Below are 72,089 nucleotides of genomic sequence, written 5' to 3'. Positions count from 1 at the left end.
GTTAACGACGGACGAAGGTATAGCTTTTGCTTCCTATAAATATTTAGGAGTATGAAATAGCTTAGTTAAGGCATTTAGAGCACTTTAATGATAGTAGTATCATTTGGCAGTGTAGAGCAGACTATAGGCGTGGACCTAGAGTTGGTAGAACTTGCACTGATTTGAGGTACAAAAGTACTGTTCGAGATATCCTGACTGAGTATGCATGTATTATGTGACTGCATGGTTTATATGTCATTGATTTATGCTGCATTCATTTGCATACTGAGCTATCTCCTTCGAAATGTCTGTTAGTAGGGTTTTTCCCTATCCTATTAGTGGTTGGACTTCCATCGATTTGGGTCCGGCATATCCACTTGTATTTCGGTATGGGAGCCACCTCCTGAAGCGACGGCACAGCGTGCTACATACCAGGGCCCGGTCTGTCTCTGTTATCTGATCCTTGACCTCGAGTTTATAGGGAGTTCACTTTGCATGCATGTATACTCATACTCTCGTACTGAGCGTTTTATTCTCACGTCTCGTACTCTGTATTTCTGGACACCCTATTCCATGGGGCAGGTTTGCGATTGGACGAGGCTGGTGGATCCAAGAGGGGCTAGGCAGTGGTTGGTCAGCTGGAGCTTCGTCTAGGTTTTATTTCTGTTGTTTTGGGTTGATACAGCTATTCGATTTGGTTGTATAATATTTGGATAAATTACAGATTCCTTTCCTTGGGATTGTATTTGTTTATGGTTTCCGCAAGTTTATTCTGATATCTGTATTATTAAGTTAATTGCATGCCTAAGTTCTGTTTAGTAGGTGATCCAGGTAAGGGTCACTACATTTATGGTATCAGAGCATGCATAGTATTCTTGGGATTTAGACTCTGCATAAGGTAACCGTGAGGTACTTTTGTAGATGGCAGATCGTGACGACCAGAGTTCTCATGTCAGTATTGGTGGGCGTTGGGGTGATGCCGACCGGGAGCCTCGTTGAGAACGGCGTCATCGTCATCATGACGACGAGCGTTTCACTGTGCGTCGATTCTTAGCTATGGGTCCTAAGCCCTTAACTGGAGGTGAGTCTTCGGAGGATGCGGAGAACTGGTTAGACCGCATGGAGATGACTTTTCAGACTTTCCAATGCACCGAGGAGCAGAAGATGAAGACCCTGGGTTATCTTCTGGATGGACGTGCGCGCAGGTGGTGGAGGTTTACTTCTGCACCTTTTGTTGCGGCGAGAGGAGTGGCCACCTGGGCCGAGTTCCGCACAGCTTTCCAAAAGCGGTATTTTCCTCCTGCACTCCGTCAGTCGAAGGCAGGCGAGCTACTGAGTCTGCGACAGGGAGCCATGCCTATTGATGAATATCAGCAGAGGTTCTTTGATCTGCTATCCTATTGCCCCGAGATTGCTGATAGCTCAAAGATGAAGTATAATATGTTCCTTCAGGGCCTTAACCCTGAGATCCATGACCGTGTGGCGGTTGGCGACGACATGTTCTACGAGGGTTTGGTGAGCCGTTGTCACCAAGCGGAGGATAGCATTCGGTGGAACAGGTCTTTCCCTCAGTCGAGGCCTGCTAGTTCTTTGGGTCCCCGTGCCCAATCTTTCAAGAAGTCTGGATCTACTTCTTCCTCTGGTTCTGGAGGTGTTGTCCGTTTCGGTAAGAAGTACAAGTGCGATCACTGTGGGAAGAACCATCTATCCGACAAGTGCCGTAGAGCTTTTGGAGCTTGTTTTCGTTGTGGAGAGACTGGTCATATCCGGAGGGATTGTCGACTATCTGGGGGAGGCGGTTCTGGTTCTGGTTCAGGATCTGGTTCTCAGGCCACCGTACAGCAGAGGTCGCAGGGACAGCCTGCTGGGAGTTCTCATTTGAGGCCACGAGCTTCTGGCCAGGTGTTTGCCCTGAGACATGATCAGGCAGTGGAGGAGTATGAGAAAGTCATCGCAGGTACATTTCTGCTCTATGGTATACCTGCTCTTGTACTTATTGACATTGGTGCATCTCATTCTTTTATTTCTGCACGTTTTGTTAAGAGGCATAAGTTACCATGCATTGCACTAGACGTAGTGATGTCTGTTTCTACTCCGACGGGCCAATCTGCTTTGGCTAAGTGTCTAGTGATGGGTTGCCTTTTAGAGTTCGAAGGGAACATTCTGTTAGCAAATCTCATGGTCCTAGCGATGGACGACTTTGATTGCATTCTGGAAATAGATATGTTGACTACCTATCGAGCTTCAGTGGACTGCTATCAGAGATTAGTACGCTTTCATCCGGAGGGAAGTGAGAGCTGGTTTTTCTATGGTGAGGGAGCGCGACCCCCGATGCCTTTGGTATCAGCTTTAAGAGCCTGTAGAGCTCTAGAGTCGGGCGGGGAAGGCTACCTTATCTATGCAGTTGATTTGTCCGCTGAGAGTATTGGGAAAGAGAGCATTCCTATTGTGGATGAATTTCCAGATGTATTTTCTGATGAGATTCCGGGTTTTCCTCCTGCTAGGGAAGTCGAGTTTGGCATAGAGTTGATGTCGGGTACTTCGCCTATTTCTAGAGCACCGTATCGTCTGGCTCCGTCAGAGATGCGAGAGTTGAAGAATCAGCTACAGGATCTTTTGGACAAGGGGTACATTCGTCCTAGCGTATCTCCTTGGGGAGCTCCTGTTCTTTTTGTAAAGAAGAAGGATGGGTCGATGCGGCTGTGCATTGACTATCGGCAGCTGAATCGAGTCATTGTGAAGAACAAGTATCCGTTGCCTCGTATTGATGACTTGTTTGATCAGCTGCAGGGCACGTCAGTTTACTCCAAGATTGACTTGAGATCTGGGTATCATCAGTTGAGAGTCCGTGATCAGGACGTAGCCAAGACTGCATTCCGTACTCGCTATGGGCATTACGAGTTTCTAGTGATGCCATTTGGTTTGACTAATGCACCGGCTATATTCATGGATCTGATGAACCGTGTTTTTAGGGAGTATTTGGACAAGTTTGTCGTGGTCTTCATTGACGACATCTTGGTGTATTCGTGTAATACGGAAGAGCATATTTCTCACTTGCGGTTAGTACTACAGACTCTTCGGGATGAGCAGTTGTACGCCAAGCTGAGCAAGTGTGAGTTCTGGATGGATCGAGTGGTCTTTCTTGGCCATATCATATCCAGGGAAGGGATTTCATTTTATCCAAGCAAGATTGAAGCGGTACTTAATTGGTCGCGTCCGACGACAGTTGCTGAGATCCGTAGTTTTTTGGGTCTAGCAGGGTATTATCGTCGCTTCATTCTGAACTTCTCTCAACTAGCTCGACCTTTGACGCAGCTTACCCGCAAGGGTGTGGATTTTGAGTGGTCCTCCGAGTGTGAGGAGAATTTCTGTGAGCTTCGACGGCGGTTGACTTCTGTGCCGGTGTTGGCATTACAGTCAGGATCTGGAGGGTATGTGGTATACACTGATGCTTCTCTTCAGGGGTTAGGTTGTGTTCTGACTCAGAATGGGCATGTGATCGCATACGCTTCTAGACAGTTGAAGCTTCACGAGGACAACTACCCAGATCATGATTTGGAGTTAGCAGCCATTGTGTTCGCTTTGAAGATCTGGCGTCATTATCTGTATGGCGAGAAATTTGAGATCTTCACCGACCATAAGAGTCTCAAGTATTTGTTCACTCAGGCGGAGTTGAACATGAGGCAGAGACGTTGGATGGACTTGCTTAAGGACTATGATTGCGAGATTAAGTACCATTCGAGAGCTGCTAATCTCACCGCTGATGCCTTGAGTCGCAAGGTGCGACTATCCGCACTTCATACTTGTTCGATGTCTAGTGCGATCGGTGACTGTTGTACTTCGGGGTATACCTTCAAGCATAAGAAAGGTATGCAGAGTATCCAGATGTTTGCGATACTATCTGAGCCAGCTTTGTATTCGCGGATTCGAGATGCTCAGATGTCTGATTCGAAGACCCAGCGTTTAGCTCGTCTAGCTAACAAGGGTAGCTCGTCTGGATTTCATTATCAGTCAGATGGCTTTCTGTGTTTGTCTGGTAGGCTTGTGATTCTGCAGGATGAAGAGTTGCGAGAGGAGATTTTGTCTCAGGCGCATCGCACTAAGTTGAGTATTCATCCTGGGAGCAACAAGATGTACAAGGATCTACGTACTCGTTTCTGGTGGAAGGAAATGAAACGCAGTGTTTATCAGTTTGTTTCGAGATATTTGGTGTGTCAACAGGTCAAGGCAGAGCACCGACGACCTGGAGGATTGCTTCACAGTCTGCCTATTCCTGAATGGAAATGGGAGTTTATCACAATGGACTTTGTGACCCATTTACCGGTATCCCCGAGGAACTGTGATGCTATCTGGGTTATGGTGGACCGACTAACCAAGTCAGCGCATTTCATTGCCTATAGCCGAGAGTACAATGTGGATCGTATGGCTCGATTATACATTCAGGAGATCGTTCGACTTCATGGAGTGCCTGTGAGCATTGTCAGCGATCGGGACCCCAGGTTCATTTCTAGATTCTAGGGGAGTGTTCAGCGTGCGATGGGTACTACTCTCAGTTTGAGTACTGCCTATCATCCGGAGACTGATGGTCAGTCAGAGCGCACTATCCGTACTTTGGAGGATATGCTTAGAGCGTGCGTCATGGATTTTGGTTCAGCCTGGCAGGATCATTTGTCATTGATCGAGTTCGCGTACAACAACAGCTATCATACTAGTATTGGGATGGCACTTTTTGAGGCGTTGTACGGTCGACGTTGTCATACTCCACTCTTCTGGGAAGAAGTGGGGGAGAGACAGGCTGAGGGACCGGAGTTTATTCAGCGGGCAATAGACATTGTTGATCAGATCAAGAAACGGATTAAGACTGCACAGGATCGTCAGGCCAGCTATGCTAATATCAAGCGTAGGCCTTTGCAGTTCGATGTCGGGGAGAAAGTGTTTTTGAGAGTGTCACCTTTCCGCAAGATTCTCAGATTTGGCCTTAAGGGCAAGTTGTCTCCCAGGTTTATCGGTCCGTTTGAGATCTTGGAGAGCATTGGCGATTTGGCTTATCGACTAGCTTTGCCACCGCATCTATCCAGTATTCACGATGTGTTCCACGTATCTCTGTTGCGACGGTATGTGGCGGATGAATCTCATATTCTGCAGCGGTCTGAGGTTCAGGTGAACAAGGATTTGACCTATGTTGAGAAACCTATTCGTATCCTGGATTATAAGGATAAGGTTTTACGGAACAAAGTCATTCCTTTAGTTTTAGTTCAGTGGCAGCGCTGAGGCACTGAGGAAGCTACTTGGGAGCTTGAGGACAGGATGCGTGAAGACCATCCTGAGTTGTTTTGATTTCATTCTTAAGTTGTATTCAGTTGCAAACTCTATAATTGTTTGATTTGAATAAAGAATGTTTCTGATTTTTGTATTACATTCGGTACTTAAGATCTGATTTCGAGGACGAAATATCTTAAGTGGGGGAGAATGTAGTAGCCCGTAACCAAAATCAGTAATTAAGTGATTAATCATAATTACTTGGGTAGAGTTCGGAAGCTCCGAAGGTGAGTTCGGAAGCTCCGAACAGGATCGAAAGCTCCGCTGGTATTACGTCAGGCATGACGTGTGGTTGGATCGGAAGCTCCGATCAGGATCGGAAGCTCCGATCACCCCTATCCGAAGTCAACAAGTGATATTTTGACACGTGGCAGATCAGGATTTTCGGAAGCTCCGATGGCAGGATCGAACGTTCCGATCGAGGTTCGGACGTTCCGATCGAGGATCGAAAGTTCCGATCGTTGTCTATAAATAGAGGGCCGAGGCTTCATTTCCAATTGCCAATTCCGAGTATTTCCCTCTCCTTTCTAGTCTATTCGAGTTGTTCTAGCCTTCCTAGGCTTGACCCGGCGGTCGGCGAGGCGTTCGGAACTCGTAGCAGAGTTGTGCCCAAGTTCTGGAGGCATCGACATCAAAGGGCTAACGACAGACGAAGGTATAGCTTTTGCTTCCTATAAATATTTAGGAGTATGCAATAGCTTAGTTAAGGCATTTAGAGCACTTTAATGATAGTAGTATCATTTGGCAGTGTAGAGCAGACTATAGGCGTGGACCTAGAATTGGTAGAGCTTGCACTGATTTGAGGTACGAAAGTACTGTTCGAGATATCCTGACTGAGTATGCATGTATTATGTGACTGCATGGTTTATATGTCATTGATTTATGCTGCATTCATTTGCATACTGAGCTATCTCCTTCGAGATGTCTGTTAGTAGGGTTTTTCCCTATCCTGTTAGTGGTTGAACTTCCATCGATTTGGGTCCGGCATATCCACTTGTATTTCGGTATGGGAGCCACCTCCTGAAGCGACGGCACAGCGTGCTACATACCAGGGCCCGGTCTGTCTCTGTTATCTGATCCTTGACCTCGAGTTTATAGGGAGTTCACTTTGCATGCATGTATACTCATACTCTCGTACTGAGCGTTTTATGCTCACGTCTCGTACTCTGTATTTCTGGACACCCTATTTCATGGGGCAGGTTTGCGATTGGACGAGGCTGGTGGATCCAAGAAGGGCTAGGCAGTGGTTGGCCAGCTGGAGCTTCGTCTAGGTTTTATTTCTGTTGTTTTGGGTTGATACAGCTATTCGATTTGGTTGTATAATATTTGGATAAATTACAGATTCCTTTCCTTGGGATTGTATTTGTTTATGATTTCCGCAAGTTTATTCTGATATCTGTATTATTAAGTTAATTGCATGCCTAAGTTTTGTTTAGTAGGTGATCCGGGTAAGGGTCACTACACTATGACTCTTCATCCATTGGTCCACCCTTAAGTTTATCCATATCTCATTCATATCTGTGCAATGGTCAAGCTTATCTCCAATGTATTCGAGTCCTACTAGAACTAGAAAACATACCAAGCCCATTGGGCCCCAGCTCGGGTCGGCCCATTCATCAACAGCCCAGGTCCTGACATGCCCTAACAGGTAGAAAACTGGGCTGGAGCTTATATAATAATAATAATCTCATAATTGGGCCAACCCTATTAAACCCATAACGAACGGGTCCGGGTTAAAATAATTTCCCGGGGTATCATATGGATATTATTTTCATTGTTAAATAACTTCAGTAATGAAAACTCAAATAAATCTCCTACTTATTTTCACGTACACTATTCATTTCAAATGATTCTAACATTTTATGGATTTGAAAGTCATTGTGATTAGTTCAAATATAGTGTAAATAAATATAAAGATGAATTGATTTTTTTAAAAAAAAATTATTTAAACAATGAAGATATATTTAAATCCATGGATTTCAAATCCATTCATATTCAAATTTGACGTTGATTTAATTTAATTTTAATTATTTATTCAAAAGTTCATACTTAATAATTTTTAGTTCTAATTATATATAAATAAATTAAGTCTCGTGCATCGCACGGGATGCAATACTAGTTAATATTATATGACGAAAGATGTGAGTTAAAAATGAGAACAAATATTAGTTTTAAAGATTATATGTACTCCAATCATTCGAATATTTCTCACAGTCGTCTTCCTCTCCAAATCATGGCATTTTATGAGTTGAAATTTTCTGAAAAGTATTAATAATAATTATACTCGACAAAATACGAAATATATTCATTTTTTTATATAAGTATTAAAATATCATTCAAATATATATCTATTTTCTCTTCGATTAATTGATGATGACATGGTTGGAGTACAGACAAAGAGCAATAAAGATGAATTAAAATAATAAAAAAGAAAAATAATTTTTTTCACTCTTCAAACTTGGATTACTGACTAACAGTAGTCAGTAGAAATATTTGCATGATCTTTTATTATTTTAATAATAATAGTTTATGCATACGATTTTTTAAAAAACTTAAGGCATTTTTTTCGCTTAATAATTTAAGTGGGAGAGCTGCCCTTCCTTGCCCATACATAGAGCCACCCCCTTAGGGTATGTACAAGGGGCGAGGAAGCCCCACGATGGTGGGCTTCCTCGCCCCACTTTCTCTCCTCGCCCCTTGAAGGGGCGAGGACATCGCACGAGGAGCTTTCCTCGTGTGATGATGCAGGCGAGGCCCGCGCAGATATCTTTCGCATGATGACCCGTCTGCAATCTTTTTTTCTTTTTTTTTATTTTTTATTTTGTTTTTAAAACTTTAAATTAATTTAATGGTCAGATTAATCTGGATAGTTGGAGATCCAACGGTTCAGATTAATCTGATCTTTTAAATTATAAAAAATAATTTTAGAATTATAAAATTAATGATAAAAATTAATTTGATTTGAAAAATAATTTATTTTATTGTTGGTAATTTATTTTAATTATTTGTAATTTAAAAAATTTATTATTTTTTGTAATATTAAAATTTGAATTATGTGTAATTTTATTTTTTTTAATTATGTTCATTTATTTTGTGTTTAAATAAAAATATATTTAATAAAATAAAAAATTAATATTTCAACATTCTCTCTACATCATCATCTCACGCATAACCAAGTGATGAAGTTTTCATTGCTGACATCATCATGCAATGAAATTATCAGCATTGAACATGCTCTTACCATATCACAGCTCAATACATAGATCTATGATCTATCAATATACCAGGAGGTATAGCCGTATAGCTTGTATAGCAGTAGCTTTAGGGGGTGGCTGTTATGTATTTAATAATTTATCGTGTAAATTATGTCTTTTATAGTAGCCCAATTATGGCAATTTTTTTTTTTTTTAAAGAGAATTATGACAATATTATGACAGAAGTTAGGTAGACCCCTGCTTCTTTATTTTTTTTTAAAAAAAACAATATATGAAAAGTGACTAGACCAAGACCTTTTAACCATAATAAAAATATCTATGTTGCTCGTGAAATTAGACTAGTCTCTGTTCATCGTTAATATGATGTTTTTTTGTACAAATTTAGGATGAACATGTTCATATATTTTTAAATATAAAATTTGGAAACGTGAAAGAGGTCAATTGATCGATGATCAACAGTGAATGATTTCAAATAGGATCGTAGGAAATATACAGATGCTATCATTTGGATATTTTTTCATGAAAGAGATAAATATATATTATATATATATATATATATATCACATGATTCACATCACATATATAAATTCCAGGTTACAAATTTTTTTTTCCTTTTTGGAGTAAGCAAATTCAAATTTTAGCGTTGATTTTTTAATTTTAATTTTAATTTTATTTTTTAAAAAAGATATGTGGCCGACTGCCGAGGTCTGAAGACTAGAAGGGTCACATTCTCTGATTCTCAGTTCCGGCCCCATTTTTCATTTCCAGTAATTGATTAATCATTGATTAATATTTATGATTTTCATGAGGCATTTATATTTTTTCAATATATACTACATAAAACACACACACACATATACATGTATATATAGATTTTTTGCATTGTTTGGTTTGATGTATTATTAATCTATGTATAACTTATCCTAGTAAATTTTGTCTTATTTTCGTCATATTATTTATCTATTTATTAATTAATAATTTTACATCAATTAAATCAAATAAATTATAATCTATCCATCAAATCAAATAATGTATTAACTATTTTTTTTATTTATTTTTAATTTATATTATATTACTTATATATGGATTACTTATCCTATCATTCAAACCAAACGATACTATTTTTTTTTGCCTCTGCCGACAAGTTTGGTCCTTACTTCTGATTCAGCTATCTTATAGTATATGAGAAACGAGATATATATATATATATATGATTTTCATTCCACTTGAAAAATTATCATAATTTTTTTCTAACTTTTATTCATCTCTTGGCGACCTATTTTCATTGTAATTTCTGAAAATATATTTTTCAAAAAAAATCCGAATTAAAATCATACCTATTACCTAACCTTATAGTAAAAATGTCATTTTGGACATAATCCATACAAGGGGGAAAATGTCTATTTTAATATATATTCGGTACATTTTGAGTCAGATTTCTGCTATATATCATCGATCTCGACATATCGAGTTCACTAGTTAGTGCAAATCGATCTATCATGAAGTTAATGTCCATATGTGTCATTATATAATTCCGATACTTAGCAAGCGGAGTCATTGCGTTCCATGATAATAATATGATAGAATAAGCATATATGACACCGTTTGGTTTGAGTGATAGGATAAGTAATCCATAGATAAGTAATATAATGTAAATTAAAAATAAATAAAAAAAAATAGTTAATACATTATTTGATTTGATGAATATATTATAATTTAATTGATTTAATTGCTGTAAAATTATTAATTAATAAATAGATAAACAATATGACGAAAATAAGGCGAAATTAATTGAGATAAGTTATACATAGATTAATAATATATGTTCAATTAAACTTGTTTCAAACATAATTTTGAACAAGAGATTAGGAAGATGGTGATGCTAAATGATAAGAATTATACATATGCATGTATAATGTGTATGAAAAGCAAATTTGTCTTTAAATACAAATATACAATGACAACCTAGTAATAAACATGTAATTTCAACGTGGCTTGCCGGCCCAACACAACCAGCTGTAACCAACGCCTGCAATCTTATTAGTAAATCTCATCATTCATTCATCAATTAATCAAATATCAATGTCTACGACAAAGTTGGAACGACTAAGACTAGTTGTTTTTATTTCGACAAAACAAAATTTTTTATTTTTGTTAAATTAATTTCAAGCTCGAGCTCGAGCTTTATTGAAGTACGTCGAGTTAGACCCCAAATCTATGAAATTAAATAAAATATTATGCCATATTGATTTCGAATTTGCATTAGAGTTATATCCCCGAAAACTTTATGAGAAATTCAAGAGTCGCATCACCAGAAACACATTCATGCTCAAACATGATGTACGTGTATACATATTTGATATTATATATATATATATATATAAATAATTCCAAATTATAAGGAATAATTCAACTATGTTTAGACTTTAGACAAGTACCTATAAAATTGTTTTATAAATTTTATTTATTTTTTTTTTTGCAAAATATTGATAAAATATTTTAAAGTTGTTTTAAGAATAAATATATACTTTGGACAACTATTTTATAAAAATATTTTTACAGTTAAACAATAATATGTATTGATTTATATCATTGCTTCAGTTTTGAAAACATCGAAAAATACATCTTTTTAAAAAATATATTTGAATAACAATAAAACCTTTTAAAATAGTTATTCAAACGGAAACTAGATATACAACTGACATTTTTACTCCAAGGTTGCATCACTTTGTCATTGCTACATGTATGCATCACAAATGTTTATATGAATCATGAAACGCGATTATTAATAAGAGGAGAGTGGATAATAACTGTGTTTGATAAGATTTTTTTAGTATACCAATAATGTACTTGGGTCTTTTTTTTCTTCCAAATTAATTTTGGTTTACTTTCTTTCTTTTCTTTCTTTCTTTTTTTCTTTACAAAACTCTTCTTAATCACTTAATCATACAAGTTTATGAAACAAAAATAAATTAAAAACAAAATCAAGATTATACAAACACAACACATGCTTTGAAAAACTAGTATAAATAAAGGTTGGAGTCCAACTTTGTTACACCGAATAATTTTTACAAAAATACCTCTTATCAACTTATAAAAATAATATTTTTATTTAATAAAAAATTAATAAATTTACTTTGTAACTACCATATCTTATCAACTTTAAAATTTTCACATATTATCTAACATCATTGTTATCCAGATGATAATTAAAACTATATCAAAATATTCACAAATCCTAAAAAAACACTAAATATATATATAATAAAAATACTTAATTTTTTATTTTTTTTATGGAAAATGCGTGTGTCACGATCTAGTGTATAAACAACAGTTAAATAAATTTAAAGTTATTGAAAGTTTAAGTTCTTTAATGAAAAACAGCAGTTCAATTGAAAAATGTCAGAAATTTTTTAAATGATAAATAAAAACGAAAAAAAATCCTAATATACCAACACTTGTCATAAAATACACAATTAAACAATTCGTTAAAAATCGAAATTTGAATATTTATTCTCGTCATGAACATTATTCAATTCAAGTTTTTTAAATATTGGTTTGCAAATCAAACATCGCTTTTGTGGTATAGTAAACTATTGAACACCATCCTGAAAAATGGGGAGCAACTGTAGAACTTTTGCAGTGTAATAAAAAGAAGGCAGAAAAAAAGTATCTTGGTATATGATACACCAAACTAAGAGCTCCTTCGGTATTGATAACGTCATGAATCTGCATCAAGGGAGAGTAAAGATTGGATATAACCCGCGTATCTATAATACAACGGCGTGGATTAAAAAAAATAGTTTACCAAGTGTGTCGAATTAGTTGTGTTTGCCATCATAAAATTGAGCATTTCTTGATGACTTGAAAGTTTCCAGGAATTCTTTAGTCTTGTGCATTTCCTGCTTTTGCCTCGACTTGTCCCAGCCATGTTCAGCAGCCAGTATCTGAACGATACGAGGCACTGCCCTCCTGGCAGCGTCTGTGTCAAGAAAAGCAAGGCGTGATCTTCTGGCGATGAAGTCCACCGCTGATTCACAGTACTCGTGCCTGGCACAGTATGCGACCTCTGCTTCCAGGATTGGGTATCCATGAGCAAGCCTTTTCCCTAGACTTTCATTCTGAAAATCAAAATGCATATTCAATCGTGTCACAACAATAATCAAACTAAAATCACGAAGAAAGATATGCACATATATACATATACCAAATAAGGGAGCAAATACAAAATAGGAAGAGTTGCCTGAGCAATGATAGCAACACGTTCAGCCAGAGTTCCATAAGCATGTGATAAATGTTTTGCGACAGCAGTGTCCATTGCACCAGGAACGATTTTCCCACCATATGACTTCTTCATACGTGTATATTGTTGTGCTAGTATAGTGAAAGATGCAGGATCCCATCCATCACCCCCTATAAGCTGTAGGTTGTAGGTCATGCATTTGTTTGTTGGGCTCAACTTTCCAGAATCTATGGCTGCATCAACGGCATCCTCTGCCATACTGCGAAGGATTACAGTAAGCAATAAGCTTCTAGGATAAAAGTTCTTAAAACCGAAGCTTCAAAACTCTGACCATATGAAATGGGTTCAACATCATCATTGAAAAAAGAGGACGAATCGAAATATAGCTACTACACCAAAACTTAGTGCAAAGAACCAACCAGGACAAGTTTTTTTTTTTTAATTCAAACACACATGGATAAAATAATAAAGAAAGCCAGGACTCGGGGCTATTTCTCTTCATTGTCAAGTACCTAGAAAGACATGCAAATTCTTCTCGACCGTTAAAAAGGGGAAACTTTCAAATTTTCAGTTAATTCCATACCATCAAATTAGCTTTATGCCTTTACCTTCTGTATGTCGTCCACTTTCCACCCGTAATTGTAACTAAACCAGGAAAATCTTCACAAACGACGTGATCTCTGGAAATGTTCTCCGTGTTTTTTGCTCTAGGATCAGTAGCCAATGGTCGAATGCCACTCCATGCTGATAAAACATCCATCCGTCGTACCTAAAAGTTTGGCATAAATCATAAAAATATTTTACATGATCTAAATCTAAAAATGATAAAAACCAGAAATAAAGTGGGGAAAAACAAAAATGTGATGAAACAAGAAGAATTGCGTAAATCATTCTTATTATTTCTACTGAAAAAATACAGCCTTTATACAAGTTACATAATCATAATAAAAGGTAATAAAATCACTAATTGATCTCAAGATAATTTTCTATTCTAGATAATTCACACAAAGGAAACTATACAAATTAGTATCTACGATATCTCCAAAATATTTCTGAAATCTTCAACATTTCCCCTCAAGCTTAGGAATAGATATCTTTCATTCCAAACTTGCTACGAAGATTTTCATGACTTGGCTTTGTGAGACTCTTGGTTAGGATCTCAGCTTCTTGATCATAATAGGAGATATAGGATAATTTAATGCCTCCTTCTTCCATTTCATCCTTAATAAAACTTTGGTCTATCCTTACATGTTTCATTTGGTCATGCTGGACTGGGTTGTGCACAATGCTGATGGCAGATTTACTGTCACTGTACAACTTGATAGGTGAGTTGATAGTAATTCTCAAGTCTTGCATTAACCGTTGTAGCCAAATAACTTCACACATCCCTTGTGCAATAGCTCGATATTCAGCCTCGGCACTACTTCTTGCTACCACGGTTTGTTTCTTGCTTCTCCATGTAACCAAATTTCCCCACAACTTCGAGCAAAAACCAGAAGTTAACTTACAGTCATCACTTCCAGCCCAATCGGCATCAACATATGCCTCAATGCTTCGGTTATAATTATTTTTTAAGAGCATAAGTCCTCGGCCAGGAGTTCCTTTGAGATATCTTAAAATATGATTTACTGCTTGTAGATGGCTTTGAGTTGGAGAATGCATGTACTGACTTACCATACTGACGGCATATGCGATATCAGGCCGTGTGAGAGATAAGTATATTAGTCTACCAACCAAGCGTTGGTATCTACCAATGTCTGCATAGGGTTCATTCTCCTTTATGCTGCTCTTCCAATTTTTTTCCAAGGGTTTCCAGTTTCTTGCAACAAATCAAGAATGTATTTCCTTTGAGAAATGAAGATGTCATCTTTACTTCGAGCTATCTCCATGCCAAGAAAATACTTTAAGGATCCTAAATCTTTTATTTCAAATTCTTTCCTCAATTTTCCTTTGAGCTGAAGAATCTCAACACTGTCATCACCTGTAATTAGGATATCATCCACATACACAATGAGGATGGCCTTTTTTCCACCTTCTCCTGCTTTGATGAAAAGAGTATGATCTGCCTTTCCTTGACTATATCTCAGTCGCATGAGAGTGGAGCTAAATCATGTGACATTCACTGTGTACCCAAATTGAATAATCCCTCCAACCAAGCTTTTCATTCGAAGGAAAATTAGGGAAAGCTAGGTGGGAGGTTGTATAGTTTTAAGATGTTGACTCCTTTTAATCACCTTTACGTTAATAAAGGAAAATAAATGTCAAAATTTGAAAGTGCGGAAGGTGACAAGTTAAAAGATCTCTGTAAATGAAGCAGCTCCTCAATTGACTAGAAAATCTGGCACTCTCTACAGCCTACAGGGACCAGTATGCAAATAAAGGTCCCCGATAAAGGTATAATATAAAATAAAACTGGAAAAAACAATCACAAGCACTAACCTTGAATAAGACGAAGCTATATGAACCAAATGGTAATGTTATTTTTGTTAGATGTCGATTTTAAAATAGTTAAAGTTTAATTATAAGGAAATTAAACAAAACAATGGACTCATGTAGTCCAGCCTTTAAAGTCCACATCCATGAAAAACACACAGATGGCTAAAACTCTTAATAATGTCTCTAAGTTTATTGTGCAATTAGCAGCTCCTTATACAGAAGAAAATTTCTAGAACTAATTGTCAATTTTAGTCATGTATGTATTGAGGTGTGACATTTTTGTTTTTTATCTTTGTTGAGTCAATCAAAGTCCTCTAACTATGTTCCGACAATCAACTATGGTCTTTGTCGTCAAAATCATGTAATTAAATTACTATCATTGTTAATTTTTTATAATTATAATTACATTGTTAAAAAGTTGTGCATGTCACAAGGGATTTTTCAAAGCACGTAATTATAAAAGTTTAGCAATGATATTAGTAATCTAATCACATGATTTTGATGAGGACTAAAATTGATCGTCGGAACATAGTTACATGACTACAACTGAATATTACCAAAAATATTTTCTATACCAAAATGACAACAAAATAATATCAAAGAGAGATCATATTCTTATTAGTGTTGACTCTAATACTAGAGCACATACTTTAGATTCTAGTGCTCTCCCTCAAGTCAAACATAGAATCTGTGATAAGTTTTCAACTTGAAGCACAAAATGATGCTTTGAAAAAATCTAAAACAATGCCATTTTCAGAATCAGAGAAATGGAGCGCAGACAAAGGAAAGCTGTTGAGCAGCAAGAAACAGCATCATTCTTTCGCCCACAATAAGATGTATATGTAAATAGAGATCAACCAGATAGATGGTAAAAAAAAACTGACAGTTCAATTGTGATAGCTAGATAATCATAATACATACTCCCTCTTGCCCATATATTTAGCTTCATGTGTATTTTCACACAGATTAAGAAAATTAAAGGAAAAATAAATTTTACAAAGAAATTTCTTATTTTACCCTTATTTAATGAATATTTTAATAAGATAAAAAATTGTTGAAATTAATTAATGTATATAATGACAAGAGTAGATAGGTAAAAGAATAGAGAAAACAACAATAAATATATAAATTCGATTATATATTTGGGATGGATGAAAAAGGAAATATAGTCTTTATATTTGTGACGGAGGGAGTAGTTAAATGCGTGGTTGCAGTTCACAATATGGTTACTGTACATGAACAATAATATGGTTACTGTACATGAACAATAATCAGATTTGTTTTTGCACGAATTTAATTTTAGAAAAGACAAGACTGAGAAACCTTGATTGGGGCCTTGTTTGAGTAACACGTTGAATTTTTAAATAGCAGAAATTCAAATTCAGTGATGAGATAATACAACACAAATTAGAAGTTACAAGGTTTTGCCATAAATCCTACATCCACTAGAAATATAAAAATGGCTAAAACTCTGGACAACCTTTCTTAGTTTAGAATACAACTAAAACATCTTTGAATAGACATGTCAAGATATACTCTTGACTCTTGAGAACATTTTGATATAAATATGGTAAGAAATTTTTCCTATAAATCAATCATAGCAATATAGTATCAAATGGTAGAGTTCAACTTACCTTACGTGTATTACCCTAATTGTCAATCTAATGATTCAATGATTTCTCACGTCAGTTCTCCAACATTAATTATGCTTATGTGTAAATATAGATCATTAAATCCATTATTTGGGCAATATCCTAAAGGTAGGATCTCATTAACCGTATCAAAGATATACCTTAATGGTATCGAATTCAATCCTAAAAAAATATCCCTGATTCATAACAAGGTCAAACCATAAACCATAAACATGTTATTAGAAAATCGTTCATAAGCTAACCTAAACAGAATTTTCCGTATCGAATTGCATCTGGTAGTACACAAGTACAAAGTGGCAGAGAAAGAGATACTGGAAGCTAGTCTGCAGCATATTATGATGCTAAAATTAAAGATGAGATGACTATGAATTAGCAAACAAATTATCAGATTCTTTGGGTTCTCCTTAAAAAAAGAAGAAGAGAATGAAGTGTTTTTCTCATTAACTTGAGGAAGGACGAAATTATTTAAAAAAAATGAAATAAAGGATTAATAAAGGAAACAACAGAAGGTAAATAATAAAAAAATTAAGGATTACAAGAATTGACAAACCTTGACATTAAGATAATCAGAGATAGCATCTAATATGAATTGAATCTCATCCTCATGTGGTTCTGGTAACATTGTAATATCGGTGTTTGAGTCAGTGGTGCCAGCAACTGTTCTCCCAAGCCATGGAAGCATGAAAACAACACGACCATCCTTCGTTTTAGGAACAATCAAACCCATTCCTTCCGGGGAATAATAATCAGGAAGCACAATGTGGACACCACTGCTGGGACAGATTATTGGCTTAGCATCTTTGTCCGCCATTGTCCTCACCGAATCACAAAATGGACCAGCCGCATTAACAATCACTTTTGCATATGTATCGAACTCTTTGCCTGCACAAGGAATTTTTCAACTACATTGGAACCAAAACTGTCATAAAAAATCAGGGCATTACAAGAAGAAAATTTTTCCACAGCAGTACTACTAATGATTGCCTTGATCGGACACGATATCATCTTATCAGTTCTTTTACCTGATAGATTATTTCTTATCCGAGCACCTATTATCCGCCCAGTACCCTCATCCGTAAGAAAGGATATCATTTCCGAGTGATTAAGGATAGCCGCGCCTGCTAAAGAAGCTGTGCATGCCAATGAAACATTTAAGCGCGAGTCATTCATCTGTCCATCATAATAAACCACAGTTCCTTTCAAGCTCCGATCTTTTCCCTTTGTTGCTAAGGTGGGAAAGAGTTCAGTAGATTCCTTTGCTGAATAGTACCTTGACAAGTGGAGTAAGTGTCTGCCAGCAACCAGGTCATACATTTTTAAACCCATCCAGTAGTAAACCACCTCAAACCAGCTAAAACACGGAGTCATACATGGCAAAGCATTGCACAAGTGGGGTGCATTGTCAATAACTTGCTTACGCTCCTCAAGCGCATGGAAAACCAGCTTCAACTGCCCGTAATCTAAGTTAAATACAGCTTTCTCCAGATAGCGAACTCCTGAAATGATTAGCTTTAACAATCAGCACCATGCATCAAAGACTGCATAAATAAAGACAATGAGAAATAAGATAAATAAGTACATGAAACAAAAACTTTGCAAGGAGTAAAAAGTAGAATCCCACACTTTCTGGGAAAGTTTACAAACAAATTAAAGAATATCTATTATCTTTTGAGTTTTGACTGCATTTAAAAATAACATCTCCAATTTTTACAAGACTAGATTCCAGTAATAAGGTCTTGAAGGCAAGAGTCCACGTCATTGAAGATAAAATTGGGAAGACCGAAGATGATATCTAAAGGTTTGCTCAACATCAAGATGATAAAATCTAGAAAATGACTAAAAAAGCATCCATAACTCACTTAGAAAAAATCATAGTTGGCCTCACTACGCAGCAATAACTTTATTCAGTACAAGTTCTTCCTTTCACAGGCTCCAAACTCAAATTTTTCCCATGTACAATCAAATAAGAGCATCTAGGACTCTCAGAAATCTTTTAGGACAGATTATCCACGGTAAAAGCAAACAAAAAACATGAAACTTGCGTCATATGCCTATCGACTGACGGAAGAAAATAACTCGATCTCCTTTCTATTATCTTTAATCTTTTTTATAAAAATGGATATACTTTTACTAAGAATCCCGCTTCATTGCTACTAAATGCTATCAGAATCAAATAAATCTTAGTGTTGTAAACTAAAGCTTTGATCTTTATTCACGTGAAGCAAGCAGAGCAGAGATAACTCTATCCACATTCACACATAATACGTGATAGCACGAAAAATGGCATTAATGGCGCTTCACCAATTACCAGGCCCTAAAACTGTACAACTCTCAAAACCCAAGGTACAATTCAATCAACAGCAGCAAGTAAATTATGCAGAACAAAATATGGTGACCTCCATGGATGAGTTTAGTAGACCTCGAGGAGGTGCCTGACGAGAAATCCTCACGCTCAACAAGGCCAACGCGTAGACCACGCGTTGCGGCATCCAGCGCGACGCCGCAGCCGGTGGCGCCGCCGCCGATGACGAGGATGTCGAGGGGGTTAGCCGTGCTTGATCCAATCAAAGCTGCCTCCTGGACGGCACGTGAGGGGACGGCGGAGAATGGGTCGGCGATCTTCTGCTTAAAATCGGCGAAGGCTGGGACAGCACCCCCGGTGCCGCGGTCGCTGGAGGCAACTGAGGGGTTGGTGATGATGGTGTAGTGAACACCTCCGGCGATGGCGGCGAGCGCGCCGAGACGGCGGAGGCGAATGGATGCCGCCATGTATACGGAGAGGGGATCAGAATTGTTGTGAGAGTGGGGAAAAGGAAAAGGATTGGTTCCGTTATGGGCGTTCTGTCTTCAACACGTTTCCATACTCGGCAGTCTGCTGTGTTCACTGTTATAAATATTGTTTTTTTTTATGTTATAAAATGTAAACATTTTTTGTTTGGTGATCAATGTTATTCCTTATAAAATTTATATGTGCCTTTTTTTTTACAAAAAAAATTATATAAATCTATGCTATATATTACCGGTTAATTGATATTCAGTCCCTATATCCAAACCCAAATATATGATCAATTTCTATCAGAAAAATAGTTGTTTACCCTTCCTAGGCTAACATGAATTTTTTCTGATGAAAGTCGGTACAAAACATTAAAAATATGGTACGAAAACATTATATTAGAGCACTAAGTTTAGATCTGATACAAAAAATAAGATTTTGAGTATAAAATTTGAACATTTTTATTAATATGAACAATTGCATCATATATTTGAGTACTCAAAAATCATATATTTGTACTAGATTTAACACATTTGTTACTCAAATATCATATATTAATATCATATTTTCAATGTTTTGTACCGATTTTCATCAAAAGAAGACAAATGTGTCATTAATATCAATATTTACTTAGTACTAAAAAATCATATATTTGTATCAGATCTAACACATTTGATATTAAATATCATATATTAGTTACGTATTTTCAATGTTTTATATCGATTTCCATCCAAAAAAGAAAAATGTGTCATTAATATCAATATTTGCTTACATGTTTGAGTACTCAACAATCATACATTAGTACCAGATTTGAAACATTTGGTACTCAAATATCATGTATTTGTATCATATTTTTAATGTTTTGTACCGACTTTAATCCGAAAAAAATCATGTGGATCCAGGAAATGTAAACAACTATTTTTGTGACAGATCTGATCATGTATTTGAGTTTGGATATAGGGAATAAACATCAATTTACCCATATATTAACGTACATATTTTTATATATATTCTATCTTATTAAAATTGAGGGGTTGGTATGTTGGTATGGCCAACCCTTCTTTATTTTACCCTTTAATTAATATATATTTAATTACCAAAAAATCATTTTATTTTGTTCATTGATAACCACTTATTTATGAAAATGACAAGTTTATAAAATTTATTTATTTATTTACAAAAAAAACATTTTCAAAATTGTTCTCTATTCTTTTTTTTTTTAATTTTAAAAAACGTATTGCATAAGCACGCAATGCATGCTCCCGAGTACTAGTTTATATTATATATTAAAGTACAACTTTTATTTATTTATTTTATTAGGTGAAAATTCGTACTCATTATCTTTCGATATGTATTGGATAAACGCAATTACTTACATCATGCTAGTAAGATAAACTGCATAGTCCAAGAAAATACTTGTAGAGACTCCGACACCTAACTATTGACCAATTGCTTACCTAATCCACCAACTCGGACACCTCTTTAAGAACAAATATAACGTTTATTGATAAATACTAACTAAAAATTACAATTATATCATAATTTACATAATATATATTACTATCTATCATGTAAGAGCCATTTAGTTTGGTCTCTTAGTATGCCCACAAAAAAAAAACATAAATTGAAAAAAAAAAAAAACACACACACACACAAAATCATTTTTCTCCACTATCTCAATTTCCTCCCCCCCCCCCCTCAATTATGATTTATTTTTTCTTATTTTTTCTCTAGTTTTTGTATTTAATATATAATATAATCATTTATTTGACAATTTTAATTAAAATATAATTTTATTATAAAAACGAACTATTCAGCACGCGCCACTACTAATGAAGTTGGAGGAGTTTTGAGTAATTACATTGATAATTTGGAGTAATTACGATACATTATACTGGTTTTGAGTATTAAGTGAGGGTCTCTGAGGTATACTGGTATAGGATTACGTCTTCAATCACCTTTAGTTTGGCATCTTATAGGGTTAATTGACAATCACTCCCTAAATCAATTTATAACTTATTTATAAATCCCTACACAAATAAAACTTACTTTCAACTCTCTGGAGAGAAAAACTTTTGTTTAAAAATACCTATTATACCCTTCTCTATTCAAATTCTAATAAATCACTAAAAAAAATGTGAAAGAATGAAAAATAAAAACAAAACTAATCCAAATAGTATATATATAAAAATTCAAATTAAAATCAAAGAACATAAACCATATCATATACATGCTTCTGTTGATACATGAGCAAGTATATGTTTAGGAAGCAAACATATACTTCCAAATCATTATTGGAAGAAATACGATAAATAATTAAAAGTTCGAATAGGAGATGGATCAATAATCATGCTTGATACAGTAGCAGAAAAAATTAAAATAGAAATTGAGGAAAAAAAATTTATAATACCCATTATATACCAAATAGAATCAGGAATGGATATTATAATAGAAAATAACTTTTTAAGAGAATATCTTCCATTTACACAATTGAAAATCACATAACTTTAAACAAAGGATCATCAATGATTTATATTCTTAAAATACGAACATCATTTCGTGTAGGAAATGAAGGATTTACAAAGAATTTTCATAAACGAAATACAAATCCAATAGAACTAAAAATAGAAAATATTTTAACGATTAATCCTGAAAAATAAATCATGAAGAAATTTCATGATATTTGTTCTGAAAATCCTCAGGACAAAATTAAGAAAAGAAAACAATTCATTGCTTCAATCAAACTCAAAGACCCTAATATCACAATTCGTGAAACACCAAGAAGATTTAACATGGATGATGTAAAAATATTTGAAAAGGAGGTTCAAGAATTATTAAAACTTAAGATAATCATCCCTAGTAAGAGTCCACACTCTTCACCAGCCTTTTATGTCAGTAAGAAAGATACTGATAAGAAAATAATGGTAATTGATTATCGAAAAATGAATAAAGAAACAATTATGGACGGATATTATATCCCAAATAAGAATGATTTACTATCTTATATAGGAGAAATGAAATATTTTTCCAGTCTAGATTGTAAATCAGGATTCTGGCAAATTCAGCTAGAACCACAAACACAATTACTTACAGCATTCAGTTGTCCAAAAGGACAATATCAATGGACTGTATTACCTTTCGGACTCAAACAAGCACCAAGTATCTTTCAAAGATATATGAATGAATCTTTTAAATCATATGTAGATTTTTGTTGTGTTTACATAGATGACATATTAATTTAATCAAAAACATTAGATCAACATTATAAAGACCTCGTGACAGTATTAGATATTTGTCATAAAGATGAAATTATACTTTCTGAAAAGAAAGCATAATTGTTCAAAACAAAAATAAATTATCTAGGATTACAAATAGAAGATGAAAAACATTGTTTACAACAACATATACTTAAGAAAATTCATGATTTTCCTAGTGAAATCAAGGATAAAGATCAATTAAGAAGATTTCTAGGATTATTAACTTATTCTGGAAATTACATTAAGAAACTTGCAGAAATTAAAAAACCTCTTCAGGCAAAACTTAAACAATACTATAAGTGGAAATGGTCTAAAGAAAATACTAATTATATCGACACTATTAAAAAGAAAATAATTAGTAATCTTCTTGAGTTATATTTTTCTTCAAATAAAGATATAATAATAATTGAAACAGACTCTTCAGATGAATACTGGGGAGCATGTCTAAAAGCATATACAGGAGAAAGAAATTTAGAAGAACTTACTAAAACAGCTACAAGAAATAATGAAGAATTATGTAATTATACATCAGGAACTTTTCAAGGTGCACAACTAAATTATCATTCAAACGAAAAAGAATTATTGGCTTTAATATTTACAATTAGAACTTATGAAATTTATCTTATTTCTAAACCGTTTTTAGTAAGAACAAATAATATGAATTTAACATATTTCAAGACAAGAAAAATATCAAAAAATGCAGGGAGAAATGCAACAAGACTAATTAGATGGAAATTAGAACTAAACCATTATCAGTTCGAGATCCAACATATCAAAGGAACGGATAATTCATTACCCAATGCATTAACCAGAGAACTTCATCCAAATTATACTATCCGTAGTAACGGGATAACAAAAGAGATCCTAAGTGATCCAGAAAATGATTACGAGTCATCCGAACATGCCTCAGAAAGCATGGGAAATATAAATTAATGAAATGAGATTTATATTCAGAGAAATGAATTATTTTATGACTTTCAGTAATCCGAACATGCCTCAGAAAGCATGGAGAATATAAATTAATGAAATGAGATTTATATTCAGAGAAATGAATTATTTTATGACTTTCAGTCATCCGAACATGCCTCAGAAAGCATGAGAAATATAAATTGATGAAATGAGATTTATATTCAGATACATGAATTACTCTACGAGTAAAGATTCGATTCTTGAAAAAGAATCTATAAATGCAATGATACGCATAATAAAATTATCCAAATTACTCACGAAAATAGTTATTTTACTAACCAATATATATATATATATATATATATATATATATATATATGTTTTCTTGTGCAGAATATAATCAAGATGGAGCAATTAAGTCAATTAAAAAAACAATTGATTGACTTATAGGAAGAAATCCAAATTCTTCAACTTTGAGTAAAAAGATTCAAAGGATAGAAGAAAAGATGACAACTTCGTCATCATCATCTTCACCAATAACACCAATCAAAATGGCAACTCCATTTGATAAAATAATGGAGATGAAAGAAAAGCAGTCAGTGGTCACAGCCAACACTGATAACAAAGAAAAAGAAAGTGAAAAAGAAAAAGAAAAAGAAAAGAAGAAAGAACCGGTGGTCACAGCCAACACCGAGAAAAATGAAAAAGAAGAAAGGACGTTTAAAAGCGCCCTTGAAACAAGAGAAAGAAATATGGTCAATCTCCGACCACAAAAACCAATTTTTAAAAAAACAAATTTTCCAAAAAAACTAAAAAATGAATTTTTTGAAACACTAAACTATTTGAGAATAGCCAAACCATCTGCAGGATCTTGGCTACAAACTTGTGACACACAGAGCATATCAAGAGCAAGAGCACGGCAGGGTGCTCCAGCGCATGAAGTTGCAAGATTCTTTTCAAATTGATTATTAAGTGGATTATAAGTCAGTCCTAACAACCAAGAGATAGAACTATTTTCATATTAACTGAGAAATAGTATTATCCAGTTCAAGAAAGCAGTCTTCAAGGACGATCCAGTGTTAACATTAAGTATTCATTCAACCCTTCCAGATTGGGAAAATGACAAATTCTATCAACCGATGATATACATTCAATGTCGAAGAAATAAAGACAAGTTTTTATTTGAAGGATCAAATGAAGAGAAACCAGTAATGGATATCTCAACACTTCCTGAGATAAGAATAAAGACATTGATTGACATGATCTCAAAGACAGGAAAGATTGATAAAAACTCAAAGGTTAAAATAAATTTTGCAACTAATAAAATTTTATTAACCACTGGACACAAGGAGACAATCCAAAAAGAAAAAACAAGCCATGTTAGCTCAATTCGAAGCTCTGATCTATGAAGCAAGAGTTGATATGACCCGAGAAACCCAACAAATGTTATGTCAAAGACTAAGAATAATGATTTCCACTCACAAATGTGGACATTGCCAACCCATTCAGACAGAAGAAGCAACTGTCAAAGAATACAAACCAGTTGTCAAAGAAGACAAACCAATTAAGAAATAATCTGAATGTACCAGTGATTCAGAAAGTGACACAATGTAAAAACAAATGAAATCGTGGACCACACCACGTGTAAAAGGCATCCACTCAGATGTAAAATGAGTTGTTTTCCATTATGTAGTATGGTCCCCCTCTTCCTTTATTTTTATTGATGTACGCGTTTCTCCACGCCTATAAAAGGAGATGTTTGTGCTCTAAATGAATAAGTTGAAGTTTGAGTATCTCTCTCTTCTTAAGTTTCTTACAATCTGGTTCATACAAGACGTATAAAAACTATCAGAAACTAAGAAACATAAAATCAAAAACAAAATTAAGCCTTATGGCTAATAACTAAACAAGCAGGGCGTAAGGAGGATAAGGTTGGAAGCCAACCATTGAAGATTCATGGTTAGAGTAAACCTGGAAATCCATAGAGCAAGTACCATCTGATCAAGGTGATCTTTAAGGGAACGCAAGGATTTGGCCTCTGCTCAAAAACCAAGAATCAATCAATCAAGATAACCTTCCTGAACCTCTTGTTGCCCTTAATTTAAAATTTATTTGAAACATTATCATGCCTGGAATGACTCTCAAGCAAGAAGTAATCATACTAAATAAGAAGTTCCGAAATTTGAGAAATAAAATTCAAAATTTAGAAAGTACAGATCCAGAATATACTCAGATCTATAACGAGATGAATACAATAAATCAACAATTATTCATTATAGAGAATTATATAGTTGTTCGATTCGATGAACATATTATGCAAGAAATATATAATGAAATTGACAATGAAAATAATAACGAAAATATTTAAAGTTTATTAACCATGTCACTATCCTTTATAAGAAATGGAAAATTAATAATTAAAAACTGGTTTGAAACAGAAGATGATCATGAATATGATACATTTCATGAATTACATATAAATAATTTTGATTTAACCATTTTTGAATCAATTTATCAATTAAAATTTATAATAATAACAAATGAATGGAACCAAATTGGATTCAAATCATTCATCTGTTACAAATGAATAAACAGAGTTCCGCAACCTGGTATCAGAGCAGTATTAAAACAGATTACTAATGCCTGGATTAACCTTAGACATTGAGATTAAAAATTTATTTGATAAAATAATCTTACTAAATGATTTACATCAAATAAATCAATTATGGAATATAATAAAAGATCTTCAAACCTTTTATTTCAAAAATCATAAAGTAGAACATTTTTCAAGCAACTGAAAAATGATAATTCAAATTTCTGAGAACGAAGAAATTGAAGACGTAACAATCTGTTATGCATAAGAATAAAATTAGTTATCGAACCGATCAACAAAAACAAAATAGTAAAAATAACAATTTTTACTAAATGGAAAATGTATGAAAATACAAAAACAAATATCTTTAATTTATATTCCATGAATATAAATTTTGATATAGAAAATTGTGAAAACAATTTGAAACATCTCAAAAATTGTCAATCTTCAATTGATAATTTCGAAGATTTTCAGAATCTATTAGAACAAATAGATTCAACAAAAGGACTTATAATAGTCTTAAGAAAATTAAGAAGTTCTATCATCTGTTAAAATGACAGAAGTAACAATTCCAAATCAAAACAATCAGATTGATGAATCTGAAGAAAATCAATAGTATAATTTGAATATTATATTTAATCAAAGTAAGTTTGCTGAAATACAGAAAATAAGATTTTCTAATTCAAAAACTAATCTAATAGATCAACCAGGAATATTAAGCAAGATTTCAAATTTTATTAATCCCAAAAAAAATTTAATTTATTATTCGATTCGTATAAAAGAACGATCATGTAAAATAAATAACAAATTAAGGTCTAATACTCTGAAATTGTTAACAACTCAATATATTGATACCATCATGGAAAAAGCCAGTAAAAAAGAAAGATCTGAACTGAAATACGTTCACATCGGAGAATTGAAATCATAGTATCAGCTCACTACCGAGAAGAAATATATACACTAATTGAAACAGTTCGTGACAAAAGGATACGTAATTTTGAGGATTCTATCATTGAAAAAATTGAAAGAAACTTATGTTACAAAAAGATGAAATTTTGTATTTATCCACAATACAATATATCTCTTTTTGATAAAAACATAAATGACGTTTTAACATTAGATTATTACTTTTATAGAAATAATCTTATGTTAACAGAAAACCATCCGATCAATATAAACTATGTTGTCGGTTTAGCAATAAGTAATAATTCTCAAACATGAATAATTTCAACAAAACCAACTATTTCTGTTGAAAGAATGTTTGAAAATATTACAAGAATTGAACACCCTCGAAAATCATTTATTGAAGAAATAAATCCCTATAAAATATGGAGTTCAGATGACCTCCAAATCACAAAACAGTCTGTACCAAGAAGATCATTATCATTTGCTAGAAATGATGAAGATATTCTTGAAAAGATTGGAACCATGAATCAAAATATTCTTAAAATTAAACAAGCTATTGTTAATGAATCAACCTCATCGCAATGACTTCCTTAATAAAATTAAAAAAAAGATCTAGGAGATTTAGAAAATAATATTAATAAGATCAATCTATCAATACAAGAATTAGAGAAAAATTTCAAAGAAGATTTAGCAACGACTAGATTAATAATTGAACAAGAAAGACATAGTAATGAAATATTAAATTATCTTAAGGAAGTTCTTCCAATAGATAAAGTGAAAAGGAAAATGGAAGAAGAATCACCATTCAAAATTGAATCATGGTATCGAAATCCCCTTAGTTATGTCAAACATAAGTATGTAGATATTTATTAAAACAAACCAATCTGATTTTGAACAAATAGGAGTAAATACAGAAGAATTATATCATTCACATCAAGAATCAGAACAATACAGAGATATGGATATTTCAGAATCTGAATCTGAAGATGATTCTAGACCACAATTAAATCTACGAACGAATATAGAAGGTAGTGATGGAAGAGATGATGAAGAATTTAAATATAATAGAGACCAATACTTTGGATCTTATAAAGATATTAGAGATATTCTTAGAGAATAAAAAACATCAGGATTTGTGAAACAGAATATCTTAGATTTAGGTTGTTCAACATCTAAAGAAAGAAAATCAAAATAGATCATTGGGCAAATGAACTATCAGTACAAATTCAATTAACACCATTATTAGATAAAAGTGAAAATATTCAAGTATTAACTCATGGAATGATAAAAATGACATTGGTAGGAACAATAAGAACTTAGGCTGAAAACCTAATAATTACTAATCTGCCACAAGGAATGACAGGACATCGATATTTTGAACTATTCGTTGATGCCTTGTATCAAGAGTTTTTAGGAGTATCAAATAATGATGCTAATGTAGTAGCTAAGAACATAAAACAAAATAGAGCAATTTTTATTCTAGATAATATTAAATTATGCAATTTATGTTATTTAGAAGAATTTATTTGTGATTATGAAACAAACTATTATCAGTTAATAGATGCTGATAAAAAGAAACATTATAAATTAAGTATCTTTAATAAGATACCTATTATACCAATAAACAGTAAAGATGAATTCTTAACTAGTCCTTATGCTAAAACTTTAGGAGGAGCTATTAAATTCATCAAAGACATAATAACAAAGAAATATCATGAAGTAACACTAAATAAAAGAATCTCTAAATCCTACAAACAAAACAATAAGCTTTGCTGTGAAAAAATAGAATTCACAGTACAAGAGTATGGCTGTAAAACAAACAAGTCACACAAACATATAAAAAGATATAAACAAATCAAAACTAATAAATCTATTAAACCTTTTAATAGAAAATTCATTCCTTATAAGAAAAAAAAATTTAAAAATGTTGAAAAATATATTATTATTATGTTGAATATTGAATATTGAATGTTGAATATTGAGTTGTAAAATGTGGAAAATTAGTGTGTGATGATGTAGATGATGATGTTTTAATTTTTGGACTAATCTCAAATGTGAATCTATAAAAAGGTCTTCATTTGTGATGAAAAATACAATTGAAGTTGAGAGAAAAATATTATAAAGTGTAGAGTTTGATATATTTTGAGTTTTGGAATATTTACTTTTTACCGTAAATTTTTACTTTTTCACAACACGTTATCAGCACGATCGCTCGAAGGTTCTCTATATTTTCCGACGATCCAAAATACAAGAAGAAGTCAAAAATATTCAACAAGTAAGAATAATTATTTTATTGTTTATTGTGTATATATTTAATATATATTATCATGTTATGAAAAAAAAAATTAGTTTTTAAAAACTTGTTATAAATCCTGGGAGGATGTTAAGACGACATCCCACACTCCCGGTAAGGGATACGACAAGTATAAAAGCCTCTAAGGTTTTTAAACAATAACGTGATATGATATATGTATATATACTAACTATATCAATATATAATTTCATGTTATTATATAAGAGGTTGTCTAGGACACTGACCTTATAATAACGTGATATGATATATATTTTATTGCGTATATTTAATTATGATTATCATTATACGCATCACATGATTATCATGAATTTTTATTCAACACATAATCATTTTTTTCTTACCCTCAACGGTCACAAACGGTCATAAACGGCTAGTTTTTTTGCCTATAAATATGTTCACTCAAACTCATTTTCAATCACACCAAAATTCATTCTTCATCTCAAAACATTCTCCTCGGTTTTTTTCGAAAAAGAAGATGGAGTTTTTGGCTTTTCTAAGGATATTTTTCATAACGACTATGATCATCATGTTCACGAGTTTTGTACTCACCAGCGATTTTCCACCACCTATTTTTTCTCTATTTGTATACGCACTTGTAATCTTCGTTTATCCATTATTTTGTATTGTCATATTAATGGAAATTAACTAATAAAATGTATTGTTATTTTTCTAGTACCACCATGTCAAATTTGGCAAAGATTGAATTCGTTGCGCTCGATATCACTGGAAAGAATTATATGCCATGGACTCTCGATGTAGAAATGCATCTTGAGTCATTGGGTCTAAGTGATACAATCAAAGAAATTAATATATCAACCTCACAAGATAAAGCAAAGGCAATTATTTTCTTACGCCGACATCTTGATGAAGGGTTGAAATGTGAGTATCTCACAGAAAAAGACCCAATGATTTTATGGAAAGGATTGAAAGAAAGATTTGAGCATATAAGGGAAATGATACTTCCGACCGCCCGTGATGAATGGAATTCGTTGAGAATCCAAGACTTTAAAAAAGTCAGTGAATATAATTCTGCAATGTATCGAATAGTCTCGCAATTAAAATTCTGTGGACTTCAAGTCACAGAGATGGAAATGCTTGAGAAAACGTTTTCCACTTTTCACGCATCAAATATAACTCTACAGCAACAGTATAGAGTGCGTGGTTTTACGAGATATTCTGAGCTCATTGCATGTCTTCTTGTGGCGGAAAAGAACAACGAATTGTTAATAAGAAATCATCAATCCCGACCCACTGGATCAACGGCATTTCCTGAAGCAAATGTCGTAATGAAAAATGAAAATCAAAATCAAAGGCATAGACCAGATTTTGGTCGTGGACGAGGTCGAGGACGTGGGCGTGGACGTGGACGTGGACGTAAAAATGATCGCGGTCGTGGTCGCGGCCGTGGATATGAAAATAATAGAGATAGTTACTTCAATAACTCATCTCAAAAGAACGTCGCGAACCACCCACCAAAAAGGCAGCATGAAAACCCGAGTGAAAATGAAAATCACTCAAAAAGATCTGAGAGTGTTTGTTATAGATGTGGCACTCCAGGACATTGGTCACATATTTGTCGAACCCCTGAGCATCTATGTAAGCTTTATAAAGAATCGACAAAAGGGAAAGGAAAAGAGACCAATTTTGTTGAAAATAGTGACCATTTAATTGGCTCAACTAGTTTCAATGCTGCAGATTTTTTGAATGATTTCGAAGACATTGATTAAAAGATTGGTGGGACTATATTGTAACAAATTTGTATTTTTAATGCATTCTTGTATTATAAAGCATGTTATATTTTGCATTTGTATTGTACTTAATTTTTCTTTATTGCATTTTTTGTGAAGTTTGATATGGAAAATGCTATGAGCAAACATGGAAATAATATCATGGAAATTTGCATACCAGATAGTGGTACAACACACACTATTCTGCGAGATGAAAGATATTTCTTGGAAATAAAACCAACAAAAACAATGGTGAATACCATATCAGGTCCTGTAGACTTGATTGAAGGTTGTGGAAAAGCACATTTTTTGTTACCTAATGGTACAAAATTTCTGATAAATGATGCTTTATATTCACCACAATCGAAAAGAAATTTGTTGAGTTTTAATGACATATACTCTCATGGGTATGATACTGAGACGATAACTGATGGAAATCAGAAATATATGTGTCTTACCACATATAAATCAGGAAAGAAATATGTGGTTGAAAAATTATCAATGCTCCCTACTGGATTGCATTATACACATATAAGGCCAATCGAATCAAATATGGTGGTTAATAGTTCTTCAATATTAACAAATTGGCATGATCGATTGGGACATCCTGGTTCAATAATGATGCGAAGAATTATTGAAAATACGCATGGTCATCCATTGAAAGACCAGAAGATCTTTCAGAATAATAAGTTTCAATGTAAAGCATGTTCTCTTGGAAAACTTATTATAAGACCATCACCAGCTAAAATCCAAACAGAATCACCCATATTTCTTGAACGCATTCAGGGTGATATTTGTGGGCCAATTCATCCACCATGTGGACCATTTCGATATTTTATGGTATTGATCGATGCTTCTAGCAGATGGTCACATGTATGCTTATTGTCAACTCGGAATGTGGCATTTGCAAGATTAATGGCTCAATAATAAAATTGCGGAATCAATTTCCAGATTATACAATCAAGAAAATAAGACTTGATAATGCTGGAGAATTTACATCCCAGACTTTCAATGATTATTGTATGTCAATGGGAATCACTGTTGAACATCCTGTAGCTCATGTTCATACGCAAAATGGATTAGCTGAATCATTGATTAAACGTCTACAACTGATTGCTAGACCAATGATTATGAAAACAAAACTCCCTATTTCTATATGGGGACATGCAATTTTACATGCTGCGGCATTAATTCGCATCAGACCAAGTGCATATCATAAATTCTCCCCATTGCAACTTGCATTTGGTAAAGAACCAAATATCTCTCATCTGAGAATTTTTGTATGTATGGTGTATGTGCCTATTGCACCACCTCAACGATCAAAAATGGGTCCTCAAAGAAAAATCGGTATTTATATCGGTTATGACAGTCCATCAATCATTAGATATCTTGAGCCTCAGACAGGCGATGTGTTTACAGCACGCTTTGCTGATTGTCATTTTAATGAAGAAATCTTCCCAGTGTTAGGGGGAGAAAAGAAACACATCGAAAAAGAAATCACATGGTATGTAACATCATTGTTACATTTGGATCCAAGGACCAAACAATGTGAGAAAGATGTACAGCAAATTGTGCACATGCAAAGAATTGCAAATCAAATGCCAGATGCATTTGCAGACACAAAAGGGGTAACAAAATCATATATACATGCTGTAAATGCCCCTGCTCGAATTGAAATTCCAAAGAAACAAATTGAAGACACTCATGATGTCATAAAACGCTTGAAGCGTGGAAGACCAGTCGGTTCCAAGGATAAAAATCCTCGGAAAAGAAAAGGCATAGAGAAACACGACGATCATAAAATAGAAAATGGTGTTCCAGAAGAATCACCTGATGATGAAAATATTCTGTCAGAACCACAAACTGACGAGAATCGTGAAATCTCTATCAATTATATTAATACTGGAAAAATATGGAACCGAAAAGACATAGAAGATATTGATGATATATTTTCTTATAATGTGGCTTGTGACATCGTAAATGAAAATGAGGATCATGAACCAAAATCTTTTGGTGAATGTAAAACTCGTCATGATTGGGTCAAATGGAAAGATGCCATCCAGGTTGAATTGGATTCGCTGAATAAACGTAATGTTTTTGGACCTATAGTCCTCACACCTGAAGGTGTAAAACCTGTTGGATACAAATGGGTTTTTATTCGAAAGCGAAATGAGAAAAATGAAATAGTCAGATATAAAGCTAGACTTGTTGCACAAGGTTTTTCTCAAAGGCCTGGAATTGATTATGAAGAAACGTATTCTCCTGTTATGGATGCAATTACGTTTCGATATTTGATTAGTTTGGCAGTGTCTGAAAATTTGGAAATGTGTCTTATGGATGTTGTTACAGCTTACTTATACGGATCACTTGATAGTGATATATACATGAAAATCCCTGAAGGATTTAAGATGCCTGAAGCACAAAGTTCAAAACCCAGAGAATTTTATTCTGTAAAATTGCAAAGATCATTATATGGGTTAAAGCAATCCGGCCGAATGTGGTATAATCGGCTAAGTGAGCACTTGATGAAAAAGGGATATGTAAATGATCCAATATGCCCTTGTGTTTTCATCAAGAAAACAACATCCGGATGTGTAATTATTGCTGTATATGTTGATGATTTAAACATCATTGGAACGAATAAAGAAATTCAAGAAGTTATGATGTACTTGAAGGAAGAATTCGAAATGAAGGATCTTGGAAAAACCAAGTATTGTCTGGGTTTGCAAATCGAACAAAAAGAATGTGGAATTTTTGTTCACCAGGCAAATTATACAGAAAAGATCCTTAAACGTTTTAATATGGATAAATCAAATCCATTAAGTACTCCAATGGTTGTAAGATCATTAAACATAGAAAAGGATCCATTCCGTCCATGTGGAGATGATGAAGTTATTCTTGGTCCATAAGTACCATATCTAAGTGCCATTGGTGCCCTTATGTATCTTGCAAATTGCACTAGACCTGATATATCTTTTGCTGTAAATTTATTGGCAAGATTCAGTTCATATCCAACAAAGAGGCACTGGAACGGAATTAAACATATATTCCGTTATCTACGAGGAACGACAGATTTGGGACTTTTGTACTCAAAAGACACCAATCAAAGTATCATTGGTTATGCTGATGCTGGATACTTATCTGATCCACATAAGGCACGTTCCCAAACCGGATATGTATTTACTCGTGGAGGCACCGCAATTTCTTGGCGTTCACAGAAACAAACACTCGTAACAACTTCATCAAATCACGCCGAGATTATTGCATTACAAGAAGCAAGTCGTGAATGTGTATGGTTAAAGTCAATGACCAAACATATTCAAATATCGTGTGGATTGACAGTAGAAAAAAAGCCTGTGACACTATATGAAGATAATGCTGCATGTATTGCTCAAATGAAAGAAGGATACATCAAAGTGACAGAACCAAACATATCCCCCCAAAATTCTTTGCCTACACTCAAGAGCTTGAGAAGAATAAAGATATTGATATCTGTTACATTCAATCAAGTGAGAACTCATCAGATCTCTTCACAAAGGCTCTTCCCACGACGATATTCAGAAAGCATATATACAACATTGGGATGCGCAATCTACGGAATATGTGAAGAATCACTCATGTTAACATGAGGGGGAGTTTACGTGGCTGCACTCTTTTTCCCTTACTATGGTTTTTATCCCACTGAGTTTTTCCTAGTAAGGTTTTTAACGAGGCAGTATAAAACACGTAATGAATACAGTCATCATATCACGGTCATCATCACAAGGGGGAGTGTTGAAAAATATATTATTATTATGTTGAATATTGAATATTGAATGTTGAATATTGAGTTGTAAAATGTGAAAAATTAGTGTGTGATGATGTAGATGATGATGTTTTAATTTTTGGACTAATCTCAAATGTGGATCTATAAAAAGGTCTTCATTTGTGATGAAAAATACAATTGAAGTTGAGAGAAAAATATTATAAAGTGTAGAGTTTGATATATTTTGAGTTTTGGAATATTTACTTTTTACCGTAAATTTTTACTTTTTCACAACAAAAAAGAATTTTTTCAGAAAACCTTATAAAAGAAAATTTTATAAAAAGTTTGATAACAAAAAATCACATTGCCCAAAGGATAAAGGAAAGAATTGAAGAAATATAAACTATTGGATTCTATCCAGTAGAAACATTTGAATTTTCATCCGACGATGAAAATATTTATTATCTTGATGAATCAAGTGAATCAGATTTTGAATCCGATTCCACATTTGATAATTCAATAAATAATAATTAAAATAAAGACAAGAGCATTTTCGGAAAGACAAATATAGAAAGTAAATTGAAACTTATGTTTGATTTAGGGAGTTATCTACAAGTTGCCTCATCTTATATTGGTTTTGGTCCCAACCTTAAATCCATCTTGGCCTTGACAAGAGTGAAATTTGAAGCACCAATAATTATTTTAATGGTAAATGTGTGACCATCACCAAAAAATAAAAAAAAAATAAAAAAATTTCTTTTATTCAAAAAACATATAAAATTTGAACATGAGTATTTATTGTTCTTTAATCTTTCAACAAGACAAAAATAAATTATTTCCGATTTTATTACAATATACATATTTCATGTTTACTTTTTCCAATTATTTTATCAATTGTGTAAAACATAACATCTCTTGATCTATTATTAAAAGGGTTGACCCCGAAGAGGATCCCATTCCACATGAGTCAGAGACCTATTGGCTCATGCGGAGGTTAAATCAAGGAATGTGCACGATCGACAGAGACATGAGGGAGGAAGCAACATGGCCAACCCCCAGAGCATACCGTCACAATATTTTAGCAGATAATATGTTTCACACGAAGATCGAGCCCGCAACGCTGAAGAATTTCTTTACACGTCATCTCAAACCTTACCAACTCGCCTATGCCTCTGTAGGCTCTCTTGATCTATTATGATTTGTGCAAGAATGGTTCATATTAAGAAAATAGTAAACACGTAGACTACTGAACGATTTAAAAGATTAATATTGTATCATTGTCACCCCTTTTTTTTTTTTTTTTTTAAATGCATGTATTTGATCTTAAATTATAAATCTAAAGTATAATAATAATAATAATTATAATATTATAGGCTGCAAATCAATGACATCATTGTTGGCAAGTGTCAACTATTATCAAAATTTATTTATTTATTTTTTTGATTGAAAATTTATTTTTATTAGACAGGAGTAACCCCTAAACATTCCGAACAAAAATGAAAAACCCATAGGAAATTATTCGCAGATATATATATATATATATATATATATATATATATATATATATATACATACATAGATACACAAATATAGTCTCTGGCATAAAGGAGACCTGTTTGGGGAGGTCGAGTGTGAGATCATGTCTCAGATTCCGAACCTCGATAACGCGCCAATCAATCTCAACTCCATAAGGTACAATTGATTAATTTCTATGCGAAATTCTATCTCATGTTCGATTTTTACGGGAAAAATGGCTCAATTTTTTTTCTTATATATATTTTTTTGCTTTATTGATCATGAAATGCAGAAGCAAGGCTAAAAATGAGCTGCTAAACATCGTTAAAAATGTAAGTTTCAATAATTGCGTGTATAATAATTGGATATTTTCTGGAGATATTCGCATGCTATGATTAGATGTCGTAGTTTGCCCAAAATTTGATTTTGATTTCTTGTAGATACGAGGAAAGAAGTGTTTGGTGATTGATCCGAAGCTTAGTGGATCGATCTCTCTTATTGTACAAACAGCAGAACTGAAGGTATTTGTCCATCTTTGCTTCCAGCGTCAGAAATGAACCCTCGCAGCTATGTTGGTTCTACAGTGTTTTCCTATGTAATGTGCGTGTGAAACATTTCGCGGTTGTGAGGAAAACTATCAAACTTACAGTTATTAATGAGCTGTAGTTTTTAGATGGGTTTTATCTGTTTACCATTCTTGGTCTTTGTATGTTTTAAGTTTTAAGTTCAAGATATTTTTAGGAAACACATATCTGAGTTTAAAAAGATCGAGATGGATATTTTAAGGGTAAATAGCTTAATACGGGGCATGGATATTAGATTGCACATGTTTTGTTTGCTAATTTAGAAGTGATAAAATTACTAAGGCAAAATCTCGCTGCCTATTATCAGGATAATGGAGCTGAAGAACTGCGGTATCTGACAGCTGAGCCAATTCAGACAGAATTGACTAAAGTGATCTACCTTGTTCGATCTCAGCTTGACTTGATTAAGTTCATTTGCTCACACATTCATAACGATACATCAAAAGGGCTTCACAGGGAATATTTTCTCTACTTTGTTCCTCGTCGTGCGGTTGCCTGTGAGAAGGTATGGACTGATTGCTTACAAAATTGATAGAATGGAAAAATTATTTGGTTAGTGTTTATTTACTTGTGTTTTACATGGTCGCACAGATACTCGAGGAGGAAAAAGTATATGAATTGTTGAGTATCGGGGAGTGTCCTTTATATCTGATTCCGCTGGATGAGGATATATTATCATTTGAGCTCGATCTTGCGAATAAGGTATACATATTTTAAGAGTGTATTGGGAATTTGAGTGGAAATATTTAATACTGTATATTTCTTCATTCTTCAGTTGATTTTGTCTAAGGGTGAGAGGATCTGCCTGACAGGAATATTTGGTGGATGGAGATGCAACCTCTCTCTGGCATATAGCAAAAGCGATTCACAGTATGGAGGTATAATCAGTCTTGTGGTTGTAAAACTTTGTTAACATCGGTGAAGACCTGTTGGTCCTGTTCACTTAATCCTACGATCATGTTTTGATGGGATTCCATGTTGCTGTCAAAAATATGATTTGTATTCCAATATGTTTAGTTGTTCTTGTATCTGTTAGCTTTTTGATGATTCCGTGATGGCTGATTATGCAGTTCTCTTTTGGAGTAATACCCAATGTTAGGGCCAAAGGTAAAGCCTCCGCACGCGTTGCTGAAATTTTGAATCGTATGCAAGCTGAAGAACCCGTAAATACATCAGATGTAATTTTACATCTTTCAAAAATACATAAATACTATTTATGCTTGTGAATGTTCTAAAGCAACCTAATCTGTTGACAGTATTGATTATGTATTTTCACAGGCTGGAATTCCTGAAATAAACACTCTCATTCTTCTTGACAGAGAGGTATACTCAGTACCTTCTTGTTTATGTTTATCCATTTCTGGCATATTTTCTTCAGACAAACAGTAGTGTGTGAATTTTACAAGCGACTGTTTATGATCAGTTTTGAGAATAAAATTATAATAATAAATCAGGGCTCATGGTTCTCAGTTATTTGTAACTTTGGTATTGGGAAAAAGTAGGTTGCAGGAAACATGATTTTAGATCTGCGTCTTTTTTGAGATATGGAGAATGATGAAAGCACTATAAGAGGGAAATATTGGCAAACTAGAAATAGCTGTGTACTTATATATAGGTTCATCATCAAGGTTCAGCTGTATTGAAAAATCGATATGTTTTGTAACTTTGGAGTATTTGATATTATAAATAATGTTAAATACAAAACTATTGTTTGAGAAACTTCATGATCTCAAGCTTTTGGGGCACGTAATTTCTAATACTGTTTGAGTGTACGAGGTCACAAGTTCGAGGCTTATAGGTTTATATCTCATCTAGTTGATCTTGAGTGGTTATTTTTGGGATTACGTTGCCCAATGCGTGCCGAGAAGCTAAATCTTCAAAACATTATATTGACCTACATTCCTTGTTCTTTATGCTTCTCCTCCAAGTTGGAACCTGTTCCATGGAAGCAGGACAGTCATGCATATGAATTGTAAAGCATGAGAGTGATAACATAAACAAAAGCATGATTGTGTGCGAAGGCAAGTGATGATCAGGTTGCATTAGATCAAGGTCACCGTCACACCATCATAGTTCAAGGTGTATGGAGTATGAGAATGGTCAAGTCACTCTTCAATAGAATCAGTGGATACCCCAAGAGGTGCATAGCATTCTAACATGTTGGCACAAGGGAGAAGTCTGTGGCTCACCAAATCCAACTATAGCTGTTTCAGAAAAAGTATTCTAGTGCTGTAGCCCATGGCCACGAGTACTGGTATATTATATCAAATCAAAGCAGGCTAATTAGTACTTGACAAGTATCAAGTGTCATCAAGGCTTGCATTTCAAAAATTCAAGGTTCATGCATGCATAGACATCATTGTTCATGCAAGCAAGTGGCATATATATAGTACTTAAATTAACGCCAGTCGCAAATAACAATTCATTGATCGTTCGCTAACATCATCATTATTTGAAATTAGCGATGGATGTATGTGCCGCTGAGACTTGATAGTATGTTGTTACTGGGGTAGGATTGACGTCCACTCTTGCTATCTAAACAAAATCAGATTATTTATTGATCATTCTTCATCATAGTGTCTTTACCATGCTAGTTCTATACTTATAGGCTCCTAGCATAGAGATTGTTGTATGCTACCCGGACTGGAACCCGCCTCGAGACTAATTATTACTACCACTATACCGTGTTATTATTCTAGCATGCTCATTACCCACTTATTCATACTATTTTACTCTAAGCTTACATCTACAGAAAATTAACTAATTATCCTAGCATGCTCATTCCTCCAACTTTTCATTCCAAAGCTCGTGTGCTATAATTTGAAAACTAAAATGTTTCCTGTTATGCAGTTTGTTCTGTTATTAGCTCTATTTTCTAGCCACGTTTCTCTTGGTGATCTTGATGCCTTCGTCTATGTATTATGCAATTAGTCTGAATTCGGATTGTTATCACGCTGAGTACTCCCCCATGACCGAGAAAACATATCCTATTCAAATTAAGATTCCCTTTTATGATCTTCTGTCGGACTGCTCTTGAGAGCTGGTTTATATATAAATGGTAAAAGAGTTGGGGAGCAGGAGCTGCTTGACCTGGAACATGCTTGGATCTTTCTCCAACAATACTGAGATATTTCATTTTCTTGCAAACATTTTTCCTTTGCAATCCCTTCCCTAGAAAATACTTCTGGGAAAGAAAACCTTGCGTCCCATATCCAACCTGGGAGTTTGTTGCTTCAACTCTCTTTATCCCTATCATAAGTGTCTCCTTTTTATATTATTCTCTAAAGATTTGGCAGGAGGTTGGTTGGGCGTTACTATATAATCAGCTGTTAGCTGAAGTAAGCTTATATCTTCCATATCTATCATTAATCTTCTTCCAATTGTGAAATTCAACCTCAAACCTGATCTATATTATTTTTCTTAGCGAGTAGTTTTACTTACGCACCCTGAAAATAGTCATATTGCACTTAATATGTGCTTACATATTAATATGCTACATAGAATATATTGATTTTCTAATTTGGTTCTTGTAGGTGGATATGGTCACACCAATGTGTTCGCAACTGATATACGAGGGATTACTAGATGAGGTAATATGAAAGAAAAAAATCCGTGTTTCTTCCACACTGTCCCAAATAATTCATGCAATTCAGTCTGTCGCATGAAAATTAGCCTTTCTTTGATGAAATCCATTTTATATGTGGCTCTGCATGTTCTATAGGGATATGATCCATCACTAAATATCATTTGAAAATATAAATGTTTTTTTTATCTGCAAAAGCTATCTGAAAAATTTAATGCCTTGTACGAGGTGAAGATCCTTTTATCAAATTATCCTATGTCCTTTATCTTGCTAGTCTGTGATGAGCAAGGTAATGGTGTGCTGGCTGTGTTTAAGAAGCATGGCATTCCACCACTCGTCTTTTGTGTGCCGATAATAGAATTACTGCTTTATTTTTGCTCATATAGTGTTTATAATCTAGCTTTCATGATCGTTTCCTTTTAAAAAAAATAATCTAGCTCTCATGGGTTTCATGCAGCTTCTTGGCGTCAATAATGGTGCCATGGAGCTAGATGCTTCCATTATGGGGATTCAGCAAGAAGGGAAGAAGATCAAGGTTCCCTTAAACTCTAGGTAAACTATTTATGATAGTAGGATTTATTCTTTTTCTGTAGCTATATTTAAGTGAATGTGTGAAGTACCCATGACAGTATTTTTTTCGGGCACTTCTGTTATGTTGACTGATTGTTGCTTCATCTTGACTGCAGTGACAAGTTGTTCAAAGAGATACGGGATCTGAATTTTGAAGTTGTCGTGCAGGTTGATCCATTTATGCTTTAGGTCGTGACAATTGCATGCAGTTATTCTTTTTCACGCATTGCAGTTCCAGTTTCTCCTGGCAGTTTTTGTGCCTTTTCTTTTGAAACTGGTTTAAGTAATGGCTAAGAGCAGCATGTTTCAGGTTCTACGTCAAAAAGCAACATCCATGAAGCAGGATTATACTGAGATATCGACCACTGTGAGTCATCTAAAAACATACTACTGATCTTGTCTTTTGTCGAAATACATTCTCAGCTGGTATATCTCCATATCCAGTAACTTTGTTACCCTTGGAAATGTTATGAATTTCATAAACAGAGCTAAAAATGATGAAGTTGGATTGGCCAAATGAAGGTTAGATGTCATTATAAGTGCCACTCAAAGATGATTATGCTGTCCTGTATGAGTTAAAGATCATAAAAGTTCTTCAACTCTTTCAAAACTGGAGAACTGCTCTAATTGTGATTCACAATTTGACATAAAACCATTCAACGTAATTATCCCGTTTCTTGTTCACATCACATGATACATGCTCCCTTCTCATTATTATGTCATCCTTTGAATTGGTATTGATTAGTGAAGTTTTACTAAAAATTGAAGACCAAATTTTTTAACACGGTTTTTACCTTCTTTAAAATTAATGTTCGAAAATTTAAATGTCCACTGCCAGGTAACGCCTTAAAGAGTATGTGACATACAAATAAAATTTTAAAGCGTGCTTATCAATACATGAAAAGGAATCTCACTTTATCGTGAATGTCCTAAATGTCTTCCATATTTACAGACTCAGACAGTCTCTGAATTGAAGGATTTTGTGAAGAAGCTCAACTCATTGCCAGAAATGACAGTGAGTTTCTTTAATTTGCACAATTTTGATTTTTTTCTGTGCGAAGCACTAATCTGCTTCCTTTATCCTTTCAGAGGCACATCAATCTAGCTCAGCATTTGTCTACATTTACATCGAAACCTTTGTTTCTTGGGAAACTTGATATGGAACAAACCCTTGTGGAGGCCCAGAACTTTGATGTGTATGTTTTGAAGTTTAGCAACTGTCATTTATTCATTAATGAGATGTGTAGAATTGATCTTTTCCCATACTTTCTTTTAGTTTTGGGCCGTGTTACAACTTGCAGTTCATTACCTCCATTGTGTCTTAATGCATGAAAATAGCTTCCTGGACATAAATTTTCCTGGGAATGTAATTAGTAAAGGATTTTCTGAAGCAACCACATGAAGTTGGTGCTCATGAGATTATGGAAAGAGCATGTACCTATGGAGAATTAGAATCCAAGGCAAACTTGTCATTTTAGTTTTTAACTCTGTCCGAGTTTGAAGTTTAAAATAATCTATTCTTCAGATTAAGGGGGGGAGTTGGAAATGATATCATTCTAATCCGTATACTTACACGTACTTGGTAAATGTTGGGATCTCACTAATAATGTTAAATTTTTTTATTGATATGTTTTCTTGTAGATCTAGGAGTTTTCATCAGTAACAGACTTCTATCGTTATCTTATACATACCAACAATCAATCTGATGGGCAATTCTATATTTCTATATTTGTTGCAAAATTATATCCATAAGCTTAGTCAAAACTGTTATAAATATTGTCTCTGTGCTCTCCATTTGTCTTGAGCATGATTAAACTATGTTTATGGTGCAGATGCTTTGATTACATTGAAGAAATGATTCATAAGCAAGAGCCCCTAATTAATGTGCTACGTCTTCTTATCTTGTTATCCATAACAAATTCGGGATTGCCAAAAAGGAATTTTGACTACTTGAGGCAAGTGGAATTTTTTTTATGCCATATTTTTTTACTAGTTGCATTCAGAACTTGTTTAATCTTGATTGACCTTCACTTTCCTGGTTCAGGAGAGAATTTCTTCATAGCTATGGTTTTGAGCATATTGCCACACTTAATAACTTGGAAAAAGCAGGGTTGTTCAAGAAACAGGTTAAAGTTGCATTCCATTGTATACTCAAGAGTCAAACCAAACAACATGTTATTCAACAATATTAGTTTTTTTGTTAATCTTGCAGGACTCAAAAAGCAACTGGTTGACAATCAAACGTGCTTTGCAACTTGTGGTTGAGGACACAGATACAGCAAAGTACTTTTCGCTCTGTTCATAAAGTTTTTTTTTTGGTATTGTCACCACCACCAACACTTGAAATATGTCGTCGGTAAAGTTCAGTTGTATAATGGAGAATAAGACTAGCATTGTTCTGCTTTTGTATCGAGGATTATGCAGAACTTCATAGAGAGCAACACACATTTTACTTCGTTCTACATGTCAGCAAGCCTTTTTCGTCAATAACAGGGCACTAAACTTCTAAATGACGTATATGTCTCAGAGATTTGGTGCAATATAATTCTGTCCATATGTTGTAGTGTTCTTACTTCTTGATTGTGTTTGATATATAAACTGCTCCTGACAAACTACTTTTGGCTTCCAACGGGGTACCCAATTGTTATTGAAATCAATACTTAATGTAAACAGCCTGCCCCTTATCTTTTTAACTGAATTTATGACGTGAATGCAAATTTTGTTTAAGAGCAGGACTTGAGCTGCACAATGTTGTGATTTCTCTCTCTCCCTTCCCCCTTTCTCCCCATTATGCATTTTTCTAACCATTCTTGTCATTGACTCCTTGTCAGTCCTAATGACATATCCTATGTCTTCTCTGGATATGCACCTCTCAGCATTCGACTGGTACAACAGGCGATACGATCTGGATGGTGAGATCACTTCCAAATTATTTTGTTATTTAATGCAGTATGAAAGTCAGCCGCCTTGTTAATTACGCTTGGTGTGAACCTTTCCGTATGATGGTTATTTTGTTAATGCTTTTCATCTCTCCTGTGTCTGCTGATAAATAAGGTATGTTGATGAGGGCAAACCGTTATGTTTTCATTATTTCATCATTTTCATGTGTCGATAACAAGTTGAGTAATCAGTGAAGATATATGATTCTTATTTTCCACCATTAGTCCATATTTGTCTATGTATGGTTTCTCCTGATTAGTTTTCCACAAGACTGATATCTGACTGGAGAACAACAGTAATGACATGAATATATTTTCTGAAGTAAATAAACTGTTTGGATCTATTTCGTTTCTTGGGAGAAACTGGGTCTGCATGATGTTAAATTCGTCGTAATTAGCATTAGGTTGTCTTTGGGATGCCTTCTACTTCACTGTTGTATCATCAGCTAGTATGGGAAAGTTTATGCTATGTTTCTATTAAAAGTGACTTGTTCTGCCGTATGAATTACCTTGTATGTGAAACTTTCACCATTTACATTTTACACATTAAAAATATATGGAATGTATTAATATTCTGTTAAAAATGAAGATGACATATTGACATATGAGTGGAATGTATTTGCAATAACACAGTTCTGTTTCAAATCATTAGATTGGATTATCATATGAAGGCTACTTAATTCATATTCAAGTGATGTCTTCTTCCTAGAGTCTCAATCATGTACTCTTTGGAAAGCCTTTTAGAGTTTATCAATTTTTTTTTTGACATTTTGCAACTGAAGAATTTTTTGGTCAAAACTGGTTTTTACCATATGGTGGTAAATATTTTTTGTAGGCGTCCCATTGAAGAAATATTAAAGCTGCTGCCTGGGCCACACTCGGAAATGAAGAGAGTCAGTGATTTTATACCCTTCTATTTTTCATGCAACACTACAAATAATGGCTTATACTGATGTGAAATTTGTCTACAGGGTCGATTTGCTAGCATCCCCTCTTATGACACGCTGCCAGGATCTCTAAACAGTTCAGAGAAGTACTTATCTCTAACTTCTCGTTTCTTAACTATGTGATTCTGTGTCTGCTTTCTAACCCTCTCCACACCAGAAAGAAAATCATGCTCATCAGCAATCTTAATGTTCAGAATCAACTCAGGGCTAGAAACTTCTTCAACTGTGTTATAAATTTTAAATTTATGACATCCAGTGTGATGGTTGTTCTTTATCAGTCACAGTTATATACTTTTTCTAAAATCAATAGCCATGATGTTACACTTTGCGCGACCTTCTTTGTCGTACCTCTTCTGCCTAGTCGTTTTGATATACGTAGCTGTTTCTCCCTACCGCAGTAAGGAGGTGAATGACTAAAGTGAGAAAATCAACGTGGTGATGGTCGTAGCAAAAGACTTGTATAATTTTCTCCGGTGTTCCATTTGCAAGAGATGACAATTTTTATGCTTTCTTGGACTTGGTCTTGCCAATTGCTTAGTTGAGATAGAATCTCCAAAATCAAACTGACGAACGAAATCGGTGGTAAAAATGAGCATGAAGGTGGCATGTAGACCACTGACCAGATCAGTTGTCTTGAAAATTAAAAGTGTCTACAAGGCATGGCAGTGCAAACCTTACCATCCATGTCTCACATTATCTACCAAACAGTGACGCTCTACGTCATAAGCTGTCTTTATGTACAAACTGTTGACTACTTTGTGCTCATTGTAGACTCAGATACCTGTCATTTTCTTTTTAAGCTAATCTTTCATTTTACAATATTTCAGACTTGCAGATGGTAGACGCTCTTTAGTCCTTGTGGTTTTCATTGGTGGAGTGACATTTGCTGAGATTTCTGCCCTTCGATTCCTTAGTTCCCAGGTGCACGCGTAATCCTCCACCATGAATACATTATCCGTGTATTGTCTTCAACATTACCCCAGAACGAGTTTAAACACAAACGTGTAATCTATTTTACAAACTTTGCATCTTGATAAATCTTTCTACAGGAAGGAATGGCATATGACGTGATCGTGGGAACAACAAAAATTGTGAATGGAAAGACCGTGATTGAATCCTTTTTCGATAAGCTGGGCGGTTGATTGGAAGTGATTCCTTGTTTCACAGTGCAAAAACACAGCATTATTTGTGTTTGTAAGTTAAATAGGTATTTTGCAGCCGGAATGATTTCTTTGATGGTTCAAATATAGAGGATCCTTTTTCGGTGTTTTTTTGGTTTTTGTTATCAGTTCCTTGTGCAGGGGATTCAAGGTGTTATTCTTTCACTAGGATTGCAGTTTCCGTTTTAATATTTGTAGATCCATAAATGTGTAATGTTAAGAGTGTAACATGAATATAAGAGCTACACGAATTGGTTGGTCACAATAAATTGTGCAATTTGCTTCCGTTGAATTTAAATTTTAAATATTCAGTTATTCAAAAATTTAATCCATATATATAATATCTTACTGTCTTGCTGTTTGATTAAAAATCTCCCCCTTTAATAATAAATTTCCAATTAATTTGATGAAGCCTTGATTGATTTTAATTGAATACCTTCAAATCCTCATTTTCTTTTGATCTCACTTTAAACCTATCTCCAAAAATATCTCATTATTTATTCATTATTGCCTATCATATTTTATCTTTTTTTAAAAAAATTTAAGTTACTAATTTGTTTATCTTAATATAATTTTTTGAATATTAATTCATATTAACTTTTGAATATTTAATTATGTTCAGAAAATAACATGAAAATTAAATAACATAAAAAAAATTTAATCACCTATATGCTTCCAAATCTTGAACACGTCATTTCATTTCTCACCAAATCGTTTACATTCATATAATTTATAAATATATCCCTATCAACAATCTTTCCCCTCCCCATACCACTCCGATCACAGAATATCCAAAGGAAAATAATTGAAGAAAAAGAAAGTGAATACTGTGTGCTTTATACAGAACTACAACTATGCATTGTGAATATGATTTTGCGTTTTCAAAATCTGCCTTGCATTGCCAAACTACTCACAAGTCACAAGTGGCAAAATCAAAGACGAATGCTGAAATTCCTCGTTATTCAACCAAAAGAATTTCAAGAAACAATCGCCACTTCGACTCGTTCGAGCTGCTCCAAAACACTTCCAGCTTTTCTTTTAGCCCTGTCAGTGCCATTCTCCAGTAATTCCTTCAATGCTTCCTCTGCCCCAAGATCTCGAGCGACCTTTAAATGATCTTGATTACCTGTGCATAACGACCACAATATCGCAGCTGCATTTTCCCGGTTACGTGGTGAACCTGTCCTGATGACCTCCACCAAAAATGGGATTGGCTCAGCTTTACCAATTGCGGCTTTCCCTTCTTGATGGCTGGCAAGTATAGCCAATATCGCAAGTGCTTCATCCACCATTCCTCCTCCAATATCCTTTAGCAGTCTCACTAGTGGTGGCACTATTCCCGCTCTTACAGCTCTCACCTTGTTCCCTTGGTAAATCGAAAGGTTAAATATCGCTGTGGCTGCGTCTTTCTTACCTCTTGGAGTGCCTTGACAGAGCAAATCAATCAACGGTGGTATGGCTCCTGCTGCCCCGATTTGCACTTTGTTTTCATCAACAACTGACAAACTAAAAAGGGCAGCCGCTGCATTTTCTCTAGCTTCCATGCTGCCATTTTTCAGCACATCAACAATTTCAGTTATAGCACCGGCATTTACAATAGTTGCTTTATTTGCCTCGTTTATGGAAAGGTTGAGAAGTGCTGTGACGGCATGTTCTTGAGTCCTCTGATCGGTGGAGGATAGGAGTTCAACTAACAATGGTATGGCTCCCGCTTCGGCTATGCATACTCGATTATCGGCATTTCTTTTAGCGAGCAAACGAAGCTCACCGGAAGCTGCTCTTTGCTGCTCAGCGTTGCCATTCGCAAGTTTTTGCAGCAAGACATCTATAGCTGTGCGATCACAGTCTAAACCCCCACCTGATATTTTATTCCGGCCATTGCCTTGTTTTTTAGGAAGCTCGATACCGTTAGTTTCACACCACAAAGCAATGAGACTTTTCAACACATAGTTGGGAGTTAAAGCAGTATGCAATAATGACTGCTGAGTCTTGGGGCAGGTCTTATGCCCCGCATCCAGCCATTTCTGAATGCAGGACCGTTCATAAGTCTGCAAAGAATCAAACGGGCCAAATAAAAAAAAAGTTGAACATGAATAAAATTTCCAGAACATCACAAACCACATTGGCTATGTAAAATTTTCATTCTTTTCCCAGTGAGAACTCCGAAATACCACTGCCTTCATTTAAAATGAAAATTTTCCTAAAAAAAAAATTTCCTTTGGTTTATTCATTTTACGAAATATTATGACACATCCAATACTAGTCTGAAACAGAAATTGTAATTTATTGAGGGAATTTGAGATTTCAAACCTGCCCAGTAGACACAATTACAGGATCTTTCATCAGCTCTAGCGATATTGGACAACGAAAATCATCCGGAATGACCGGAGATCTATACTGGAATGAAGTCTTGTCGCTTTCAGCCGCATCAGAATCTGGATTACTCATCACCACACAATCCTTTAACTTTCGCAGAAGAAATGACATAGTCTCAAAGTACTCCTCCGAAACTCCATCAGGAACTCCACCACTAGAGATAACCATTTCGTGGATGGCAAGAGACTCCTTCTTTATATCATTCATAGTCATGAGATTTAACTTCTCTGAAAGCCTTTTGAATACTATGGGGTCGGGATCATCTTCCATTTGGGCTGCAGCTAAGTCCATCACCATCTGCAGATCAGGCGATTCCATTCGACCCACCGCTCTTTTAAATTGTGCATGTACGAGTTCAATCTAAATAATGAAACAGATTTCATGGTGAAAAAAAAGAATCACAAGGGAATCAACTTTTTTAATCTTAGCAACCACAACGACGTAAAGCACCTGTTCTCGAACTTCCTCGGGCATTTTGAATTTAGCATAGGGAATCTGGTCCAATGCTGCTACGATCTGTTCAGTTACATTATCGAACCTGCTAGCAATCTTGTTGATTTGTAGAGCCTGCAGCACAAAAGAATGATAGACTGAAAAAACTTGAGCACGAAAATATATGCCACTAGAGATAACTCCAGAGGTTATAAATATATATGAACCACAATATTAAGGGTCAAATAAAATCCACAACTTCACAACCAAACAATTTTCATTAATATGTAAACTTAAAGAACTCAATATTATTTTGCCAGAACAAGAAGTATCTCATCCAGCAGTATTTCTTTTCAGTTTCAACATTTTCAACCTTTAAATAACTGGTATTTGAATCAACAAGCATATAATGCCATTTCAAATAGAGTAAAAAAAGATATTCAGATCCTAAACACATCAATGGAGTCTCTTGGAAGCATAGAGGTTTTTAATTTCAACATATACCCCAATTAAACGTTAATCGTGCCAAGCAAATGATATAGCTAGTAGGCTTATATCCGGTAGCCAACTCTGTCCTCGTCACAGAATCAAACCCATAAAATAACAGAGAAACCCATAATTTTTCTTGCTTGTTATACTTTCAGAAATATTACGAGAGCATTATAATTTTTTTGGGTGGTGGGCCAGTAAAAATAAACGTTTGATCAATGATCCTGAATCATTAATAACCGCATATTCTAGAAAATCCAGGAAAATCAGCAACAACCCCCTGAATAAGGCATCAAATTATACGCTTTTAAGACTCATAAGTCATAAACCACACTTAAATCCACATAATGATAAAAGTATAAACAAAAGAATCAAGAACTACACTTAAGACATCTCTCAGCAAAACACAACATACCAAAATGAACCAAAAAAAAAACAAAAATCAAGATTAAATCTTTCTACATGTAAATTACCTGGAAAATCTTACTGCCTTCGTGGACCGATTGAAGAAGCTCAAGAGCCGATTCAATGGCAACTCTAAGGGAGGCAAGCCCCTCAACGGCGTCGCTTCCGATTCCCTCCTCCGCACCACCGTCCTTCAACTCATCGAACAGAGGGCTCAAGAGCTTCACCCGCCTCACCAGATTGCCGTACATCTTCTTCGAAACCGTCCTGCAATCGGGCAACCCATAGATAGCGTCGACCAACTTGCAGAGTTGACCCAGCACATCATCATCCTTGGAATTTTCCGCCATTGGAGAATCACAAGAAAAACGCGTTAATTAGGAGGTTTTGAGAGAATTCGTGATGCAAAAACGAATCGGTAGATCAAAGGGAAACACTGGATTCAGTTGAAAGTGATCGAATAAATAGTTTTATTCGAGTGGGGATTGGTGAAAATTGAATTTGTGAAGGAATGTAAGAAAACAAAGAATGGAGGCTCGTTGAATTTGTATTACATATATATTACTTTTTAAATAGTATGGTCTCGTGTGTCATCTCGACTCGGATAAATCTGTCTATATAAATACCGCAAAAAATAGAAAGATAATATTTTTTTTATAAAACGAATCCAATAAAAATTAGTTTTGTAAAATTGAATCACAATTTTTTTTAAGATTTTAAATAGATTTGTGATACAAGTATTACGTATTTATATGATAATTTTTATATCATAACTTTATCTAAAGATCGATATAATTTTTCTATAAAATTTGGCACACTCTTGTAAAACAATCTAGACATTATACTAATTCTCAAAAAGAAAAAAATAGTAGTTATACAGATATAGATGTTTAATATAGTTATAGATTATAGATAGATATGAAGTAATTTCTTTTTAAATATTGGAATTGAATTATAATTAAAAATTTGAGATTTTTGTGCATTATGAATTTATGATTGTTGGGATTAATAAGACGGTTTATTATTTTTTTATTTGTTCATGGATTGGATGATGAGAGATTAATAATATCAGAATTTTAAATTAATATATTTGGATTAGACAATGGTAAATGACACTAATTTATGGAAGAACTTGAGCCAAGTATTGGACAAAGCAAGGATGATTAATCAATTAATGTATTATTTTTCACATCACTGCATTATTGTTTTGATTAGATTAGTAGCATAATTAATCATTCAAATAATTCAATCAAATGGGAGAAGGTCAATCTTGAACGAATATTAGATTTGACTTTTTACGATGAATTGTAAATTAGTCCCTTATCTTTACCTTACAATAGATTTGATCCTTTTGTATTTACATTACAATTTTCAGATTTGATATTTAAATTTTTTTCCCCCAAATTTGATTCCTCATTCAAATTTAATTACATTTTTCGTTATTCTTCCAATTCCTTCTAATTTGTTTTGAGAAATTTATGGATCACTTCCATTTTTTATTTTTTTTTTAATTTTTTTTGTGAAGCTATTTTAATTTTTAACTTGTAAAATGGAAGTGAAAGACCAATCTCTCCCTAATGGAAGAAATGGCCAACATGTAAACCAGTGTATGTATGTCAGACCAAATACAAATCTCAGTACCTCAAAAACAGACATTCAAGCAAGACATATGTGAATCAACAGATACTAGATCGACCAATATACCCCTCAGGCCTCAATATTTTTCAGAGGAACAAGTAACGTCATGGATTACATATTTCACTCGAGTCAAAATCGCTTCGTCATTGTTTAAAAAACAAGAATAACCACTTCATCAGAATTTCTGAGCTCCAACCATGATTTTGCGAACATGTTTAGATGAATATAGGATGGAGGAAAACGAACCCGGAAGCTTTGTCGACGCAAAGACAGTTCGATGTGAATGCTAACAATGTTGTCTCCACCCTTCAGCTTAAGTCCATATGGGCCAACTATTCTTGGCTTTTGATGTGCTTTTTTTTACATCCTCTGTTTTGCTCGAACCAGTGGCGGTGACCCGGAACTCAACAGCTCGACTCATAATGACAACTCTTTCTCGATCGATTGAAGGGCCCACTTGTTTGGAACTCGGAGATTTCTACTTGAAATACATGATTTCCTAGTATCGACACACTTGGGAAGCTTATTTTTTGTCGGAGAAAATCTAATGTCTTGTTCTTGCTGACCTCGTCATCTGCACCATCTTCTATACTTCCACTAGAATGAATTCTCAAAAGGATTTGGGGAATCCTGAACTTTAAATGATCCGATGACCAAATGTCTAAATAAAAATGTAGATACAATACTATTCTTGGTTACTTCCAGCCACTATATAATGAAAGGCCACTGTGACAACTCTATCTCTATTTCTTCAATTGATCTATATACCAAGTCACTTTTGATACTTCTAATCTCATTCAGCCCAGCTGCAGGACATCGACCGTGGATTATAATTTAATGAATCCCCAGTAGTCAATAGCACCAGAATGTTACAAGTAATCACAATGCCCCAAACTATCTAGATTCATTCCTGCCATTTAAATACATTTGCCTGAGGTGAAAAGAGCATCATATAAAAACAAAATAAGTGATAACGTTGCAAGCTGTCCACAAAAAAGCCCATGTCACTTACACATGAAACGAAGAGTTCCCCTTACCCAGGGTAGCAGCAGATAGATAACTTCTTTAGATATTTACCTGCACAAGAACAAATGAGAACAAATAATTGAACTCAATATATATTACAAACAGATCACATGCTAATTAAAAAACCATCGTGATAAAGAAGATACCTTTACTCGTGGGGATGTGGGGTGGGAGAAATTTGGAGGGTGTTGAAATGCCCACTTATGTGTGAAACAACGACAAACATGCATAGCGAAAATCGTATGATCACCAACTGATTCTTTTGCACCATGTGAATTGGGTAAAATGAATTTGGTGTAATTCCATTACAGGAACACAAATTGTCTTTCTTCCAGCTACGTCTAGCATTCACTACACAGAAGCGGAGGCATATCACCAGCATCCTTCATGTTGTCAGACAAAACCTTCAACAACTGATAAATCTCCGCAGACTGGGGGTGCCTTCTGTCTTTGGATGTAAAACAGTTGGCATAACCTGAAGCATCAATCCAACTGCAACCAACCTCCTTTTTCAAACCCTTTTGTAGCATCTCTTGCCTCAAACTCTTCACATCTTCCCAGTTTCCTTCTTCAGCATGCATGTTAGAAAGGAGAACATGATAACCTGAGATCCTGTCAGCCCCCTCAATTTCAAGCAACTTATTAGCTACAGATTTTCCCAACTCAAAGTTTTTATGAATTTTGCAGGCGGCGAGGAGTGAACCCCAGATTCCCGACATGTTGCCTTCTTTACCCAATCTTTGTGCAAAATCATATGCTTCAACGACCCTCCCAACTCTCCCTAACATGTCCACAATACAAGCATAATGTTCTCTTGAGGGTTTTATCCCATATTCGCTCTCCATCAACTCAAATATTTCTATGCCTTCATCGATTAAACCAGCATAACTACAAGCAGATAAGACTGCCACAAAAGTAACAGCATCAGGGTCTACACCCCATTCCTTCATAGAATAAAATAGCATAAAAGCCTTCTCAACCATTCCATGTTGACCATAACCCAGTATCATATTAGTGCAAGTGACTGAATTTTTTCCGGTGGTTGTCATAAAAACTCTTTCAGCATAAACAATTGCACCTGATTTTGAGTACATATCCACCATAGCAGAGCCCACAAAGACATTCTGGTCCATGAAATTCCGAATAGCAAAACCATGGAGTAGCTTACCCAGACCTACATTACCTGATTGACTGCATGCTGGAAGAATTGAAACCAAGGTCACAGCATTGGGGATGACATCCTCCTCAAGCATATGCTGAAAAATAATGAAGGATTGACCAATCAACCCATTTTGCATGCTACCGGAAATCATGGCATTCCAAATGGCTTGATCACGATTGCCTTTACAATTGTTATTAAAGATTGTTTCTGCAGCTTGTGTTAAACCTGATTTTGCATACATATCTATGAGATAACTCTCCATACCACTGAATTGAAAACAATGCCTGATCAGATAAGCATGGGTCTGCTTGCCGATTTCCGGGTCTCTAAGGTTTGATGCAGCCGAGAGCAAAGCAGTGATTGTCACGTCATCGATTGAAAATCCCTGCTTTTGCATCTCGTAGACAAGCATCAACCCTTCATCATCCAACCCGTTCTGCACCAGAGCAAATATCATGGAGTTCCATGACACAACATCTCTTTCCTGCATTTCACTGAAAACTTTGAATGAATCGCAAATCCAGTTGCACCTTGAATACAAAGCTATAACTGCATTGAGCAGAACAACAGGAGAAGCAAAGGAAATCTTGATTAAATATGAATGTAGCTGCTGGGCAACATCCAAGCATTGCAACTGTGAAGCTGCGTTTAGTGCTAGGAGGATTGTCACATCATCTATATCATCATAATTCTGATAATCCAAGGCATTACAGAACAGCTCAAGTGCATCAATTGGGCAATTGTTCTGAACATAACCACCTATCATCGCATTCCAAACATGGGCGTTTTTCTCCGAACAATGATTAAAAATCTTCCTAGCCGTATCAAGGCAACCAACTTCGGCATACATGGAAATTGCTGAGCTCACCACAAACAAGTCATCTACATACTCATCCCCCAATTTCACAACCATCCCAAAAACCATATTAGCAATTTCAATATCCCTCACGCCAGCTACCGCCGGAAAAAGATTCACAAAACTAACGACAGTAGGCTTAACATCCGTTTTCATCATCATCAAGAAATGCTCGACTGCTTCCACAAACTTACTGGACTTTGCGTACCAGGATATCATAGTATTCCAAGAAACCACATTTCGCTTCCGCATGGTTTTAAACAGCCTGGCCGCCATATCGCACCCCAGCAAAGTTACCTCACTCAAAAGACAAGCCACATACATATTCAACAAAGAATTGTAAACAATCCTACTGGGATTTACATGGGAACGTAAAATATGACAGTGCAGCGCTTTACCTATCAAAAGCTGCTTCGTCTCAGCACAGGCTTTAAGCACGGAAGAGTAAGTATAAGCATCACACTTTTGATGGGTCAAGGAGGAGCTTATAGTACAGAACATGCTGGAGTAGAGGGAAATAGCTTCATGCGGCATACTGTTACAAGTGTATCCGATAATAAGAGTATTCCAAAGAACAGTAGTTGGCTGGGGAATTGCATCGAAAAGTTGGCGGCCAAGGTGGAGCTGGCCTTGTCTGCAGAGCTCACTTAATCGAAATCGGATTGTTTTTGGTTTCCCAGGTGAATTTTGGTCTGTTTGGTGTGTGCCTTGTGATGTCGATTGTTGTTGAGTAGGCGAAGCGGCGGCGGAACAATTCCGGTGGCATGTTTGCGCGACGGAGGAAGTGGAAAAGGGTAGGGGCAATGGTGAGGACGACATTGCCAGACGCATGGATTGGGATATTTCCTATCTACACATTTCATTTGGTCCCTACTATTTCTTTCCATATATATATATAGACTTGCAAATATTTTATATATTTTTTTATAAGGCAAATATTTTTTAGTAATGCTAGATATACACCTCTTGGTTTACATCCTTTCTTATTAATTATAAAACCTTTCTAGATATTTATTTCTTATCATGTGTATTTTGCAATTAATGAGAGAAATTAGGATAATTTTAAGTAAGGGTGTAAACCAAGGTGTAGACTACAAGATGTATATCTAGCATTTTTCAATATTTTTTAATGATAACAAAATTTTCTAACAACCGAAATGATATATTTCGTGAGATTTTATTTTAAAATTATTAATATTTTCGATGCATCATGAATCTAACTATTTGATTCTCTTAATCAACATGTGTTCAAATAACAAAAAATTATCACACGCCAATGTTGTAATAAAGTCGATTATTTGATTTGATTCTACTTGAAAATCAATTGAAAAATGTATTAAAGAACAACAAATAGAGCAGCTAACGTGGATAAATCTAAACTATATATACGTCTCATGAATATAAGCATATCCCTTAAAATCCCACGTTAGCTAGCCTTCAAAATATTGTATAATGTCCAAATTGCTCAAAAATCCCCAATGCAAACATGTTTTGCTCTGCACTCCTTAGCCACTTTTTTGTACCACATTTTTTGTTAATTTGTACCACATCTTGTATTGTTTTGTACCACATTTTATGACTAGGGACCCCAAAGCAAAACATATTTGCATTTGGGGATTTTTGAGCAAATTGCCCATAGAAAATTAACTTCTAAATTTTATATGAATCGTACGTAACTTTATCTGAATTCAGCAAATGATCACCAATATTATATTCATCAAATGTGTTCAAAGTTATCTACGTAATGTACTTGTCGTGCAAAAGCCATGAGTATCATGATGATCAGCACACATATATGCAGATCAAACCATGCATGACAATCGAATTAAGCAATTATATGATCCCTAATTAATATTCGGACATGCAATATGGTACGTATTGTTTTTGAAGGTAGCAATTATGCTACTAATTTTATGGCCTAGCTCGTTGTCCCCACTCGTCCTTCAAGCGTCTGAATTCTTTTCTACCGATCTTTACATCGCGAGTAAGTGTCGGGAACACATCTTTATCCGCCAGTCTTAGATCCTCGTCCACTACAGCTACTGCCTCATCTCCGGCGGCGCCTTCCACCACGACCGCGTTGCCTTGGATTTCAGCTTGTTGAACCTGACCACCACCATCAGCGCCACCTGCAGCTTCCACAACTTCTTGTTGAACCTCATGACCACCATCAGCGCCACCAGCTTCGACGACTTCTTGTTGAACCTGATCACCGTCGACAGCACCGCCTTCGAGTACTACTTGTCCATGAACCTGATCACCATCAGCAGCACCGCCTTCGAGTACTACTTGTCCATGAACCTGATCACCATCAGCAGCACCGCCTTCGAGTACTTGTCCATGAACCTGTTCACCATCAGCCCCTTCCACTACTAGTACTTGTTGTTGTTCCTGACTCTGATTATCACCTGCATGATCATTGTTGTTGATCACTACTTGAGTTAATTTCGCAGTAGTACTGCCATCATGATCTTCTCCTTCTCGTGCATCCGTCTCGCCGCTGTGTTCGATTTCGGCCTTGTTGGCATGATCATCATGGATATGATCTTCTGCTGCAACACCTTCCTGATCAGCAACATGATCATCAGGGTTTTTTGACGTTTCTTCAGTACTTGTTTCTGTTTTTTCGACTTTTTTTGAGCTCGAACTACTACTTTCACCTTTGTCGATTTTATGATCAGTACCCCTAATTTGTACATGATCTTTTGCCCTCAAATTAGCATCGTACTCCTGGATCAAGCGTTGTCTAGTTAATCCTTTTCTATCGATATTTACATTATTATCTCGAGAAAGCAGCGGGAATATATGATCATCCGTGAGTCTTAGATTAATGTTATCATCTCTGCCTTGGTTTTCTTGTCGAATATTCTGATCACCACAGGCACCGGCTTGGACGACTTCTTGTTGATTCTTGATCACTCCATTGTCTTTACTACCATCATCTTCCCCTTCTTTTCTATCTGTCTCGCCCCGATATTGTTCGATTTTGTGGTTGATGTTGGTATCACCATCAGGGTTTTTTATTTCTTTGCCGCTTTTCTCAGTTTTTTGGTCGATTTTATCATCCCTTTCTAAATCTTTTATTCTACTGCTCAAACCATCGTCTAATTCCACCTCCTTTCCCTTTCTACCGCCTTTGAATATTTCTTCCTTCTTGATAACATCATGATCTTCTGCACCTTCTTTTCCCTGCGTACCACCAATATCGCCATGTTCAATATCGATCTTAACATCATTTTCCAAGAATTCTTTAGGGTTTGTATGATCATCATCAACTTCCACTTTTTGATCAGTACTCCTCCTCGCATGATCATCTTGGACATTTCTGATGCAATTAGCAGCATCATCACCGCCACCTTCTTGGAGTAGTACTTGTTGATTAATCTTGGAACCATCTAATTCCACAAGTACCCCATCTCCCATTTCTTCGACATTTATGATGTTAGCAACATCATCATCATCGCCGCCACCTTCTTCTTCGACTTCTCCATTCTCCGGACGATCAAAGAACGACTTAAGTGGAGACTCTTTTCGAAAGACAACATCACGATCCTCGTCTGTGATCCCGAAGTGGCGTACAGACTCCGCCAATGTCGACTCAATCCGCCTTGTAACGACGTCTGAAAGCCCATAATTCTGACTTCCTAATTCCCTCGATGGCGAAGGATCCATGCTTATTTCATCAAACCCTTTTCTTTTTTCTTCTTCTTTTTTTTTGGTTTTTCACCAAACTCACGCTATTTAATTAAAGAAAATTTGCCCCCCAATTTCTTTTTTTTTTTTCGAAATCGAGAAATTGATTCATGACCGTTGGGTTTTTAGTTGTGCATGTGGTGTTATATATTCGGGCATCCGCCAAAACATTTTATTTCAAATCACTTTTTTCATATACATATTTATATTTATATTTATATATAGCTATATTATATTGTTGAATGACTATTATTAATTCATCTACTTTAAATTTATATGTACTTAATTGGATAATTAAACTGAAAATCAAACCAAATCAGACAGTACTAATTTGGATTATATTTTAGCTAGTTAATTGATATATATGTTTGCAGGATGGATTTTAAATCAACCAAATCAAAACCTTATTTGGTTCTTAACCAAAACAAATTGAGCTGAACCAATTTTTACGTACGATATAAAAAGTAATATGATAGACTTTGTTAAAAAATAATAATTTACTTATATTTTGTGGGCATATAATTTTTTTTTAATGTAAAATTATGAGTATTATGATTATGGAATAAACTTTCAAGGTCTAATCATATAAACAATATTTAAATCTTTTCGTTAATTAATTTATCTTACCAACGTATTTTAATACTACATATATAGTAAATTGATTGGTTTGGGGTATCATGGTTGTATGTTTTTTTTAAGGGCAAGTGTGTGCGAAACTGCAAGACTAGCTAAAATTAGAGTAGGTTCTTCTCGGAAAATTTCATCTCATCTTATTATTTTAATCGTGTGTAAATGTGGGATATGTCGACGCCACCCTGAAGGTAGTACCCTCAGGGTGGCGTGTCAGTTTATTATTGGCCACTCATGTGGAACCTACACATGGGTCCCACAAAAGTGGCCAATTAAAAACTGACACGCATGGGTTCCACATGAGTGGCCAATTAAAAACTGACACGAAATGTGATGAAAGTCCACATTAGATGCACTTTATAAGGGTTGTACTGCTCATATGTCCCATTAATTAGCTAGGGTGATATCTGCTACCTCGCTTACCTTTTTTGTGACACTGTTATGAATCTTTTATGCATGTGAGATGACTGAATTGCTTCATATTTGTAGTAAAAAACAATACATTTGCCATAAATATATATATATTATTTAATGAATTATATAGATTTTCGAGATCCTTCTCACAAAATGCATGTGTAACTTGATCTCACGTGAGTTTTTATGTGTTGCTTGGAAAATTTGAACGGACAAAAGACTCTCTCTCAAATCCAATAAATTGGGCTCTTACATCTAAATAAGGATACCGGGCCTTACATTAGGATGGGAAAATAGTTTTTTGGTCATTTTTGGTTTTACTTCATTATTTTTTCAAACTTTGATTTTGTTAAACTTGGGAAAATTGTGCTTCTGTCGCTAGTTTAAATAATGTTTAAACCATAATTTTTGCATCTAAACTCGTGAAAAGATGCTCTAACTAGCTCATAAATAATTTTATGATCACTTATATATATATATATTTAAAAAAATATTATCTCTTGACAAGTACATGTGTCCTTTAGTAGCGGAACTAGCACCCATCGCCAATTCACCATGCTCAACATTATTTTATTTAGAACTTATCTGCCCCAATAAATTATATATATAGAGTAATATAAGCTGCTGCCACGTTCGATTTTTATCCACTTATCGAATTTAAATATTTGAAAAATACTATGCCGTTCACCATAAAATGAACATATTTATTATTATGAGCATGAGATAGTTCAGGATTTTAATTAATTTATTTATACTTTTAAATTTTTTTTTTTTGTTTACCATAACATTGATCGACGCCGGAAACTAATAATGTGAGCGAATATTTTAACGGGTGTGTATTAATTATTATGCCATATCGAAAAAAAAAATGCAAATAAATGAGGAGTTGAGGTCTTGAGGACCTGTAACTTAATTTTTTCCTTGAATAAATTTTACCGGTCTTGACTTATTTTATATATGATAGTTGAGGTACACGACAAAGAGAGTAGCTTGTCAACGATATTAATGCAAACAACTTTTTTTTTAGATGAATGAATGCAAACAACTTAGATAACAATACTATTTATATCATCATGAGTGATTCTATATATGCTAATGTTAATTATAAAGATATAGCATAATATTAAATCTAAATATTGAAAGTTAATTTAAATATGTAAAAATTATATATAAAGATATCTGATGTTTAGTTGTTTACATAACACAATTATAATTCGACTATGACTCTTGAATGTAATGTTAGATTGTCACATAGTACTATCAATTAAAGCATATCATTGCCTCTAAGGGGTGTTCAAGTTGATGGAGTAGGTAAATTTTTGGTCAGAAATCAAGAATTCGATTCCTCCTATCAACACCTTCTTGAACTAGTCTGTCACACAGGACTTGCATAGTGTGATTTACCTGGCTAACGTAATTTGCAAGCTATTGCGTTAGTTCGGGGGTTTACCCAGTGCACACCGAAGTTACGACTGCCGATTCCCACGTCACAAAAAAAAATTATATTAAAGCAGATCTTTCGGGGTCAAATGTCACATTTTTTGTTTAATACAAATACAAAGAGCTAGTGAGTGACAGATCTTATATCAAGATCTTAGTATCAAGAAGTATATTTGCATACCAAAATTTGGAACTTCATCCAATTTACCTAGCTCAAATGACATGTACCTAGCTCAAATGACATGCACCCCTATGTTTTAGTCAAATGTCATTAAAAGGTTTATTTTGCAGGAATAGAAACTAGGGCTCAATTTTGACAATCTTTTCCTTACACAAATTTGCGTCTGAAAAAATATATACCTATTTTTAGAGATAGCACTTTGTTTTTTTTTTTTTTTTTTTGAAACAAGCTGATAGCAAACAATTACTAATTAAATATCATACTCAATGATTTTGAATTCTAACATCGACTCGTTTATACTTATATTCGATCACATCCAATGCATAGGTTAGTACATATATTTCGATCATTTTGGACGCATTTCCACTTCTATCCGACTTGTTTATAGCCCCCACGCAGCGAATTTGTGATGTAGATTTAATTCAATCGAACACCATAATTCTAAAATTTGATTAATAATTATGTCAATATAAAATATACACCAACCAACCCAAATGGTCGAGCCAAAGAAATTATTACAACAGTGTTAAATGTTGCACCAAAAGTATTAATAAACCCCAAATATCATCACTGTGATTTATTCAGAGATCCGCCGCCCCCGCGGCGCGCTCAACGCCTCGACTGCGCGTCATCCGCCTTCCCCACCACCGTCTCCTTGATCTTCTCCGCCGTCTGCTTCGCCCTGTCGCCTACGCTCCTTGCTGCGTCCGCCACGCCATCCACCGCATTCTCCGTGTTCTCCTTCGCTCCATGAGCGACGCCCTTGGCCTTATCCGCCACCGTATTCCCAGCCTCCTTCGTCTTGTCCATCACATTCCCGGCAGCCCCCTTCCCCTTTTGCTCCGCGTCTTGCGCGTAGCCCTTGCTCTTGTCGGCCAAATCTTCCGCGGAGCTCTGACTTTTCCCCTTTATCTCATCAGCTTTATCCGACGCGCCGCCGAAGGCTTCCTTCGCTTTCCCCTGCAAGTCCTGCACCGAATCCGCCGCCCTGTCTTTAGCTTCTCCGAACTTGTCCGACACGTTCCCGGCGGCGTCGCTGGCCTTTCCCTTCAACCCCTGGGCATTCCCCTCCAAGTTATCTCTCGCCTCACGCCCTTTCTCCTTCGTCTTGTCCGCAGCCTCGTCGGCATTGAAACGAATCTCCCGACTCCCGTCGGATGCATGCGGCACCTTAATTACATCACCCATAAAATTATCGTCAGATAAAAAATAATAATAATAATAAAAAAAAAACAAACCCCATTATCAAATTCATATAATCTTAATTTACCTTAAGAGCAGGATATCTGGGAGTAGTAAAGCCAACTCTAGATACTTTAGGACGAATAGGAAGAGAGGGGTAATTTTTAGACAAAGAACTTGAGACATTCAGAACCGATGTGTTAGCTGCAAACATGGCTGCCATTTTTCCGCTATGAATGAAAACTTTTGAAAAATTAAATTTTGCTTTTGTAATATGTTGCGATTGGATGAAGTACAGTGAGGTGGGGGGCAGCGTTTTTATAGTGTTGGGAGTGGGAAGAAAGTACTGGAGAAAGGGAGAGGTGGCAGCCCAGAAGATATACAGCTATGGTTTCGAGTCACCACGTGTAAGATAGTGCATGGGCTTGAATATGAACCAAGTCTCCACATGCCTTGATCTTAGCAAATTTTTTTTTTTTGGATTTTTTTAGAGCTGTCCGATTTTTTTATTATTTAAAATGTAGTGTACAATTTTGGGGTGAAATGCTTTTAAATATTTTTGGAACCCAATTTCTTTACATGATTTGGATATCATGAAAATATCAAGCTATTAATTAGTGCTCTAACTTGGTTTGTTCGGGTTTTGATTTTACATGGGTCATCAAAATGTATTTTGTTTTTTTGGTTAGTCGAGTTTGTTTTGGTCATGTTTGAGTATCGACGATCACAAATAGTGATGTTGAATCAAACATCGTTGATATTTTCAGATCCATGCATGTCATCGATATGAAATGATGATGTTGTATCGGTTATTATCGGTGTAATAAAAAAAACATATTAATGTCATGTTTGATCTCATGTCAACTGTTACCAACCATTTTGGGTGAAATGATTTTTTACATGATCAAATTGTATTTTGTTTTTTTGTAAAGTTGAGTTTGTTTTTGGTTATATTTGATCGGAGTATCCATATTGTGTTGACATGAATCCAATATCGATAATATATAATTGAGTTAATTAGGATTCAGTACCCATTTCACATGTTTCATTATCATTTAGTTCCTGTCAGAAATTTTATTTTTCTGCACTCCCTAATTTAGCAAAAAGTTTGTCTTAACTCCATGGGCTCACAAAGCATTTTCGAAGTGAAAAATAGGTGTAAAAATTTAAAAATCAGGTACAAATATATGACATTTAAGTACCAACTATTTCAAATCTGGTATAAAAATCAGTGTTCTTAGAATAAAAATTTTTGTGTTATGTTTCATCTCTCTAAAATCGAAAATATAAATCATGATTTAATATTCAATTTGAGACAGTTGATGCCATAAATATATAGATCCATACTCAAATTAAATATGTTTGTACTCAAATATTTTAAATTAGTACACATAAAATTGTTAATTTTCGTGATTTTTGAAATACTAATGTATGTACTGAATAATAATGAACAAGTGCTTTAATATAAATATTTTGTACATAAACATGTATGTACAATATGTTTTTGATGTTAAAAAATTTGTTCAAATGTTATACTCAAAATCTTAATTTTTGTACCAGATCTAAAAGTCAGGGGCGACCCTAAGGTAGGGCAGCCTGGGCGACCGCCCAGGGCCCCACCTTAAGATGGGCCCCCGATTATTTTTAAAAATTAATTAGTATTTAAATTAATATCCAAATAAATTTATTTAATAAATAGTGTTATAACAAAATACAGAAATCGTGAATATGTTTTTATGACAAAAATCTTGCTCCAAATGAGTTAAATGGTTCACTAACTCTGTTCAACTTCTATCTCCTTTCCTCGTGCGGCCCTCCAACCAATTTAATACATGCAAAAAAATTTCTAGCAGACCTCCGTTGCATCATAGGTAGACATACCGTCAAGTTTTTTTTATTTATTATTCAATCAATTAAACTTTGTTGATTACTTAGATTGTAGGTTATGAAAATTGAGTAATTTTAAAAAGGTAGAATTTTTTTTTATTTTTTTCATTTACTAATGGATTGTTGCATCATTATTTTATTAATTTATATTACATTAATTTATTATATCTCTTCTATATATATGTATATTTTTTTGTTCTTATTTGACTTCATTATTTAGTACTATTTTATATTTTTATGAATTTAGTTAAATAGTTCCATTCTTGCACAAATATTTATCATAAAATATCAAAAAATGACGACTTTGTTTTAAAAATGCAATAAGCGTAATTTTAAATAATATTGGTTGTTGAATATTTTATTTTGGATAACTATGGGTAAATGAATGTCATTTAATTAATATTATATGTATATATACATATTATTAATAAAATTGGATCATATTTTTAACTTCGCCTCGGGCTACATTTTTCTTAGGACCGTCCCTGCTAAAAGTGACAGTACTCAAACATCATATATTAGTATTATATATTTAACTTTTTTATATCAATTTTTATATATGAAAATAAATATGGGACCAGTGAGTCAAAACAAAAATTTATGACATAGAGACTGCATCTTAATTTATTATTAAACTTAGGGACTGAATCCCAGATAGCCTTACATAATTCAAGTTCATGTCATCCATGCTGATGTCAAGTCGGTTATTTTCCCGGCTGGAATAAAAAACATTAACGACATGTTTCAGTCTCATGTCATCAGCATTGACGATATATATAGAATTAAATACTACGAATTAACCACGTAATTTATGAGATTTTTTACTACTAAATCACAAAGATTTACGTTATTTCAATTTTTATTTATTAATTCCTGCATGCTGGCAAAGGATTAGTTCACGTGTGGAATGATCTAGGAACTTCGAGGCCCAATCTTATCTACTGGTAACTAATCCTACACGATCGATCCTATTTGGTTGATTCTAGCATATTAATTTATTTTATCCAATCTTCCATGGCTAAAATTTCAGCCATTTATCTACTATATATAAAAAAAGCTTTTATAAAAAAAAATTGAAAAAAAAGAAGGAAAAACTTTCAGCCATTTAGATTTGTGGGCTGATCCATCTGAATGCCACCTCTACCAATAGTCCAATATGCACACGTATGGGCTAATGGGCAGTGATCGGCTGTGAAGATTTTGACTAATTACTTGATAGATAAATTGTGTGTTATATGTTTTTCTGCGATTTAGATGTCAAATTTAAATTTAAAGTTTAGTTATATATATATTTTTAAAAGAGTAGGTCTAATGTGATACATTCTTATGGGTAGACCCGATTTATATTTACAATGAAAGATTAATAATTTTGGCATAAATAACAATATTTTTTCACTGGTCTCAAATAAGAGATCAACCAACGACCGTCTAATAGGAGTTTTTTGTGTTTTTTAAAGTAGAAAGAGTGCAAGCTTTTTTTCTTGTTTTTATGAAAAAAAATGTAATTTTCAAGGTTATTTATTTTGACCAAACATATAACAGATCCAAGAGTGTGAGCTAGCTATGAATCCCATGTACAATGCATAAACACATTTAATAATTTCCCAATTTATATCAATATGGAACATGCGATCTTGTAACCTTCACGTGTTGTGCTTGTTGATCGAATAGAGCTACAACTGTGGGTTGGCATCATTAATTGGTATCTAAAATTAAAAAGAGAATTTCGAACCGGGGGTTAATTGGTGAGATATCTAAAAGAAATTTTATGTTGGAATTCCACTCGAATTTGGTATAGATTTGAGTTTCATTCGATGCTTGAAATTAACTTAATTTCTTTTTTCATGAATTCTGTTCGAATTGAGACACGAGTTTGAGTTTGACTCAAAATATTCAAAAATATATATATATATATATATATATATATATATATATATATATATATATATATTCGTTTGCTATTCGAAAAAAAAAAACAGGAAATATATATATTTATTTAACATGTTCGATTTTTTGACACAACTCTAATATTTGCTGGGGAAATGTATGCAGCAATATAATGACACTATAAAACTAGACTCGGGCAAGTTATTAATTAGGATCTCTCTTAACAGGCTAGCTGCTTATACAACAGTATCAATAAAAGATATCTATATATAAATATACGCAATATACAGCATGTGTATATATATAGATAAAATGGTTAAAAAAAATCTTATCATTGATTTTTGAAAAAAGGTTTTATGTAGACTAAGTGATCCACATCTCGTAGCCATTAACTGGCTTGCCGTCTGCCGATAAATGATTTGCTCCAACACGTACGCGAGATCAACCTAAATAGGATCGAAAGACAAAAAGAACGATCCTAATTGGTTAATAGATCGAATCGTCTCACAGATATATATACTCAAAGATTTAGGTCTTAATTAAACAATGGTCGTTAGTCAAAATTACCTGAATCCACTTCATCTCCAACCTAATTAACAATAATTGGCACGAAATTGATGGTACATGAGATATTCGTGCATAGATTATGTCCCAATCGTGCGTTCAAATAGCATTTTTGTCGAACTCAAATTAAATAGCAAACTTTTAAAAGGAAGAATTTGGTACACAAAAATTTCATGTTCATGCAACATTTTTTGTCCATGTTGGTAGGGTTTCATATCGAAAGTGAGTGATGTTCATTGCTTTTCATTCGGTCCTCATATTTTGTTCCTCATTATATGAGATTCCAATATTTTATTTTATGCATTTACATATATATTATAGGTGTGACTGGTTTTTGAAGGGAATTTCATTTCCTAAAATATCTTTCAAGTTTTTAAAGATTTATTTAAGTCTTTTGTATTTCTTGGACTTGAAGTTTTAAATTATTTAAGAAATTTCAATTTCAGATTATCTTGAAATCAATTAATTTATTTCCTTAATTAAGTAGTTATGAGATATTTGTATACTTGTCATATATATATATTTTTATCTCATAACTTAATGATTTTATTAACTTATCTTTGTAGATTTGAATTATGAAATCAAGGAAAGAAAATCAAGCTAATTATAGAGCTAAGAGTTCAAGCTTACATGGAAACAACTAATTGCCGTAAAGATTTTGAGAACATTGAAGATCGAAAACTTGTGTTGTTCTCGTGTGTTTGACATCTAGGATCAACTCCGATTATTGAGTTTTCTAGTTCTATCTTTACTAGAATTTTAGTAGTTTTTTTTATTGTTTATTTTCTCACTTAATTTTAAGAAAATTGTTTTGACAATGATTCACTAGTTTTAGGTTTTTGTAAACTCTTTGATTGTTTTTCAAGTGAAAGTTTTTGCCCTGAGGCACTGCATGAGTACTTTGTACTTGTGCTTAATTATACAAGTGTGTTTGTTTATTTATTGCTTGTTTTATTCACGCTTTTAATATTTTCGCTGCATGTTATGTCATATTCATGTTGTCAACATCTAGTGACAAGATCTGAATCTGATATTGTGTGCAACCATATATTACTTACAATTTTCATTTGTTTAGGGAAATTGAATTTTAATATTAAATTATTTTGGTCAAATTTTTGAAGTGATTACCAAAAATCCTGAAGTGACGTCGAAACATGCTAACGTGACATTGAAAATTTATGACTTACCAGATATTATGTCAACTATTGGACCAAAACAATCAGAACGCCGAATCCACTTTGAATTTGATAAGTGCATTGCTTGTGAAGTATGTGTTCGCGTATGTCCTATAGATCTACCTATTGTTTATTGGAAATTAGAATATGATATTCGAAAGAAACGATTATCTAATTACAATACTGATTTTGGAATATGTATATTTTGTGGTAATTGTTTTGAGTATTGTCCAACAAATTGTTTATCAATGGCTGAAGAATACGAGTTTTCATTATGATCAGGGGCGGATCCAGGATATAAGGTTTGGGGGGCCGTATATGAACTGACGACAATTTTTGGTGTTGTCAGAGCTACCAATTTTCAGCGATGACTATTATTTTCGCTCTTTTGAATTGTGGTATATGCGTTATTTTTCTAAAATTTTATGGTTGAATGTGAGATATATATAAAGAAAAATAATTGAAAAATTTTTGTTCGAGGTCCACACAGATCTGTCATTATTAGCGAAATCAAATTTGAACTTAATAAAAATCCTAATTTTTGAGTCATTTTATATTTTATTTTTAAAATGTAATTTAAAGTTGAGAAGTATATTTTTTAAACTAATATTTTAGACCTTTTTCAGTACTAAAAAAGTTATTTAAAATAAAAATTTAATTAAAAAAACTTTTAGTTTTATAAGACATGAAAAAAAATGAAGATGTGTAAATAATCCTTGAGCCCAAAACAAATAAAAATAAAAAAAATGAAATTTACTCAAGAAGATTCAAACCATGGTCTCCTAAGCTTTGGAGAAAAGCCCATGCCATCTAGGTTAAATGCCTAACATAAGGAGAGATAGATAACTAAATATATATACACATTTAATAAAAATTGATATATAATACTAATTATTTTTAAATTTTTTTCCGCCCCTGATTATTATTGTCATGAATTGAATTATAATAAAATTATTTTTGATTATTATTGTCATGAATTGAATTATAATAAAATTATTTTAATTCAGTTACCGATGTGAATAATTGACGATTATATAATTCGAACAAATTTCATCGAATTCACCTCAAATAAAAAATAGATAAAATCACTCTTCAAAAAACATTCCTTTAGATTCAAAAGTGATTTTCTCGTTTTGCAAACAAAAAATTAGTTACCCAAACCAAAATTTCAAAATTAATGGATTAAAACTCAAAATTAGACAAGTTAATGAATAAAATTTTTTTTTTTTAATCCATTGTAAGTACTTTTGTGTATAATATTTAGATGTTATATTGAATTTAAAAAAACTCTTAATATGGTTTTTTCATACATTTTTAATGACTAGTAAAATGCCGATGCACGTGTTGTCACTTTTTCTTTATAATATATATTTATTATTTTTATAATAATTATATTTAGTTAGATTTTCACGGCCTCGTGATAAAAATCATATTTAAATTATTAATTATAGAAATCAACTGAAATAATACAATAATCATTAACAAGTTTTCAAATGTACGTCTTATTATTGATATTTGAAAATATAATGATTCAAACTAAAATTGATGATAAATAAATAACTTAATCATTAAATTACTAAACTATTATATTAAAAAATTACTAAACTATTAAGTTATTTATTATTTTAACTCTTTAATTATATTTTTTAAATATAATTTTTATTATAAATTATTAAAATATAAATAAGAATACATTTTCAACAAAAAATCATATAAAAATAACGGGAAAAACACAATATTGATCTTTTTATTTGTATTTATGTTTCATTTTTTGTTCTATTGATGATGAATTTGTATTTTCATTCTTATAACTCCTATTTCTTTGTTTTTGGTCATGTTACAATATATTTTCATTGTAGCCATGTAGCTTTTATATTGTTTTTATTATTTTGTCAATTAACTTGTATATTGTTTTCATTTTGATTTTTTTAACCATAGTTCATCATGTTTATCAGTCATAAAAATGATCGAAAAATAAAATAAATACAAATTAAAAGATAAAAAATAAAAACAAACAATAATATTAACCAAATAAAATTATAAATTCAAATATTCAATTTAAAATAACATTCTATCATAATATCATAAAATTTATTTATAATTGGTTCAATAGTTATCATAATCATCATAAAAAATGTTCGTACCATGATTTATTTTATTTTATTTTCTTGGAATCATGCATAATCTCAAATCTATTAAAGGACACCAATTTTAATACACGCTATCTTAAAATTTAAGACAATTATTATTGATATAAATGACTTATAATAATTGAATTGAATTAAATTATTATTCAATTAATTAGATAATACTCACTCCATCCTAATTATATAGTTCACATTTTTTGTCCCAAAATATATAGTCATATATCGTATTTAATAATATTGTTTTACACTTCTTTACTAATATACAACTATTAACTAAACCTTACAAATTGTGCAATAATTTATAAAAATATTTAAAGGAATAAAATTTGAAGTTTGCATGAAATTTGTTTTTTCAATTTTTTTTCTTAATATGTGTACAAAAAATCCGGAGTACTACAATCGAAATAATCTAGTAGCTCAAACGTCATGGTTCGATTGTTCTACCCAACAAGGACAATTATTATACTCAACAATCTTTATTGCATTCCTTGTAATCAATGAGAATCGAACTCATGACCTTAGCTCTGATACCAATTGTAGTACTGAACTTTTGTCACTTTACAAAAAGCTTACAGTTTCAATGTTCCTCACTTACGGTCATCGTTATTCTATAGCTATATATATTAACAATTTAAAATAATACATTATCAATAACTGATGTTAACATATAGATATAATGTTTAATATAGTTTTAATTTGATACAATATTGATATTGATTCTTATGCAATTATTAACTCGAGTTTTCATCATTTTGTTGATTAATATTGAGCAAGTATGACATGCTTGGTACCATACATTTGTTTTATTTTTTTTCTTATGTATGCATGCTCTGAATCGATATAATTTATTATATATTTGTTAATAAGTAAGATATGTTAATCAAATTAAATAAAATTTCATTTTGTTATAATGTTCTAATTTATGTGTTAATTACTTGTTTTACGATTATTGATTTATGTAAAAATAATAATAACAACATATATAATGCATTCTAAACCTTAATTTAAATTATTAATAAATATTTTTCTTCTATATGTTGAATTTTTTTTTTTATCTATTTCACGATTATTTTTTCATTTATCATGCATTATTTTTTTTCTACGAAAAAATCAATATTTTATAATTTTTATTAATAGAAATTTCTATGATGAGTCTGGACAAATGTGAAGATCCACCCGGACCTGTTTGTGAACCCATTTGGTTGAGTTTAAACTTGTCTGTACGGTGTGTGTTTAATATAAGGTTAAGTTTAGACTCGGTCCATATCATCCCTTCATTGAAGTTTTGTCTTTCTTTAAATAAAGTATATTTTATAATAATTGATAATATATACTATTTGAAAGAAAAACTATTACATGTTTAGTTATGAAATCAATATAATCTTTAACATTGTAACTAATAAAAAAATTGCAATATTTTCGAAAATGTAACCCTTGATTTTCAAGATTTCTATCATTTATGGTCATCATTATTTTATATCTATATATACTAACAGTTTAAAATAAATATTATCAATAACTCATTTCAGCTTATAAATATAATATTTAATATAGTTTTACATTGTCACAATATTGATATTGAAACTATGCAATTATTTGAGCTAGTGTTTTGTATTTTTTTTCTTGATTAATCTTGAGCAATTATGGTTTGTTTCGTATCATGAATTTGCTTTATTTTCTATCTCATGCATGTATGATTTCAAGCAATATTATTTATTCAGTATTTGTTAATAAGTGAGATAAGTTAATTAAATTAAAAATTTATTTTTTTAATTTCTTATCTTATGTGTTGATTATTTATTTTGTAACTATTGATTTATGAAAAACAAATGTAATATAGATAATGCATTCTAAACTTTAATTTAAATTATTGCACAATTAATGTTTTTTTTTTATATTTTAGATTTTTCTGTCTTTCACTTTTTTTTTTTTCATTTAACATCCGTTTTTTATTTCTCTATGAAAGAATCAATATGCACATCATCTTAATAGATTTTTTTGATGATTTTTTTTCTCAACTGCATTTTGGTATGAATCATATTCTATTATTTATATGTCAATATCGTTAATGATTGATGTAATTGTTAGACATCCTTTTTTTTTTTTTTTTACTTTTTTTTTCACAATCTAATTATCTCC

General features: G+C 33.7%; 5 protein-coding genes across 7 annotated transcripts; 1 reads left to right on the top strand and 4 right to left on the bottom strand.

Moving 5' to 3' along the window:
* Nucleotides 1–12,001: 12,001 nt before the first annotated feature.
* On the bottom strand, nt 12,002–19,712 carry LOC140864247 (glycerol-3-phosphate dehydrogenase SDP6, mitochondrial). 3 transcript variants are annotated; one of them, XM_073268295.1, is made up of 7 exons: nt 19,241–19,712; nt 17,867–18,340; nt 17,395–17,726; nt 13,365–13,525; nt 12,721–13,015; nt 12,322–12,634; nt 12,002–12,242 (listed from the first exon to the last, which is right to left on the bottom strand). In XM_073268295.1, exons 1-6 carry the CDS (start codon nt 19,611–19,613, stop codon nt 12,335–12,337), a joined length of 1,935 nt encoding a protein of 644 aa, XP_073124396.1. In that variant the 5' UTR covers nt 19,614–19,712; the 3' UTR covers nt 12,002–12,242; nt 12,322–12,334. The 3 variants fall into 3 exon arrangements, with proteins under 3 accessions (XP_073124396.1, XP_073124398.1, XP_073124399.1); XM_073268297.1 differs by having other exon boundaries at nt 12,757–13,015; XM_073268298.1 differs by having other exon boundaries at nt 19,264–19,483.
* A 16,926-nt stretch (nt 19,713–36,638) lies between these two features.
* On the top strand, nt 36,639–46,664 carry LOC140894450 (vacuolar protein-sorting-associated protein 33 homolog). The gene is made up of 22 exons (XM_073302958.1): nt 36,639–36,760; nt 36,876–36,915; nt 37,024–37,104; nt 37,475–37,672; nt 37,759–37,869; nt 37,980–38,045; nt 38,238–38,345; nt 38,446–38,490; nt 40,701–40,757; nt 41,208–41,302; nt 41,437–41,488; nt 41,631–41,687; nt 42,273–42,335; nt 42,410–42,516; nt 43,153–43,275; nt 43,365–43,446; nt 43,533–43,603; nt 44,152–44,232; nt 45,095–45,152; nt 45,231–45,292; nt 46,034–46,127; nt 46,256–46,664. The coding sequence occupies exons 1-22, from the start codon at nt 36,708–36,710 to the stop codon at nt 46,346–46,348; spliced, it is 1,797 nt and encodes a 598-aa protein (XP_073159059.1). The 5' UTR covers nt 36,639–36,707; the 3' UTR covers nt 46,349–46,664.
* Nucleotides 46,665–47,048: 384 nt separating this feature from the next.
* On the bottom strand, nt 47,049–51,566 carry LOC140894449 (U-box domain-containing protein 14). Its single transcript, XM_073302957.1, has 4 exons — nt 50,137–51,566; nt 49,193–49,309; nt 48,677–49,102; nt 47,049–48,414 (listed from the first exon to the last, which is right to left on the bottom strand). Exons 1-4 carry the CDS (start codon nt 50,416–50,418, stop codon nt 47,344–47,346), a joined length of 1,896 nt encoding a protein of 631 aa, XP_073159058.1. The 5' UTR covers nt 50,419–51,566; the 3' UTR covers nt 47,049–47,343.
* A 134-nt stretch (nt 51,567–51,700) lies between these two features.
* Nucleotides 51,701–55,591, bottom strand: LOC140894448 (pentatricopeptide repeat-containing protein At3g22150, chloroplastic). Its single transcript, XM_073302956.1, has 3 exons — nt 52,879–55,591; nt 52,719–52,783; nt 51,701–52,616 (listed from the first exon to the last, which is right to left on the bottom strand). Exon 1 carries the CDS (start codon nt 55,579–55,581, stop codon nt 53,074–53,076), a length of 2,508 nt encoding a protein of 835 aa, XP_073159057.1. The 5' UTR covers nt 55,582–55,591; the 3' UTR covers nt 51,701–52,616; nt 52,719–52,783; nt 52,879–53,073.
* A 5,985-nt stretch (nt 55,592–61,576) lies between these two features.
* LOC140867420 (uncharacterized) lies at nt 61,577–62,549 on the bottom strand. The gene is made up of 2 exons (XM_073272492.1): nt 62,379–62,549; nt 61,577–62,278 (listed from the first exon to the last, which is right to left on the bottom strand). The coding sequence occupies exons 1-2, from the start codon at nt 62,511–62,513 to the stop codon at nt 61,718–61,720; spliced, it is 696 nt and encodes a 231-aa protein (XP_073128593.1). The 5' UTR covers nt 62,514–62,549; the 3' UTR covers nt 61,577–61,717.
* Nucleotides 62,550–72,089: the final 9,540 nt, after the last annotated feature.

This window comes from Henckelia pumila, chromosome 4 (assembly GCF_033568475.1).
Source record: "Henckelia pumila isolate YLH828 chromosome 4, ASM3356847v2, whole genome shotgun sequence".
NCBI classification, from domain to species: Eukaryota; Viridiplantae; Streptophyta; class Magnoliopsida; order Lamiales; family Gesneriaceae; genus Henckelia; species Henckelia pumila.
This window is presented reverse-complemented; position numbering and strand designations above follow the sequence as displayed.

Coding starts and splice junctions, on each gene's coding strand:
- LOC140894449 (XM_073302957.1), bottom strand. CDS start 50,418: ATGGCGGAAAATTCCAAGGATGATGATGTGCTGGGTCAACTCTGCAAG. Junction 49,310..50,136: donor AAGGCAGTAAGATTTTCCAG/GTAATTTACATG, acceptor TTTGTGCTGCAG/GCTCTACAAATCAACAAGAT. Junction 49,103..49,192: donor CCGAGGAAGTTCGAGAACAG/GTGCTTTACGTC, acceptor TTCATTATTTAG/ATTGAACTCGTACATGCACA.
- LOC140894448 (XM_073302956.1), bottom strand. CDS start 55,581: ATGCGTCTGGCAATGTCGTCCTCACCATTGCCCCTACCCTTTTCCACT.
- LOC140894450 (XM_073302958.1), top strand. CDS start 36,708: ATGTCTCAGATTCCGAACCTCGATAACGCGCCAATCAATCTCAACTCC. Junction 38,491..40,700: donor TCATTCTTCTTGACAGAGAG/GTATACTCAGTA, acceptor TGGTTCTTGTAG/GTGGATATGGTCACACCAAT. Junction 41,489..41,630: donor ATTTTGAAGTTGTCGTGCAG/GTTGATCCATTT, acceptor AGCATGTTTCAG/GTTCTACGTCAAAAAGCAAC.
- LOC140864247 (XM_073268295.1), bottom strand. CDS start 19,613: ATGGCGGCATCCATTCGCCTCCGCCGTCTCGGCGCGCTCGCCGCCATC. Junction 18,341..19,240: donor TACTAAACTCATCCATGGAG/GTCACCATATTT, acceptor TAATCATTTCAG/GAGTTCGCTATCTGGAGAAA. Junction 17,727..17,866: donor GATAAGAAATAATCTATCAG/GTAAAAGAACTG, acceptor TTCCTTGTGCAG/GCAAAGAGTTCGATACATAT.
- LOC140867420 (XM_073272492.1), bottom strand. CDS start 62,513: ATGGCAGCCATGTTTGCAGCTAACACATCGGTTCTGAATGTCTCAAGT. Junction 62,279..62,378: donor CCAGATATCCTGCTCTTAAG/GTAAATTAAGAT, acceptor GATGTAATTAAG/GTGCCGCATGCATCCGACGG.